The sequence below is a fragment of the Olea europaea genome, chromosome 18 (genome assembly GCF_002742605.1).
Source record: "Olea europaea var. sylvestris chromosome 18, O_europaea_v1, whole genome shotgun sequence".
Taxonomy (NCBI): Eukaryota; Viridiplantae; Streptophyta; class Magnoliopsida; order Lamiales; family Oleaceae; genus Olea; species Olea europaea.
The window spans coordinates 5,895,709-5,967,797 of record NC_036254.1 but is presented as its reverse complement, the minus strand read 5'-3'; positions in this window follow the sequence as shown (position 1 = coordinate 5,967,797).

Genomic DNA, 72,089 nt, shown 5'->3' with positions numbered 1-72,089 from the left:
GTGAGCTTCTAGGACTATTTTTGAAGCACATGTATGACCATCGGTTAGCTTTCGAATCTTGAAAATCTATGTTTTTCCCAACCTTGAAGACCTACATATCCTGCTGTAGTCATCATGTGAGCACTTGACTAGATACTCCTTCTTATCTGATCGAACTACCACATATTCAAACATATTTTGTATGGCAAAGAAAGACATGCTCAATTTCAAAACATCCTTATTACGAAACACTCTGCCTTCTTCTATACTCATTGCATCAGGAATGGAAACAATTGTGACCAAATTTTCATCCATGCGATGGGAAGTTTCTAAAACTGCATCATATATGTCAGTTGTTATATTCTGCAACGAATACACCCCTGCACTAGATTGCACATAAAGAGCATTTGGATTGTCTAACATAGAACTGAGCGATTCATACCCTATTTCTGTAGCTGTCACCTCAATGTTTACGGGGTTACTTTGACGGGTCAGGCTCTACGGTTTTTGGAGTCACGTATGTTCGAACATTACTGTCACTACTTATTCTTACCGGAGGCAGATCAACATTCAGTGTGTAAGTCATTGTGACAGCTACCTTAGTAGGATCTAGACTGAACTCTGTCACTACTGTTTCCACAAGCTTTATATAAGAACAATTATGATCAACCATCACCAAGCTGACTGTGACCTGTATAACAAGCAAACGTGCACATATCCCATTTCTGCAAAATTCAAAAGGAAAATCGCAGGATTTATATGAACAAATCAGTCACATATCAGTTTAAGGTATCTGCTATGGTCACATTTATATAGTTCTTGGCACTGACATAAAGTATGATTTCATATACAACTCAAGGTCACATACAAAAAATTCTGTATCATGCGTAGAACTCTACCACATGCAGTCAATCCCAATCACCTGTGACGGTCACACATTGAAATTCATGCTATGTATTGAGATCGGTCACACGTGTAACTATCAATAACGTAATTATTTGACGTCCACAATCATAATGCAGCTGAGTCACATAGGCTACTATCTGTAAATCGTAATGCCCTAACATGAATTGGTTGAATTCGAACCCACACGATGAATACAGCGTCATAGGATTTCAAAATTGGAATCACACACCTGATTGTAACCCAGATTATAGAAGAACGAAGGTTGCTTGATTATGGATCAATTAATTCCGATTGCTATCGAATACGATTCCGGTAATGTGAATAATTTTCTTCCTACGATTGCTCGAGCTTCTTTTTTTGGGATGTTGCATTGATTTGTGACCGAGATTTCAGTAGAAATAGTAATAGATTACTTATTTTAAGGAGCCGTTTGTAATCATACCATATACATATATATATACATATACATACATATATATATACACACACACACACACACATATATATACACATATATATATGTGTATATATATATATATATATATGTATTTATGATTTATGACCTGATTTGTGTATATTTAAAGGAGAAGCCCACATTAGAGTTATTCCAACATTCTCCCACTTGAGCAAACATTTGATTGCTATAACAAAATTTTTAACACTCGAGTTAGACTACATAGATGGCCACAAAAGTATAGCTCCAATGATAAAACTTTACTCAGCATGATCCGGTCCGACAAAAATGTTAACACTGAACATGGAAGTCATTACCCCAATTAAGCAATGTAAGACTATTCCACAGCTACAAATGTCAACATCCTTATTGACATGGAGCCCCATCCTCCAACCAATGAAGTAGTATGTGGTATGAACTTATCACCAAATGCTATATAAAATTGTGCTAATTCATATCGGCCCTCATAATGCTTCAGATCAAAATATAGCCACATATCTTTAAAAGAGACTTCTTTTATGTCTTTATCTGCATATCTCGAGATTACAATAATATCATAATAAAATACATAAGTCAAATGCATGCTCAAAATAATTCATAGATAGGGGAGAAATATTTTATTATTAGAAGAGGCTGTACCTGAAAACATATGAGTTGCCTACGTATCACGCAAATGGATCAAGCCCAAAACGTAGTTCTTTACATGTATATGATTCCCCATAACATGCCACCAGTTTAGCCTGCACAGTAGAAGATGCCACTAGAGTCTATTTAGCACTTTTTCAAGAGATAGCACCACCGGTTAAAGTGAAAATATAACCTGAGGTTGATTTCAATTCATCTTAACATCCAACAAAATCAGAATCTGAATAGCCTACGACCTCAAGATGATTTGAACGTTGGAATGTTAGCATATAACCTTCAGTTTTTTTAAGTATCTCATAACTTTCTTAGCTACTTTCCAATGCTCTTATCTTGGATTCAATTGAAACTTATTAAAGACATCGAATGCATAGGCAATATCCGGTCTAGTACAAACTTGAGCATACATCAAACTCCCTACAGCACTAGCATATGGAATCATCTACATAGATTCACTTTCTAGCTCATTTCTTGGACATTGGGCATTGTTAAAATTATCCCCTTTTATGATAGGTACATCATGAGGTACACAATTTTGCATATTAAACTTTTCTAAAACACATCGTATATAAGCCTTCTGAGAAAATCCTAGTAAGTTATGATTTCTATCACAATGTATTTCAGTGTCAAGCACATAGAAAGCTTCTCCAAGATCTTTCATCTCAGAATTAGTACACAACATTATCTTTGTCTCATAAATCAACCCTAAGTTACTGTTAGCAAGCAAAATGTCATCAACATACTGGATAAGAAAAATAAAATTTCTCCTATTGGTTTTGAGATAAATACATTGGTCAACTATATTTTAGACAAAAGCAATAAAGATCACAATCTCGTCAAACTTCAAATACCACTGTCAAGATGCTTGTTTGAGACCATATAAAGATTTGTTTAACTTGCATACCAAGTTTTCATTTCCTTTCACTACAAAAACTTCATGTTGTCTCATGTAAACCTTTTCAGAAAGATCTCCATTCAAAAATACTATCTTACCATCTATCGGATGAAGCTCCAAATTATAATGTGCCACAAGTGCCATGATAATTCGAAAAAAAATCTTTAGACGAGACAGATAAGAATGTTTCAATATAATCAATGCTCTCTCGCTGAGTGAAATCTTTTGCAACCAATCTTGCCTTCTTTCATTTAACATTCCCTTTCGAATCCCATTTACTTTTGAGATCCACCTGTTATCTATAACTTTGGCATCTGGATGAAGTTCAACAAGTTTCCAAACTTTATTCTGTTCCAAAGAATTCATTTCATCTTCCATAGCATTTATCCATTTATCTGCCTTAGGACTTGTCAACGCTTGATTATAATTAACAGGATCAACAATATGCCAAATATTAAAATCCCTCTCCAATAAATATATAATGTAATCACTGGGCAATGCTGATCTTCTTTTCTTTCGTGATCTCCTAATTTGTGGCTTAGAAATTGACTCAATCATTTTCGAAGTAGGAATTGGAAGTTCCTCTTCATTCTTTGGTTTTTCATTAGCAACTTCAATTGGTTGAGAACTAATTGTTTCCTGTATAATAGGAACTGGAACAACAATTTGATTTGGTTCAACAAAAGGTCTTCTCAATGTAGAACTCCCATTATCTTCAAAATCATTCTTTCATTCTCTAGAACTTTGCAGTAATGGACTCAACTGGTGCAACGATTTGGACAGTAGAATTTATGTTCTTTTGATCCAGATACCCAATAAAGTAACCAGGAGTGAATTTCGTGTCTAATTTCTTTTCAAATGGATTTATAAATCTAAACCTCAGCCGGACATTCCCAAACTCTAAAATGAGCCAAACTTGGCTTGCGTTCATGTCCATAATTCAAAAGGTGTCTTTGCAACAGCTTTACTTGTAACTCTATTCAAAATATACATAGCAATTTTCAAAGCTTCATCCCACAAATATCCAGAAAAATTTGTTCTACTCATCATGCTCCTGACCATATCTTTTAGAGTTCGATTACGTCTTTCAGAAACACCATTATATTCATTTTTCCTTGGCATGGTGTATTGAAGCACTATTCCACACTCTTGTAAAATTTTTACACAAAATTACCTAAGTTTTGACGTGACTCATCATATTTGCCATTGTATTCACTGTCACGGTTAGATCTTACAACTTTGATACTTTTCCACATTGTTTCTCTACTTCCATTTTGAAAATATTGAATTTCTCAAGTACATGTGATTTACCATTAGTCAAGTAAACATATCCATATCGTAAGAAATCATCAATGAAAGTTATAAAGTATTTGTTCCCCCATCTGATGGAAGGCAAAGGTCCACTAATTTTTCTCTTATATAATCCACACAAGTGTTAAAATTACAGAAGTCAAGAGAAGGAAGTATTCCAACTCTTACCAATCTTTTCATTCTATCCCTTGAAATGTGACCTAACCGTTTACGCCACAACATATATGACGATTCACAAATTAGAGCCCTTTTCTTTGATACATTGGTAACATAAGAGACATCGTCAAAAAGAACCGAAGACAATTTATATAAACCACACATAAAAGTCCATTTCCAAATTAAAGGTAAAATCACAAGCATCAAGTTTCGATATAGAAATTAAATTTCATCTAATTTGCGGTACTAAAACTATATTTTCCAAAACAAGGGTAAAATCGGACTCCAAAGACAATTTCACTACTTTTATGAATTCAACCTTCGCTTGAAATCCATTTCCAACACTCAAGCTCACTTCATTCTCACTTGGCCACCATTTGCTTGTGAACTCATGCAAGGAATTCACAATATAAATACTAGCTTCCGAGTCTAACCACCAAGAATTTAAAAGCACATCTACAAAGGAAGACTCAAAACAAACTAGCCAAGGGAATTTTAACATCCTTTAGTTTAGCTGATATATTTATAATCTTCATAATGTGTTTCTAACAAAACTTGTACCATCATATCTCATATTCATCTATTTATTCATCAGATCCCCAGTTCGGCTTTATTCTCAATAAATTTTCTCTAATGGCATCCATAAAACCTTTGGCATTTTCATTATCTGGGATAGCACCCATAATGGAATCGAACATAGAGCACTTAATGATTTTCAAACAAAGTTTGTTGGTCCTTTCTCACTTTTCATACTCGGCTACATATTCAACAGTTCTCTTATCTGTAGGTTTCTCAAGCATTTTCTCCATTGCAAAATCCAAGCCTAAAATACCAAGTGCTATCTCTACATATTGTTTCCATCTCACAAAATTTTTTCCAGTCAAGGTTTCAATGGCAGACAATTGACTCAAAAGGGACGAGGTATTATAAACAATGGAAACATAAAATATCATACTCAATATCGTTCAAACATAATGCATGCAGTTAAATAGATGATAAAATATCCAACTAATTAACATGGGCTATTAATTAGATAATTCATAATTCAAATGAAAAGTAAACGAATCTTATTACGTTAAGAGTGATACGTGCATTTTTGTGCACTTATTTAATGCACAAAAATGACTAAATCACAAGCAAAATATTTAAATTGTGGCTTAAATTTGTTCAATTGTTGGATTGTAGGGTATAGTGATGGAGATGTCGGAATTCACGAGAAAAAGGAGCAAAAAAGGACCAAAATGAACCAAAATGAAAGTTTAGGGACCAACATGTAAATATCCAAAAGATGAACCAAAGGAGCAACCAAAGATACAATCGAGCCAACTACCAATTGGTGGTTAACATTGATAGAGGGAAAGAAAAGAAGGAAAAAACTAGGCAAGAATGTAGAAAATAAAGTTTAAGGACTAAAATCAACGTTTGGAAAATGGGGAACCTATGCAGTTGCATAGGTATAACCTATGCGATCGTATAGGAGCCTCCCGAATGTCTTAGGGCCAAAATTGTTAGCCTATGCAGCCGCATAGGTTAAGCCTATGCGACCGCATAGGCATAATCCGGGGTCCGATCCTGCAGTTTCCTATTTTCGATATAATTATTTCGGAACTCAATTGGGGCGCAATATAAAAACCTAGAGCTGTCATATTTCGAAGGAGAACGCATTGGGAGGCAAGAAAACATATTTTGGAGAGGATTTTGAGCCAGAGTAACAAGGATATTCATGAAGATCATCAAGATTTCAAGCAAATTCATAACCCGATGATGCTTTTTCTTCAGTTTATCATATATTCTGTAATTTTCTCAATGATAGGCTAGGTTTTCATGTACTAGGAGATCGATGTACCATATGATGTGTTTTCTTTAATTTCTAGTTTGCAATTTGACAATAAACACGTATTTGAATGTTTGAATGATTTATATACAATAATTATATTCCATAATTAAGTGCACATAATTATGTGATGTTTGGTGGTTTATTTCATCTGTTCGAGAGAAGAGAAATAAATTTGACAAGGTATAAATCGTCGTAGGGTTCGATAAGGGATAGAGATATGCTCCTATGCATTGCGTGAGTATTTAGATGTTCATAAAATCACATGCATTCTTATATATGCATTTGTCATAGAGATATAAGCTAGTGGTATATAAGAATGGGTTCAATACATCTCGAGAGAGTGTGTTGAATAGATTTAGGAGCATTGATTCGCCAATAATTCAATTGTGTTGTCATTTTGTAAAATTAGGGTTAAGAGTGATCATTGCAAGGGAATTCAAGATTCTAGTGCTTTTAATTTTCATTGAATACAATAAATTTACGTTCTAAACATTTACTTTGCATTTTAATTCATTAAAATATTATTTTGTATATTGAGTTCATTCCAATCATCAAGTTTGCATGAATTAGGATTTTCAATAATAGCGTTTTACTAAATTAGGGATTTTCTAAGAATAAATTCCTGTTTTGGCAAATTTGTTTTGGTCAAGGTTAAGATAGATAAAATTAAACTACTCTATCTCTATGGGACGATACTTGAAACTTAATATTTCACTTTATTACTTATTAACGAATCGTACACTTGTGGTAATTTTAAGTAGAAAGAAATATTTCATGAACAAGTTTTTGACGCCGTTGTCGGGGATTGGGTATTCGTTTAACTTTATTTATATTGGTACTAATTCGAACATTCATAGTTGCATTTTCTATTATTTTGTTGTGTTTTATTTCATTTTGATTTGTTCTATTTAATATTTTATTTTAACATCTAAGCACTCATTTTGACTCTTCTCGCAGATTCATGTTAAGGTCTGCCGAAGGAGAATTGATCCCAGCTGATCCAGAAATTGAACAAACTCTACATTGAAGGCAGTGAGATAACAGAGAGGCACATCAACAAATGGCTAATGTGCAGAATAATCCAATATTTCAGGCTAATGAAGAAGGGGCAGCGGATGAAGAAAATATGCTCGTAGGAGATTTCATGACCCCTCATATAATTCAAAGCCAGTCAAGCATCGTGTATCCACCGTTTGGACAGTTGAACTTTCAACTAAAGACTAATGTGATACAACTATTTCAAAACAGCCATCAATACTATGGAAAGACTGAAGAGAATCTACATACGCATGTTTCTTGTTTTCTGGAGATGTGCCAACACTTTAGATATCAAGGAATCTCAGACGTTGTAATCAGATTAAGATTGTTTCCACATACACTGCGCGACAAGGTAATTGAATGGATAGATTCACAACTAATCGCAAGTATCACTACATGGAATGATCTAGCCCATAAATTCTGCACTAAGTTCTTCCTACCTGCTAAGATTGCAAAGCTCAAGCATGACATTTATGTCTTCCATTAAGGCGACTCTGAGAATTTCGATGAAGCTTGGAATATGTTCAAGAATATGCTGTGAAAGTGTCTAGCCCATGGAATTAGCAAAGGACTTCATGTCCAATACTTCTATGAGGGATTACTCCCAGCCTTCAAAAGCATGGTTGATTCGTCTTCTAATGGATCGTTGTCTACAAAGACAATTGATGAGGCACTAAAACTTTTCGAGACTATGGCTACCACTTCAGCTATGTGGACATCGGAACGAGCAGTTCAGAAGAAGACACTGGGGGTTTATGAAGTGGATGTTTATTTCTCCTTGTAAGCAAAAATTGATTCATTATTTCACAAGGTAGAGAACATGACACAATCAGCTACAGCAGTATCGTCGAAAAAGGCCAATTGTGAAGTTAGAGCCGAACATGTAACAATAGAATGTCCAATCGTACAAGAAAGAGCAGGGAGATTTTGCTTAATGGGGATAGCGACAACAAAATAAAATATATAGGGAAACATATAATTTGAGTTGGAAAAGCACCCCAACTTCTCTTGGAGCAATCAAAACCAGAATAAGACACAAGGTCAATATCAGCAGCCAGAGAAAAAGCCTCAATTAGAAGAGATATTTGGTAAATTCATAGAGAAGACTAATCAATACATGGAAGCAAACAATCAATTCATGAGAAAAATTGAGGCCACTCTTCAAGACCTGAATGTAGCAATTAAAAATTTAGAGACTTAGATGGGGTAGATGGCAGTTGTTTTGACTGACAGAGCACTAGGCAGCTTACCAAGTAATATGAAAATAAACCCGAAGGACCATGCTTTACAACTCGAAGAGGACAGCAGCTGTAGGAAATCCATGTAAAAAGGTCGGGTGTAAATCAAGAAACAAAATCTCCAACGATAGATTTGATGAGCAGATAGAGGAATCCATCCCAAATGAAAAACAAGGCAAAACACAGGGTAAAGCAACCGTTAACCCTCACGAGCCTCCCATACCTTTTCCATAGAGGCTAAAGAAGCAGAAGTTGGAGCAACAATACAAGAAATTTCTTGAGGTTTTCAAGAAACTCCACATCAACACCCCACTCGCCGATGTATTGTTCCAAATGCCTAGCTACGCAAAGTTCCTGAAGGACATATTATCAAATAAATGCAAGGTAGGAGATCACGAGACAGTAATGCTAACAAAGAAATGCAGCGCCATAATTCAAAAAAAGCTCCTACCAAAATTGAAATATCCAAGGAGTTTTACTGTTCCTTGCACGATTGGTGAAGTTTATTTTGATAGAGCTTTGTGTGATCTTGGTGCAAGTATAAATTTAATGCCTTTATCTGTTTTCTAAAAACTTAGCTTGGGAGAGGCTAAGGCAACTAATGTAATGTTGCAGCTGGCTGAAAAGTCATTAACACATCCCAGGGGAATAATTGAAGACGTGCTTGTCAAGGTGGAAAAATTCATATTCCTTGCAGATTTCCTAATTTTGGACATGGAAGAGGACAAAGACATTCCAATGATACTGGGTAGACCATTTTTGACAACAGGAAGAGCCTTAATCGACGTTAGGCAATGAAACTACCTACATAGATAGATAGCTGTTTCCAAATCGATGTGATTGACAAAGTGGTCCAAGACTCGTTCTTGCTACATAACCCATCAGATGCGTATGAAGCTTGCATTGCACATTCGCAGTCAACGCAGTCCGATTCAGTGGAGATGGAAATATGTGTAAGATTTTTGGACACTAACCTACCGTACACACGCAAAAGACATTTTGAGGAGCTTGGGACTGATCCACAAAACCACTACCATCCGTTCAGCAGTTGCCAAAATTAGAACTCAAGCAGCTATCGTCTCATCTCAAATAAGCATACTTGGAGGAGTCGTGTACACTTCTAGTGATCATCTCGAACACAATCAGCGAAGTGGAAGAGGAGAAACTGCTTAGAGTGCTCAGGGAGAATAAGACAACAATTGGATGGACCATAGCAGATATCAAAGGGATCAGTCCTTCACTGTGCATGCATAAGATTCTCATGGAAGAGAATTTTCGGCCAAACATAAAAAGTCAGCGAAGATTGAACCCAAATAAGAAGGAAGTGGTCAGAGCAAAGGTACTCAAACTTCTAGATGTTGGAATCATCTATTTGATATTAGACGGTGCATGGACTAACCCAGTTCAGGTGGTGACAAAGAAAGGAGGAATAATGGTAGTGCCCACTGAGAAGAATGAGTTGATACCGACCAGAACAATCATAGGATAGACGGTTTGTATTGATTACCACAAATTAAATGTAGCAACAAGGAAAGATCACTTTTCCCTTCCATTTATAGACCAAATGTTGGAGAGATTGGAAGGTCACTCACATTACTGCTTCCTCGATGGGTATTCAGGTCACAATCATATACCAGTGGCACAAGACAATCAAGAGAAAACTATATTCATGTGCCCTTACGATACTTTTACATATCGTAGGATGCCTTTCAGCCTTTACAACGTCTTTGCCACATTTCAACGTTGTATGATGGCGATTTTCTCAAACATGGTAGAGAAATTTATAGAGATATTTATGGATGACTTCTCGATCTTCGGGTCTTCGTTTGACGAGTATTTGGAACACTTGGATCTGGTATTACAAAGATGCAAGGAAACCAAGTTAGTATTAAACTGCCACCAACATCAGTTAAAAAGGTTTGCAGCTTCTTAGGATACGCTGGATTCTACAGGAGATTCATAAAGGATTTTTCAAAAATCACTAAACGCCTCTGTAACCTGTTAATGAAAGACATGCCCTTTGAATTTAATGAGGAATGACTGATAGCTTTCAACACTTTGAAGGAAAAACTCATGTCAGCACTGATAATTGTAGCACCTGATTGGGAGTTGCCTTTTGATTAATGGTGATGCCAGTGATCGTGTCATAGGTATAGTACTGGGATAACGAAAGAACAAGATCTTCCATGTGATCTATTACGCAAGCCAAACATTGAATAATGGGCAGATCAACTATGTAACCACTAAGAAGGAGCTCTTGGCGGTGGTCTATGCCTTCGACAAATTCAAATCATATCTCGTGAGGTCTAAGGTCATAGTCTACATAAATCATGCTGCATTGAAGTATCTAATGACAAAGAAGGATGCTAAGCCAAGATTAATCCATTGGGTATTACTGTTGCAAGAATTTGACATTGAAATTAGGGACAAGAAGGGTAGTGAAAATGTGGTAGCAGATCACCTATCGATATTAGAACATGAAGAACCAGAAGTGCAGTGGATATCAACTAAATTTTTCCAGATGAGTAGATGTTCAATGCAAAAGAAGCCCTGTGGTATGCAGATATATTCAATTATTTGGCTAAGTCAATCCCACCGCTATATTACTCGGGTCACCAGAAGAAGAAGTTCTTTGCCGAACTAAAATATTATTTTTGGAAAAATTCTATTCTTTATAGGCGAGGGGCTGATCAAATTGTGAGAAGGTGTATACCTGAAGATGAAGTACCTGAAATTCTTGAGCATTTTCATTCATCTGCCTATGCAGAGCTTCAAAGACTACCGCTAAGATCTTGCAGTCAGGATTCTATTGGCCTACATTGTTCAGAGACGTCTTTGAGTTTGTTAAGAGGTGTGATAGATGTCAACACATTGGGAACATCTTAAGAAAGAATGAGATGCCATTAAACAGTATATTGGAGGTCGAGATATTTGACGTCTGGAGAATCGATTTTATGGGACCCTTTTTCCCATCATTTTCAAATCAGTACATCCTAGTAGCAGTTGATATGTGTCAACATGGGTGGAAGTAGTTGTATTGCCAACGAACGATGCAAAAATGGTAATTGAGTTCTTAAAGAAATACATCTTTACCAGATATGGCATACCGCGGGCAATAATTAGTGATGATGACAAACACTTTTGCAATTACCAATTCGAGTAATTATTGAGTAAATATGGGGTTAAACACCGTATAACAACCCCATATCATCCACAAACCTGCGGCAAGTCAAAGTATCCAATCGGCAGCTGAAGAGAATATTAGAGGTCACAGTGAATTCCTCCCGAAAGGACTAGTCGAAAAAGTTGGACGATGTATTGTGGGCATATAGTACAACATTCAAGACACCGATAGGCGTGTCTCCATTCTGCCTAGTTTTTGGAAAAACGTACCACCTTCCACTGGAAATAGAACATCGGGCATATTGTGTTATAATACAGTTGAACATAGATTTGAAGGCCGCCGGTGAAAAGCGTTTATTGCAGCTCAATGAGTTAGATGAATTCAGAATGGAAGTATGTGAAAACTCAAAGCTTATCAAATAATGCACCAAAAAGTGGCATGATCTACACATTTTGAGACGAGAGTTCGAAGTGGGGCAAAAAGTCCTGTTATATAACTCGAGGCTCAAGCCGTTCCCTGGAAAATTAAGATCAAGGTGGTCGGGCCCTTACACTGTCACTAAAGTTCTACCATATAGAGCTATACAGGTTAGCCATGAAACAAAAGGAACATTAACAGTTAATGGGCAAAGACTGAAACACTACAGGAATGAGGACTTTTCCAAACAAAAGTCCACCGTTCAACTTGGAATGCCTAATTGAAGCAAAAGTGGAAGAGTCGAGCTATCGACTATAAACTAGCACTGAGTGAGAGGCAACCCACTATATCCTTTGATTTATTTTATCTTTGTTTGCATTAGCTTAGGAAATTTTAATTTCATGCTTGCATTTTTAGTTAGATCATCGATCATCCTTGCATGTCAATAGAGTCTAAGCACTGTTAACACAAGTCCCTAGGCATTAAGAACGAGTTAAGATAGATTGAAGTCGTTTTTAAAAATTTAAACGGCCAATGTGTGATTGAGAGTTCAAAGTGGTTTTGGCACTAAGTTAAAACCCACAACACGCACTAAGATGTTTAAAAATCTAACTTTGAAAAGTTTGGGGTGTTGAAAGGTCGGGTCAAGGTACTAATTGAAAACCAAAGTTGGTCGAGGTCGTGTTCTTGGGGGAAAATCAAAAATTTTTTTTTTACTTTATTTGGTTTTGTTTTACTTTATTTATTAACGTCAAAAAAAATAAATAAATTTGACGTTTAGTTTATGCGGCGGCCAAAAAAAATTGACGTTTAGTCTATGCGGCCGCATAGACTAAACATCTATGCGGCCGCATAGATGTGGTCAGGGCCAATTTGTTTAAAAATCTAACTTTGAAAAGTTTGGGGTGTTGAAAAGTCGGGTCAAGGTACTAATTGAAAACCAAAGTTGGTTGAGGTCGTGTTCTTGGGAGAAATCAAATTTTTTTTTACTTTATTTTGTTTTGTTTTATTTTATTTATCAACGTTAAAAAAAAATGAAAGTTTAGTCTCTGCGGCCACATAGCCCTGACCCTTAACTCTATGCGAGCGCACAGAAATACTCTATGCGGTCGCATAGAGTACAAACGAGAAAAAAAATTAAAAAATTTCAGTTTTTTTTTTTTTTTTTTTTTTTTTTTTAAAAAAAAAAAAAAAAAAAAAAAAAAAAAAAAAAAAAAAAAAAAAAAAAAAAAACCTTATGCGGTCGCATAAAAAAAAAAAAAAAAAAAAAATTAAAAAATTTTTTTTTTTTTTTTTTTTTTTTTTTTTATTATAAAAACACACGACCCTCACACTCACACCAAGACCCCCTCCCCAACTCTCTCACCCGTTTCCCTCTCTACTCGGCCCTTACTCACACACCTCCAACACAAGATCCACAACTCATCACAATTCATAACTCACATTAAAAACACATCTTTCATTCACTTTATGGTGGTATTACAGTTCCAAATCTCTACAAGTTTGCAAGGTAAATTCTCTACACCCTATTCCATCAATTCCGAAATTAGGGTAACTTTTCTTTCTATTGATTAGGTATTTGATGAAGATTGGGTGTTTTGTTATGCGTATGATTAATATGTGAATATGGGAGCTACATGATAGAGTCTCAATAGCCAAAGTTAAGAGAATTTCACAATGTAGACAATGTGTTCGATTAAATGCCTAAGTGACAAGCTTTATGCAATTTTGTGAACTATGCTTTTGTCATGCATTGAAATAGATGTGAACAGCAATTGGATAATGAGATATCATATGAAAGGCCATGTAAAACATAAAATCCATTTCGCAACACATAGGCACATGGCTAGGTCATGGCACCTCACGTCACCTAGTTTAGCACATAATTTGACGCATCAAACGAAATCCGATTGATTTGACATTTGAATATGTGCTAGACCTCCTTGAATACTTCCCTATCCATGGATATTGTTCGAGAAAATTTTGATATTTCTCAATGATGCCCTGGGTTGAAAGAACACACTCGATCATGGGTCAAATTTTCATATTATGCATATTTGGGCCTAATTTTGTTAGTTTTTCCTATTGTCGCAATATTTCTACTATCTTGAGTATCATGTTTTGAATATTGCACACTAATGTATTATACATGCATGTTGAAGCAAGTTTGGGAGATTCATGAAATACGTGCATTACTGATCTCATTCCATTTATATAGTTTTAGTAAAAGGCTTAATGAATGCTATTTTGAAACTTTGCAGGAGCCTCCAAAATGAACTTCCAAAGGGAAAGAAAAAGTCAGCCCATTATCAGGAATGGCATGCAACCGAGAGTTAGAAGGGGGCGTATAGAAGTTCTTGAATTCTGACACTGTAGCATGGTATGAAAACATCGTAAGTTGTTGGGCTATGATTCCAAAACGGCTAGTTAAGTTAGAGGATTTCCCGGGCTATGAATTGAGTGCTTTGGTCAACAATTGTGGTTGGGAAAGGATAGTTGTGCATCCACACCCTATATATGAAACATTGGTGGGAGAATTCTATGCAAACTTTAATACTGAGAATGACACACCAGGGCCTGAACGCTTGCATCAAACATGGGTGAGGGGAAAGTGGATAATGATCTTGCTAGAGGTTATACACGACTATTATTAGTTGACTTGGGACAACATATCCCCCGTTTCGATCAAATTCAATTGTTATGAAGTTGTAGAAATCTTATTGGGACGAGAGAATGCATGGCCACCCCGCACCACTGAATGGCACCAGATTGAGCTGACACCTTCGATAGCCATCTTGTGGCTATTTATGTGCCATAACGTCGAGCCAACATTGCATAGGACCGCATTTACAGATACCCCAGCTGGATTCATTTATCACTTGGTTTAGGGAAATAAAATTGACCTCACAACTCTATGCTATGATCAGATACTTTATGTGGGAACTCAGGAAGACAGGTACAGCTCTATGATCTTTCCTAGCCTCATCACTGGCATATGTAGGGCTGCGAAAATTAACATTACACTAGGAGAGATGCCTGCTAAACCTAGCCCTCTTATAAAGCACAGTACTTTGGAATTTCAAGGCAGAGTTAGGATCAAGCACAGAGAAAAGAAAGAGTATGAGCGCCACAGGCAGCAGGAAGAGCAGGGCCAGGCCCCTGCAGATCAGGAGATGCCACAGGCACTACCACCACAGGTTAAGGTCGATACACAATTACTGCGTCAGATATTTGCCACCACTATGGGGATCAATCGCGACATACAAAATCTACAGCAGACGTTGGTGACTTTGACGATCGACATGCAGACAGCCCAATGTGATATCAGTACCACTCAAACCATGGTACAATTTGCATATCAGGAGGCCCGATCAGCTAGGAGAGAGATGGAAACTATGAACGAGCAACTAAGTATATATGTGGGTAGAATGGATAGAATACAGATAAGAGTGAATGACACTTGGGACTGAATGCGGGGTATGGAGGGTGAAGTTAGAGAACATAGTAGCATGATGAGAGCTATGCAAGCAGAACAAGTCTAGCAATCGGACCTACTAAGGCAAATCTTGGCTCATTTTCCACATCCACCGGGCAACGACACCGCGGGACCCAGTTGTCAGTCACCACCACAGTGATCAGGAAAGTTTTATTTAACTCATTTTGCTACTTCTAATTTACACTTGTCCTTCAAATTATGCCTTTTTGAAACTTTCATTTTTCACATTGAGGACAATGTACTGTATAAGTTTGGGAGATGGTGGCATATTTTGAATGGTGACAGGTTTTGGAAATGAAATTATCGGCATGTAATGTAATCCTTTTTGAAACAATCACAGTCCATCAATACTTTGTTATTAGTTGCATATTGTGTGCTTGATGAGTGATTATTGGATCAATATACTGTATTAAATTAATTGCATGCTTGCGTGGGTTTGATAACCTTGTCGGAAATGATGAGATTATTGGAAAAGGTATGTGTTAGGAGCTGTGGATATGGTGCAGAATTTAATTTACTGATACTTGTTGATATAGTACTTGACATTCCATATGCACGCCACTCATGCTATACATGTTAGGTGAGTGATTGAGTTTTAAAAAAAAAATACAGGAGAAACTAGAAAACCTTGATTAGATTAAACCATAAATGAATGTAGACCCATAAACCAAGTGCCTTAATAAATAGTTTGGATACGGTTTAACAATTTTAGGATAACATTGAGATAAGTGGAGGGTCCGTGCATGAATTACGCTATGTGGAGTGCCTAGACAAGTGAGATGAAAACTAGGAGAAGGCCTTAAATTGGGGGTTGATTCTAGGATTGAATGTCTAGAAAAATAATAAAGAGGCATAAATCTAGGTTATGAAAATATGACACCTTTCCAAGCCTTTATGACTCGAGCAAGTAAGCCTGTAAGGATATCTCAAAATTTGGTGCCCTAAAGCCAGCTAGTTTGGGAGTCATCGGCCCAAAGATCATTACATGGATCATATAGAAAGCAAGAAGGAAAGAGATCAATAAAAAGTCATCTGATCGAGCCTTTATAACTCAAGTGAATAAGCTTGCAAGGGTGTAAAACCTGGTACCCTAAAGCTAACTAGTTTAGAAGACATCGACCTAAAGCTCGCTACAGGGGTTATATAGAAAGCAGGTGAGAAGATGACACAAAAAAAGAAAAAAAAGAGAGAGAATGTTAAAAATACAGAGTACGATAGTATGGATAAAGCCCTTGGACATTCGGTTGATAAAAATCACACTTTCAAGGTGAGACAAATTACTTAGTTTAATCTCGATATTGAAGCAATCAAATCTAGGAGAGTCTTTACTTGTTGACATGTAAACCTGTGATGGTGAGATCTATCCAAACAAAGAGAGGGCAAGGACTAGAGCCACCTATACCTTTAACTTTAAAACAAAACCCCGGGATAATTGAGTGAAAAGAATAAGTTTGGGGGGGTTGTGTATATCTCGAGCGAAGTAAGGATATATTTGACCATTTTAGGATCAGGATTTAACCAATCACAAGCTTGATATGTTGGCATGACTTCACACACACGTCAAGTATGTATTCAACAAGTAAAGGTTGATTTCATTCATGCATTAATCAATTTTCATGAAGCAAGAGACTTAGTCCAATCCTGAGACACGACAGGTTATTGAGCCATGTTTTTTTTTAGTTAAGTCATTATTTTGTTTAAGGACAAACAATAGTTCAAGTTTTGGGGATTTGATAAGTGCGTTTTTGTTCACTTATTTAATGCACAAACATGACTAAATTACGAGCAAAATATTTAAATTGTGGCGTAAATTCATTCAGTTGTTGGATTGTAGGGTATAGTGACGGAGATGGTGGAATTCACGAGAAAAAAGAAGCTAAAATGACCAAAACGAACCAAAATAAAAGTTCATGGACAACATGTAAATATCCAAAAGATGAACCAAAAGAGCAATCAAAGATTCGATCGAGCCAAGTACCAATTGAAGGTTAACATTGATAGAGGGTTGGGAGGCAAGAAAACATATCTTGTAGAGGATTTTGAGCCAAAGTAACAAGGATTTACACGATGATCATCAAGATTTCAAGCAAATCATAACCCGATGATGCTTTTGCTTCAATTTATTATGTATTCTGTAATTTTCTCCATAATAGGCTAGGTTTTAATGTACTAGGAGATCGATGTACCATATGATGTGATTTCTTTAATTTCTAGTTTGCAATTTGACAATAAACACGCATTTGAATGATTTATATACTATAATTTTCTTCCATAATTAAGTGCACGTAATTATGTGATGTTTGGTGGTTTATTTCATGTATTCGAGAAAAGAGAAATAAATTTGACAAGGTATAAGTCGTCGTAGGGACTGATAGGGGGATAGAGATATACCCCTATGCTTTGCGTGAATCTTTAGATGTTATAAAACCACATGCATTCTTATATATGCACTTGTCGTAGAGATATATGTCAGTGGTATATAAGAATAAATTCAATACATCTTGAGAGAGAGTGTGTTGAATAGATTTAGGAACATTGATTCGTCAATAATTCAATCGTGTTGTCATTTTGTGAAATTAGGGTTAAGAGTGATTATTGCATAGAAATTCTTGATCCTAGTGCTTTTAATTTTCATTGAATACAATCAATTTGCATTCTAAACATTTACTTTGCATTTTAATTCGTTAAAATATTGTTTTGCTTATTGAGTTCATTTCAGTCATCAAGTTTGCATGAATTAGGGTTTTCAATAATAGGGGTTTTCTAAGAATAAATTCCCGTTTTGACAAATTTGTTTCGGTCAAGGCTAAGATAGATAAAATTAAACTATTCGATCTTCGTGGGACAATACTCAGAACTCAATATTCCACTTTATTACTTGTTAATGAATCGTATACTTGCGATAATTTTAAGTCGAAAGAAATATCTCATGAACAAAGAGCCTAGATACATCATTATAAAGTCACATTTGGGCTAACAATATAATATGCTATAAGACACTTTTAAAACACATCATATAGCTAGTTAACAAAATCACACTGATTTTCAAAATTCCAACACCTTTGAGCAGAAGATTTCTGGATCAAAGAAAACTCGTTAACCGTCTTATGCCTCTTACCAAAAATATCATATATAATAAAATTTTTGGACAAGATATTATGTGCAATATATCAAAATTATTGTGCAATATATATATTTGTTGTAGAGAAAACTGAATGAGTAACAATGAGTTTACAACTTTGGCAGCTACCACCCAGTTTTATTTCAAAATATTTTTCTTTGTGGAAAAATAAGGATCGTCTCAAAAGCCCATGAAAAATTCAATCACAGAATAATAATTATGCAACAAATCATAATTGTCAATTGATGAAAGACAAAAATTAATATGTGATTGAGAGACAAAATTGGCAAAGAAATTTCAATATATATATATATATATATATATATATATATATGAAAAATGAAATTTAAGCGCACAAATAATAGCGATATTTAAATGCACAAACATTTTGATGAGAATATAAAAATTGTCAGTTAATTTTATTTTTATTATTTATTTAATATAATTTTAATCTGGTCAATTTTAAAAATTTAATTGGGTCAAAATTGAAATTTTAGGGTCAAAGCATTTACAAGTTCAAATTTAATACACTTTTTGAAAATTATGTCTTAACCCTAAATTTAAAATTATAACTAGGTCCTCCAAATTCTCAAATTACAAGTAGGCCCTCCTTTTAAATAATTGCAATATGACCCAAATTGTTAATTGTAGACAAGAGCATCTAATCTCAAAAATTGCAAGAAAGACTCCCATCCCCAATATAATACACATGGTCAAATTAAAAGAAAACCCAAAATCCACCATACTATTTCTCTCTTTCGGCACTAAAATCTAACCTGTTGATCGGTTTCTTTCTCAAAACCTTAACAAAAACCGTCACGCAGTTTCAACATCATTCAGATTAAACATTAATTTTCAATTTTTATATTTTTTTACAGCAATAAGAAAAATTATAGAACTGAAATTTGGTGGCAACATCTCATAATCATCTCAAAACCCAAAAAAAAAAAAAAAAATGGCACTCTAAAAACACAAAAAATATGGCTGTCCACCTTTGACTTTGGGCTCACGCTTGCCTACAGTGAGCTGTACATACATATACATAAGTAGATTATAAAAAAGGTCTCCATGGGCGTTATTTTCGAGAGAGAGGCACGTGCACAGATTCTAGTAAGAGAGAAGAAAAAGTTGTCGTGGATGTTGTTGGCATAATTAAGCTACTTTTTTTTTTTTTTTTTTTTTTTTTTTTTTTTTTTTTTTTTTTTTTTTTTTTTTTTTTTTTTTTTTTTTTTTTTTTTTTTTTTTTTTTTTTTTTTTTTTTTTTTTTTTTTTTTTTTTTTTTTTTTTTTTTTTTTTTTTTTTTTTTTTTTGCCCTTTTTGGGGGATCAAATAAGTAAACACGATGACAATCAGTAACTTAAATAATGTGTTAACAATTGAAGGCAGGAATTGAAAAAAGAATGCTATTGATTATTTATTTATTTTATAATGAAGGAATATGATCTTAGCATGTAGGTTTTGATACCAATTGTTGAAATTTAATTGTAACCATGCTAAGAATCGAGAATCAGAAAATAATAAATTGATAAATCGAATTCACACCTGTGAAAGCTATCATTGATATAAATAATAGCAGCTAGATATTCCACTCCTTACTCCTCATAAAGTATTAGCCATCAATGAGACAAGCTAATGAAATATTATGGAGAGGTGAGGGGACCTAGCTTTTATATAGAAAATTATAAAGCTATCCCATTACGACTGAAACTCTAATTAGGGTTTAAATATATTTTCGGTTCACATACTTAAAATTATCACATCATATTAAAAATAGCTCGTAAGGTGTAAAAGACCCAATTGATCACTTAACAAATTTGGCCCAAACACAAATATCATTATAAGGCATACATCTAACCCGTAAAATATACAATCAAATGAGAAGCACACATTAGAATTATTCCAACACATCATTCATCTTCATCTTCATCTTATTCTAAAATATCTATATAAGACTCCTCAAAAATTGATTTATGTAAAATATGTTTATTCTTTTTAGCAGTTGATGTATTTAACTATTTATCATTAAAGTAAAAGAAAAATCAATTTACCTCCTCAATATCCGTATCACTTAACTTTGTACAACATTCAGAGTACGACGAAGTGAAGAATGTTCAAAAAAAAACATAACACAAGTTAGCAATAAAAGAAATAACAAAAATAAAAAAATATGAAAAACGTAAATAATTGTACAATAAATTTCAGTCCATAACCAATCTCGAGCAAACATCAAAGCCTCCAAAATTTTTAGGTAAAGTCTATTTCTGTGTGGACTAACAAATCTATCAATGATTCGGATTTGAAAAACACAATATTTTATTGGATTTGCATTTCATCATGCTAATATTTTAAAATCATTTGATCTAGATAACACAGGCTCGTCCAACAAAGAACCTAAACTAGGTTATAAACCTAATATAAATTATTAGACTAGGACTTCAGGGACTATTTATTAGCAATAAAAATTTACAACGAATTAGAAGTGAGCCTATATATCTGTTAGCGAACAGTCTAAAGAACCAAATCATCTATTTGCGTAAGGATATAACGACCCTTACTTAAAAGTCAATAGTGCATTTTCCAAAAAAATAAAAATAAATTGGTGTCCTTCTCTTACGAGACAAAATCCAATATCAAATAAAAATAAAAACATAGAAAACTCATAAGAATTTGTACTACTCCTTATGATAAGGTTAATATTTTAAGATGGAAACATAAATCTTAATTTGGTATCAGAGTCATTAAGCTCAAACGATCAATTCAATTCAATAAAGACTAAAAAATAAGCACACAAATTTCAAGATTAGTGCCCATCTTGCAAGAGCATGTTAAAGGATAAACTTTCGCAACGAATAAAGATAAAATCATAGATCATCAACTTATAAAGATTTTGACCACTCCTCTTAATAAGACCTTTTAAGATGAATCCCTAAAGAACAATTTGATAGATTAAGACTAAAAATGAGCATGCGTATTTCAAGATTAGATTGTCCAAATGGACTACTATTTTGTAGAGCATGTCAAGGGATATCATTTTACATTGAATAAAAGTGAAAATATAGACTAACTTATAAGTGTTTGGGCTACTTCTCTAAATAAGATTAATATTTTAAGATGGAAAATCAAGTTTTAATACCTTTAACCATTAGGTACAAAATTTAGAAGAGAAGGATTTGACACTACTTAAAGAAGAAAACCTTGACTTTAAAAAAGATTAGGGAAATCTATCCTGTATATTACTTTAATTCCAATAGATTTAGAAAAAATTTCTCAGATTTTATGAATCCCATAACTACGAATTATGACTTTAAAGAAGATTAAGGAAATCTATTCTAAATATTATCATAATTGGTCAAAGTTAGTCAAAACAAACTTTTACAAACCAATTTCCCATAAGTTCGATTTAAAGGCATGCACGAGATTGTTCATAGTCAGTTTAAATATAAATTGATTGGAATGAGTGATGAAAAGTGGATAGCACTTGTATATTTTATGAAATATGTGGATAAAAATGGTTTGACGGATTATAAAGAGTTTATAAACATTAACCAAACATGGACTAAAAGTGGTTAGTGTTACAAAAATTGGTGTATTTGACCATTACTTACGATAAATACTTGACTTTAAAGAAGATTATGGAAATCTAACCTTAAATATCTTTCTAATTTTGTTAGTTTTGATATCAATATAATGAGTTCATAATGAAGAGGAGTAATTCTATTAATAAGTGGATAGTAGTTGTGTATGTATGATTAAAATAAACTATTTTTTAGTGGGGATGAAAATCAAATTTAATAAATTTTGACAAAGTTGGTGAAATACATGGTTGAAAAGTTGAGTCCCATCAAATGTGTAGATAAAATTAATTGTTAACATTGACTTAAATTAAAAGTAAGATTTTAAGCTCTACCAAACACAAGCTTAATATTTGATTTTGACTTCAAATTTTTGAGATTATAAAGAAATTATAATGATATTGTAAAATGACGAGGAGTAATGAGTCCTACAAAATGTGTGTATAATAAGTGGATAGTAATTATGAATGTGATTTTAATATCAGTGTTTCATTTTAATTTTTAACAGCAAGGAGATTACATTGAAATCTAAAATTTGCCTCAGATTTTATGAATCCATGGATGCCACTATGATTATAAACAGTGTCTTTGAAACAAATACAAAATAATTAATTAAGAAATCATAAGCATAAAGGGCACAGCAAAGACAGAACTTGTCATTTCCATGTTGATGATGATCATCTTTTCAGCGCACGGAAGCTGTTTTATTCGATGCATGAAGAACTGGGAGGATAGAATTTTAATATCCATACCGATATGTTTAAGGTTATGTGGTCACCAATTTCTTGAAAGCACTGAAAATGGCGAAAGTACTAATGAAATTAAGCTAGTCAATAATGGAAGCAAATTTGTAGGAACAAATGTTTGAAGGAGAAAATGTCTTGCTTCATGTTTGTGGAAACTATCTGTAATAAGGCCATAATGTGGCAATTATAAGGCCACACTTTAAAATAAATATTTATGTTGTCTTGATCTTGTTATATATTTATTTTGTTTTGATAAGGACTTGCATGCAAGACCAGTACATAATCAGGGAAGAATTGTCCATTGTAAAATTATGTTTAACTTCAAATTATAAGAATATTATAATGAAATCCAAATAATCACATTAGTGCTTGTTTAGAAAAAAAATATAATGAGAAGTCCAAGAATTGCGTGGATAATGAGTATTAGTTGGAAATGTATGATAGAAATAATGTTCACTTTTGACTTTAAATTATAAAGAAATTATAACTTCATTGGGAAAAATTAAAGTGAGCGGATATTAGTTGTGAATGTATGATAAATTTAATGCATAATTCTAATTCTAAAATAAGGACATTGTAATTTGTTTTGGAAAAATAATAATGAGATTGTAATGAATTAGATTAATCAGTGATATGTGGATAATAAGTGCTAATAGTTATGAATGCATGTTTAAAATTAGCATTTGATTTAATTTTAAATTATAAGAATATTATAACAAATCCACACTCTATAATGTAATTTCTAATAAGTTTATAAAATAAGCCTCGGATTTATGAATCCAACGCTTGCCAATTTAAAGTTCATGAATAATAAATAGTGTTTTTGAACGCAAACAATTCATTCATAAAACCAATTAACTAAGAAGTCAGAAGCATGATGGCCACATCAAGGATGGAACTTGTTATTGCCATGCTGCTGATGATGATCTGTTCTTCGCATGGCAGCTGTTTTACTGAATCCATAAAGGGCTGTTATAAGACAAACTTTTTTCCATGTCTAAGGTTTTGTGTATGGCTTTGTTCTTCCAGTTCGCCCCACGTTGGCATGCCGTCCGCATACGAATCTGATCTTAAAAGTATCGAACATGGTGAAGAGCAAGTCAAGAGGGAAAGAAAAATTGCAGGGACGATTGTTTGAAGGAAAAAGAATATATTTTATGTCATGCTTGTGGAAAATGTCTACGCTATTACAATAAGGTCATATACTGTAATTGTAAGGCCACACTTTTTATGTTTTCTTGTTTTGATTCTATGTCCATTTTAGTTTTATAAGATTTGCTTGCAAGTCCAGTTACAAATAAAGGAAGAAGAGATTCATCAGCTTAAACATCAAGAAACTCTAGCTAGAATTATTGAAACTTTAAATTATCAACACCAGAGAGAAAACAGAAAACAAGGGTTTCGTTTGGCCAAACCTGAATAATGCTATTCCTTAGCAGCGGTAATGAATAATCGTTTTGATGATGTCTTGTTGTCAAATGAATTAAAATCAGGTAGCGATCCCATTGCCATATAGAATGTACTACTAATGGAAGCAGTTACACATATCATTACAAGATACTATTAGCAAACTCTGTCTTATGGAAAGCTTCAACAAGATAAACATATGAACCATCCAAGTGGTGTAACTTAGAAGGGTGAAGACACCAGTGGATGGGGGAGATAATTGGAACATGGACCGAAATGGAAGTGAATCCTTTTAGTTTCATTTAGTTGTTATCTAAATTGAAATTATAATTAGAGTGTATACATGACCCGCTGATCATGCTCCTTAAACATCATGTTGAAATTTAATTGTAACCATGCTAAGAATCAAGAATCACAAAATAATAAATTGATAAATCGAATTCATACTGCGGAAGCCATCGTTGATATAAATAATAGCAGCTAGATTTTCCCCTCGTTACTCCTCACAAAGTATTAGTTATCAATAGAGCAAGCTAATAGAACAATATGGAGAGGAGAGAAGACCTAGTCTTTATATAGAAAATTATTAAGCCGTCCCATTACGACTGAAACTCTAATTAGGGTTTACATATATTTTCGGCCCACATCATATTAAAAATAGCCCCTAAGGTGTAAAAGGCTCAATTGATCACTTAACAAATTCGGCCCCAAACACAAATATCATTATCAGCCATACATCTAACCCGTAAAATATATAATCAATTGAGAAGCCCACATTAGAATTATTCCAACATTCTTCCACTTGGGTAAACATTTGATTGCTATAACAAATTTTTTAACACTTGAGTTAGACTACATAGGTAGCCACAAAAGTATAACTACAATGATAACACCTTACTCAACATGATCCGGTCCAACAAAAATATTAACACCAAACATGGAAGTCATTACACCAATTAAGCGATGTAAGATTATTCTACAATTACAAATGCCAACATCCTTATTGACATGGATTCCCATCCTCCAACCAATGTAGTAGTATGTAGTATGAACTTATTACCAAATGTGATAAAAAAAAATTGTACTAATTCATATCGGTCCTCATAATGCTTTAGATCAAAATGAAACCACATGTCTCTAAAAGAGACACATTTTATGTCTGTCTACATATCTTGAGATTTCTATAATATCATAATAAAAGACAAAAGTCAAATGCATGCTCAAAATAACTCATGGATAGGAGAGAAATATTTTATTATCAGAAGGGACTGTACTCAAAAACATATAACTTGTCTACGTAACCCACAAAGAGATCAAGTCCAAAACGTAGTTCTTTACATATCTATAATTCCCACTAACCAAAAACATCGAATGTTTTCACAATGCCTATATTAGCGACATGTGTCTTAAACACTTTTGGAGCAATTCCCTTATCAAAAGATCTGCAATCATTGCCTCTATATTAATATGCTTTATTTTCGTCTGCCCTTCTTTGACTCTATCTCAAACCACCAAATATTTGATATCACTATGCTTTGACCCACCAGAACTTTTATTATTCTTTAAAAAAAACACTGCTGCACTATTATCACACTAGAAGGTAATTATTCTAGAGATGGAATCAACAACTTTCAAGAAAGAGATTTCTTAACTAAACGGCTTGGACTGTAGTCCCATAACATACCACAAGTTCAGCCTGCACAGTAGAAGATGCCACTAGAGTTTATTTAGCACTTTTTCAAGAGATAGCACCACCAACTAACGTGAAAATATAACCTGAGGTGAATTTCAAATCATCTTAACATCCAACAAAATCAGAATCTAAATAGCCTACCACCTCAAGATTGTTTGAATGTTGGAATGTAAGTATATAACCTTCAGTTTTCTTTAAGTATTTCATAACTTTCTTAGTTGTTTTCCAATGCCCTTATCCTGGATTCAATTGAAACCTATTAAGGACATTGACTGCGTAGGCAATATCCAATCTAGTGCAAACTTGATCATACATCAAGCTTCCCACAGTACTAGCATATGGAATCATCTTCATAGATTCTCTTTCTAACTCATTCCTTGGACATTGAGCATTGTTAAAATTATCCCCTTTTATGATAGGTATATCATCAGGTTACAATCCTGCATATTAAACTTTTCTAGAACACATCGCATATAAGCCTTCTGAGAAAGTCTACTAAGCCATGATTTCTATCACGATGTATTTCAGTGTCAAGCACATAAGAAGCTTCTCCATTATCTTTCATCTCAAATTTAGTAGACAACATTATCTTTGTCTCATAAATCAACCCCAAGTTACTGTTAGCAAGCAAAATGTCATCAACATACTGGACAAGAAAAATAAAATTTCTCCCATTGGTTTTGAGATAAATGTATTGATCAACTATATTTTCAACAAATCCAATGAAGTTCATAGCCTCGTTAAACTTCAAATACCACTGTTGAGATGCTTGTTTGAGCCCATATAAAGATTTGTTTAACTTGCATACCAAGTTTTCTTTTCCTTTCACTACAAAACCTTCATGTTATCTCATGTAAACATTTTCAGAAAAATCTCCATTCAAAAATGTTGTCTTAATGTCTATCTGACGAAGTTCTAAATTACAGTGTGCCACAAGTGCTATGATAATTCGAAACAGAATCTTTAGACGAAACAGATGAGAAAGTTTCCATATAATCAATGCTCTCTCGCTGAGTGAAACCTTTTGCAACCAATCTTGCCTTCTTTCATTCAACATTCCCTTTCGAATCCCATTTACTTTTAAAGATCCACTTGTTATCTATAACTTTGGCATTTGGAGGAAGTTCAACAAGTTCCCGAGCTTTATTTTGTTCCGATGAATTCAATTCATCTTCCATAGCATTTATCTATTTATCTGCCTCAGAACTTGTCAATGCTAGATTATAATTAATAGGATGAACAATATGCTGAATATTAAAATTGCTCTCCAATAAATATATAATGTAATCATTGGGCAATACTGATTTTCTTTCTCTTCCTGATCGCCTAATTTGTAGCTCAGAATTTGACTCAATCATTGTCGAAGGAGGAATCGAAGTTCCTCTTCATTCTTTGGTTTTTCATTAGCAACTTCAACTGGTTGAGAACTAACTCTTTCTTGTATAACAGAAACTGGAACAACAACTTGACTTAGTTCAACAAAAGGTTTTCTCAATGTAGAACTCCCACTATCTCCAAAATCATTCTCCAGAACTTAGCAGTAATGGACTCAACTAGTGCCTTGATTTGGACAGTATAATTTATATTCTTTTGATCTCTCCAAATATCCAATAAAGTAACCAAGAGTGAATTTCGGGTCCAATTTATTTTTAAATAGATTATAAATCTTAACCTTAGCTGGACATCTCCAAGCTTTAAAATGAGCCAAACTTGGCTTGCGTTCTATCCATAATTCAAAAGGTATCTTTACAACAACTTTACTTGTAACTCTATTGAAAATATACATAGCAGTTTTCTAAGCTTCACCCCATAAATATTCTGGCAAATTTGTTCCACTCATCATGCTCCTAATCATATCTTTCAAAGTTCGATTACGTCTTTCAAAAACACCATTCTGTTTAGGTGTCCTTGGCATGGTGTATTGAGGTATTTTTGACTAGACTCGTCATATTTGCCATTGTATTCATCGTTACGGTCAGATCTTACAATCTCGACACTTTTTCCACATTGTTTCTCTACTTCCATTTTGAAAATATTGAATTTCTCATGTGCATGTGATTTATCATTAATCAGGTAAACATATCTGTATCGTAAGAAATCATCAATGAAAGTTATAAAGTATTTGTTCCCTATATGGTAGAAGGCAAAGGTCCACTAATATCAGTATGTACCAAGTCCAAAATACCATTACTCCTAGTGGAACGTTTCCTTTTAGACTTAGTTAATTTTCCTCTTATGTAATCCACACAAATGTTAAGATCAGAGAAGTCAAGAGGAGGAAGTATCTCAACTCTTACCAAACTTTTGATTCTATCCTTTGAAATGTGACCCAACCGTTTATGTCACAACGTAGATGGCGATTCACAAATTATAGCCATTCTCTTTGATACATTGGTAACACAAGAGACTTCATCAAAAGGAGCTGAAGACAATTTATATAAACCATCACATAAAAGTCCATTTCCAAAGTTAAAGGTAAAATCACAAGCATCAAGTTTCGATATAAAAATTAAATTCTATCTAATTTGCGGTACAAAAACTATATTTTCCAAAACAAGGGTAAAATCGGACTCCAAAGAACACTTCACTACTCCTATGAATTCAACCTTCACTTGAACTCCATTTCCACCGCTTAGGCTCACTTCATTCTCACTTGGCTCCGTGTGCTTGTGGACCCCTGCAAGGAATTTGCAATAAAAATACTAACTCCTGAGTCTAACCACCAAAAATTCAAAGGCACATCTACAAAGGAAAACTCAAAACAAATTAAGGTCAAGGGAATTTTAATAGCCTTTAGTCCAGATGATATATTTATCATCTTCATAACGTGTTTTCTAACAACACTTGTACCATCACATCTCGTATTCATCAATTTATCCATCAGATTCCCAGTTCAGCTTTATCAGACTCAATAAAATTTTCTCCTATGGCATCCAAAAAACCTTTGATATTTTCATTGTCTGTGATAGCACCCACAATGGAATACTACATAGGGCGCTTAATGATTTTCAAACAAAGTTTGATGGCTCTTTCCCACTTTTCATACTTGGTTACATATTCAACAGTTCTCTTATCTGTGGGTTTCTCAAGCTTTCTCTCCATTGCAAAATTCAAGCTTAAAAGATCAAGTGCTATCTCTACGTATCGTTTCCATCTCACATAATTGTTTCCAGTCAAGGTTTCGATGGCAGACAATTGACTCTAAAGGGATGAGATATTATAAATCGTGGAAATATAAAATATTATACTCAATATCATCTGAACATAATGCATGCAGTCAAATGGATGATAAAATATCCAACTAATTAACGTGGGCTATTAATTAGATAATTCGTAATTAAAATGAAAAGTATACGAATCTTATTACGTTAAGAGCTTAGATGCATCATCATAAAGTCACATTTGGGCTAACACTATAATATGCTATAATGTACTCTTAAAACACATCATATAGCTAGTTAACAAAATCACATTGGCTTTCGAAATTTCAACGCCTTTAGGTAAGAGATTACTAGTCCAAAATAAACTCGTTAACCGCCTTAAATGCACAAACATTTTGACGAGAATATAAAAATCGTCAATTAATTTTATTATTATTATTATTATTATTATTATTATTATTATTATTATTATTATTATCTGGTCAATTTTAAAAATTTAATTGGGTCAAAATTGAAATTTTAGGGTCAAAGCCTTTACAAGTTCAAATTTAATACCCTTTTTGAAAATTACATCTTAACCGTAAATTTAAAATTATAACCAGGTCCTCCAAATTCTCAAATTGCAAGCAGGCTCTCCTTTTAAATAATTGCAATAGCGCCCCAATTGTTAATTGCAGATAAGGGCATCTAATCTAAAAAATTGCAAGAGATGCTCCCATCCCCAATATAATACACACGGTCAAATTAAAAGAAAACCCAAAATCCACCATACTATTTCTCTTTGACGGTCCTAAAACCTGACCCATCGATCGGTTTCTTTCCCAAAACCTCAACAAGAACCGTCACCTGGTTTCAACATCATTCAGGTTAAACATTAATTTTCAAATTTTTTTTATAGCAATAAGAAAAATTATAGAACTGGAATTTGTTGGAACATCTCATAATCATCTCAAAACTCAAAATAAAAAACAAAAGGCACTCTAAAAACACAAAAAGCATGGCTGTTCTCATTCGACTTTGGGCTCACGCTTACCTACAGTGAGTTGTACATACATATACATAAATAGATTATAAAAAGGGTCTCCACATGCGTTATTTTCGAGAGAGAGAGAGAGAGACACGTGCACATATTGTGGTAAGAGAGAAGCAAAAGTTGTAGTGGATGTTGTTGGCTTAATTAAGCGACCTTTTTTTTTGGATCAATAACTAAGCATGATGACAACCAGTAACTTGAATAATGTGTTAACAATTGAAGGCAGGAATTGAAAAAAGAATGATACTCTATTATTTTTTATTTTAATTTTTTTTAAAATGAAAGAACCTGATCTTAGCGTGTAGGCTTTAATACCAATTGTTGAAATTTAATTGTAACCATGTTAAGAATCATGAATCACAAAATAATAAATTGATAAATCGAATTTATACCTGCGAAAGCCATCGTTGATATAAATAATAGCAGCTAGATCTTCCCCTCCTTACTTCTCACAAAGTATTAGCCATTAGTGGAGCAAGTTAATAAAACAATATGGAACCTAGCCTTTATTTAAAAAATTATCAAGCTGTCCCATTACGACTGAAACTCTAATTAGGGTTTACATATATTTTCGGCTTACATACTTAAAATTACCACATCATATTAGATATAACCGGTAAGGTGTAAAAGACCCAATTGATTACTTAACAAATTTGGCCCAACCACAAATATCATTATGAGCCATACATCTAACCCGTAAAATATACAATCAAATGAAAAGCCCACATTAGAATTATTCTAGCACATCATTCATGTTCATCTTCTTCTAAAATATCTATATAAGACTCCTCAAAAATTGATTTATGTAAAAGATGTTTATTCTTTAGCAGTTGATATATTTAACTATTTATTATTAAAGTTAAAGAAAAATCAATTTGACTCCTCAATATCCGTATCATTTAACTTTCTACAACATCCAGAGTATGAAGAAGGTGAAGAATGTTCAAACAAAACATAACACTAGTCAGCAATAAAAGAAATAACAAAAATAAAAAATATGAAAAACGTAAATAATTGTACAATAAATTTCAGTCCATAACCAATCTCGAGCAAACATCAAAACCTCCAAAATTTTTAGGTAAAGTCTATTTCTGTGTGGACTACAAATCTATCAATGGTTCCAATTTGATAAGCACGATATTTTATTGGATTTGCATTTCATCATGCTAATATTTTAAAATCATTTGATCTAGATAACACAGGCTCGTCCAACAAAGAACCTAAACTACGTTCTAAACGTAACATAAATTATTAGACTAGGACTTCAGGGACTATTTATTAGCAATAAAAATTTACAATGAATTAGAAATGAGCCTATATATCTGTTAGCGAACATTCTAAAGAACCAAATCATCTATTTGCGAAAGGATATAACAACCCTTACTTAAAAGTCAATAGTGCATTTCCCCAAAAAAAAAAATAATAATAATAAAAATAAAGAAAAAAATTTGTGTCCTTTTGTTATGGGACAAAATCCAATATCAAATAAAAATAAAAACATAGAAAATTCATAAGGGTTTGAACTACTCCTTATGATAAGGTTAATATTTTAAGATAGAAATATAAGTCTTAATATGATATCAGAGTCATTAAACTCCAACGATGAATTCAATTCGATTAAGACTAAAAAATAAGCACACAAATTTTAAGATTGGTCCGCTCAAATCAGTCCCCATCTTGCAAGGACATGTTAAATGGTAAACTTTTGCACCGAATAAAGATAAAAACATAGATCATCAACTTATAAAGATTTTGACCACTCCTCTTAATAAGACCTTTTAAGATAAAACCCTAAAGAACAATTTGATAGATTAAGACTCAAAAATGAGCATGCGTATTTCAAGATTAGATTGTTCAAATGAATTATCATTTTGTAGAGCATGTTAAGGGATAACATTTTACATCGAATAAAGATGAAAATATAGACTAACTTATTAGGGTTTGAGTTACTCCTCTAAATAAGATTGATATTTTAAGATGGAAACTCATGTTTTAATACCTTTAACCATTAGGTTCAAATTTTAGAGAGAAGGATTTGACATTACTTAAAGAAGAAAACCTTGACTTTAAAAAAGATTAGGGAAATCTATCCTGTATATTAATTTAATTTCAATAGATTTAGAAAATTTGCCTTAGATTTTATGAATCCCATGGGCTTGTGTTTATGCATTATGTTAATAACTACGAATTATGACTTTAAAGAAGATTAAGGAAATCTATTCTAAATATTATCATAATTTGTCAAAGTTAGTCAAAACCAACTTTTACAAACCAATTTCCCATAAGTTCGACTTAAAGGCAGGCATGAGATTGTTCATAGTCGGTTTAAATATAAATTGATTGGAATGAGTGATGAAAAGTGGATAGCACTTGTATATTTTATGAAATATGTGGATAAAAATGGCTTGACTGATTATAAAGAGAGTTTATAAACACTAACCAAACATGGGCTAAAAGTGGTCAGTGTTTCAAAAATTGGTGTTTTTGACCATTACTTAGGATAAACACTTGACTTTAAAGAAGATTATGGAAATCTAACCTTAAATATCTTTCTAATTTTGTTAGTTTTGATTTCAATATAATGAGGTCATAATGAAGAGGAGTAATTCCATTAATAAGTGGATAGTAGTTCTGTATGTATGATTAAAATTAGCTAATTTTTAGTGGGGATGAAAATCAAAATTATTAAACTTTGACAAAAGTTGGTGAAATACATGGTTGAAAAGTTGAGTTCCATTAAATGTGTAGATAAAATTAATTGTGAATATTGACGTAAATTAAATCAAGATTTTAATCCTTACCAAATACATGCTTAATATTTGATTTTGACTTCAAATTTTTGAGATTATAAAGAAACCCAAAAAATTATAATGATATTGTAAAATGACGAGGAGTAATGAGTCATACAAAATGTGTATATAATAAGTGGATAGTAATTATGAATGTGATTTTAATATTAGTGTTTCATTTTAATTTTTAACAAGAAGGAGATTACTTTGAAATGTAAAATTTACTTCAGATTTTATGAATCCATGCGTGCCACTATGATTATAAACAGTGCCTTTGAAACAAATCGAATATAATTAATTAAGAAATCATAAGCATGAAGGGCGCAGCAAAGACAGAACTTGTCATTACTATGTTGATGATGATCATCTTNAATAATGGAAGCAAAATTCTAGGAACAAATATTTGAAGGAAATAATGTCTTGCTTCATGTTTGTGGAAAATATCTGTAATAAGTCTATAATGTGGCAATTATAAGGCCACACTTTAAAATAAATATTTATGTTGTCTTGATCTTGTTATATATTCATTTCGTTTTGATAAGGATTTGCATGCAAGACCAATACATAATCAGGGAAGAATTGTCCGTGGTAAAATTATGTTTAACTTCAAATTATAAGAATATTATAATGAAATCCAAATAATCACATTAGTGCTTGTTTAGAAAAAAAAAAATATAATGAGATTATAATGAGGAGTCCAAGCATTACGTGGATAATAAGTATTAGTTGGGAATGTATGATAGAAATAATGTTCACTTTTGACTTAAAATTATAAAGAAATTATAACTTCATTGGGAAAAATTAAAGTGAGCGAATATTAGTTGTGAATGTATGGTAAAATTAAAGCGTAATTTTAATTCTAAAATAAGGAAATTGTAATTTGTTTTGGAAAAATAATATTGAGATTATAACGAATTAGATTAATCGGTGATATGTGGATAATAAGTGCTAATAGTTGTGAATGCGTGTTTAAACTTTGTATTTGATTTAATTTTAAATTATAAGAATATTATAACAAATCCACACTATATAATGTAATTTCTAATAAGTTTATAAAATAAGCCACGGATTATGAATCCAAAGCTTGCCAATTTAAAGTTCATGAATAATAAATAGTGTTTCTGAAATCTAACAATTCATTCATAAAACCAATTAACTAAGAAATCAGAAGCATGATGGCCACAGCAAGGATGGAACTTGTTATTGCCATGCTCCTGATGATGATCTGTTCTTCGCATGGCAGCTGTTTTACTAAATGCATAAAGGGCTGTTATATATAAGACAAACTTTTTCCCATGTCTAAGGTTTTGTGTATGGCTTTGTTCTTCTAGTTTGCCCCACGTTGGCTTGACGTCTGCCCACGAATCTGATCTTAAACGTATTGAACATGGGGAAAAGCAAGTCAAGAGGGGAAGAAAATTTGCAGGGACAATTGTTTGAAGGAAACATAATATATTTTATGTCATGTTTGTGGACGATGTCTATGCTATTACAATAAAGTCACATGCTGTAATTACAAGGCCACACTTTTTATGTTGTCTTGTTTTGATTCTAAGTCCATTTTACTTTTAATAAGATTTGCTTGCAAGTCCAGTTACAAATAAAGGAAGAAGAGATTCATCAGCTTAAACATAAAGTAACTCTAACTAGAATTATTGAAATTTAAATTATCAACATCCGAGAGAAAACAGAAAACAAGGGTTCTTTTTGTTCGACCGAACCTGAATAATGCTATTCATGAGCAGTGGTAATGAATAGTCATTTTGATGATGTCATGTTGTCAAATGAATTAAAGTGAGGTAGTGATCCCATTGCCATATAGAATGCACTACTGACGGAAGCAGGTACACATTATCATTACAAGATGATATTAGCAAACTGTGTCTTATAGAAAGCTTCAACAAGATAAGCATATGAACCATCCAAGTGGTGTAACTTAGAAGGGCAAAGACACACATGGACGAGGGACGATAATTGGAACATGGACCGAAATGGACAGTCTTCTTGGGTGATTCCTTTTAGTTTTATTTATTTGTTATTATGCTATTTTATTAAACTATGGCTTAACAAATATTTTTAAAAGAATTAAGGGACGTATATTGAAATTATAATTAGAGCGTATATATGACCCACTGATCACGCTCCTTAAACATCATTCATCTTCGTCATCTTCTTCTAGAATATCTATATAAGACTCCTTAAAAACACATTTCATTAACTTTTATCAAAATCTACTAAAAATCGGATTTTAATCCTCACAAAATAAGGGCTTAGTTAGAAATGCACTAATCAAAAGCTACCGTGTGTGCTTAATAGAAAGGGCAAAATTTCCCTCATGACCTCATTAGAAATCTATAAATAGAGATAGTTGAGAGCCAGTAATGCATGCAAACATGAATACCCTCTTAAATAGTCATTTCTCTTCTCTTACTCATACTATAGCATAGAATCAATAAATTTGGGAAGAGAAAATACTGGTTACTTAAGAGGAATTTGTTAATCACAATTTTAAGGTCAACATGTGTGGTTAACTAATGATTCATGGTATATATATTTAACTTCCATACGGTATAACGTCATAAAATCAGCCTTTATATTTTATCTTTCATTTAATCTTTCTTTTATTCCAAATTATGTTCCTAATTCGGCGACTGTGGAAAGCAAGTTGTTTCGGTTAGTTTATTTATTCTTCTCATGTTTTATTACCCAAAATAATATTATTATTTTTTTGTACATGTGAATTAAAGAAATTCATGGTCTATAATAGTCTGATTATCCAAATGGATTTATTTTCCTTGAAATGTTGTATAGTTGAATTTTGTTATAGCACATGCTGCAATCTAGTAAGATTAAAATATGAGTTCTTAATAGTTTTTTTTTTTTTTATTACATTATAGATAAATAAATTGAAATTGAAAGAAACTGATGTGTAGAGATGAATGTGTACGTGACAGTGCATATAATAGAGCAACAATTATGTTCTGGGGAGTAGAAGTAGACAAACTTTAGTTTGGATGATTACGAAGAACGTATTGTTTGTTTATTCACCGATAATGACGAGGAGATTAAGTACACAGCTGCATCCGCAGGTTTGACGTTTGTACATCATATGCATATTGAGTCAAGAGGAAATTTTTAAAGGAGGAAATGGCTAAAACCATAAAAGTTGTAGAGAAACTAAAGAAGAAAAACCAAATCAAAATCAAATAGGCACAAAATTTTTTTATTGTCAATACAGTTTTTTCATCGCACCTATAAAAGAATTCTTGTATTTTCTGATTCACATAGTGTTGTTCTTGTATTAATTTTATGCATAGATTTCCTACTAGGATACAGAGGCGCTCTAAGGGCATGCGAATTGAGCGACCGCACAAGGCCTTAACATTATAGGGGCACCAAAATTTTTTTTTTTGTAAGTCTGTATATATGTAGAAGTACATATTTATAATGGTACATATTGCTTTATTAATTTTAAAATTTAAAATTTTTATTATCATATTAAGTTAAAGGGCAAAATATTTACGAAAAAAGAATATAAAAATTATATTATGTTAATATTTGTTTAATTTAATATATTATTGAAAATAAATGTTTAATTTAACATATATTGAAAAAAAAAATATTTTTATAATTCTAAAATATCTTCCTTTCAAAAATATTATAAACTATCTATTTTACTAGTCCTATTATCAATTGTCCAATTAGCTTCATCGATCAATTACCAATCTAAAAAGAAAATAAGTAGCCCAAAATTCAAATGATTAAAATGGAGAGTGAAAAGCTAATACTAGATCCATTTTTATCAATTCTCTCATGCTCATCCTTTAATCCACAAAGAATAGTCAAATAAAGAATAAAATAGACTTTATTGTCAATCTTTATTACTTACTCTATAATAGTTGAATCTATTTGTTGGAGCCGGTTGTCCACTTGTGAATTGTTATTTCATGATTTTTAATTTTTTAATTTTTTGAAGGGTAGGTTTTTGTTGGGTGAAAACTGATAGTTGATTACATTCAATTTTTGAGAATTTTTTTACCAAAAGAAACAAAGATAGTTTTTGATAAATTGACTTATTTAAGAAGATTGGATTGCTTTTCGAATATATTTATTGCTTATAAAATACTATTAACAATTATTGTTATTGTTGCATTTTTCGAAAAATGTTCTTCAAAACTAAAGCTATTAAAATATTATTTGCAATCAACCAAGTCACAAGAACGAGTCCACTTGTGAATTGCTATTTCATAATTACTATAATTATTATTTTGGTTCTAGAATGGTAAGTTTTTGTTAGGTGATAACTGATAGTTGATTACGTTCAATTTTTACAATTTTATTTATTTATTTTTTTTTACAAAAAGAAACAAAAATAGCTTTTAATATGTTGACTTATTTGAGAAGATTAGATTGCTTTTCGAATATATTTATTGCTTATGTAATACTATTGATAATTATTGTTATTGTTGCATTTGTCGAAAAATGTTCTTCAAAACTAAAGTTATTAAAAACTTATTTGTGATCAACCATGTTATAAGAATGATTGAATGCGCTAGTTTTGATATTTCTTCAAAAAGATTTGCTAAAACATATTGATTACGAAGGTTTAATTAATGAGTTTGTCTCTAAAAATGTGAGAACCAATATTTTTACATGATTTGTTGCATTTCAAGATTTACATGTGGTACTTGCTATTTTTGATTTCAAAGTTTGCTCGTGTGAAATTGTACCAAGAGGTTAGTAGTTTGGATGGTTCTTTATTGATGACATATGAATTTTGATGAAGTTTGAAAAATGCTTTTGAGCTTTAGTTATATATATATATATATTTTTAACAATATGTAAAAAATTAAAAAAAATTTTAAATGTCATATTTTTGGGATGAAATGATGTTATTGAATTATTTTTTTATAATATATTTTATATTACACGAAAGGGGCACCATTTTAAAATGTCGCACGGGGCATCTAAAATTTCTGGGCCGAGCCTGCTAGGATAGTATTTTGATTGAATCTTCTTATCGTGTTGACCTTTCTTAATACATTTTTTTTTTTTTGAGGAAATTACAATTTACAATAGTGCTGTTATTTTCTGTTAGACGGCTTTTATTTTATTTAATAACGTATGTGTATTTTCAGGAGATTAATCGACCTTTTGACTACACTCATCTCTATGTATGTATGATTGCGATTCTTTGAAATGATTAGTGTTCTATTGTTCATTTATTTCTTCAATTACTCATCAAAATACTCGTTCTTAAAGCATCTCCAAAAAGTTCTCTTTTTTTAAAGTGCATATTCTATCATTTGAAGAGTATCTATAAATTTAAAGAGTCAAAATTTTTAAAGTTCTCTAACAAGCTCTTTATATTCAACACATAATTTTACTACTTGTAAAAAATATTTATTAAAATTTCCTACCTTTTATTTTAAATAGCTCTTTTTAAAATTATTTTATTATTTTTCTACATTAAAAATTGAAATATTTTTGATGCATTTAATTATAAAAAGTGAGTATTTGGAAAGCAAAACCCGCTCTCTAAATTAAAATGTTAATTTAAAAAGTCTTTTGAAGAATTATTTTAAGGAGTTGATATTTTAAAATAGAGAACATCTCGTACTTAAAAAGTCACTTGGAGATATTTTTACGCTCTCGAATATTCTCTAACCTCTTTTCCTAACTGATGATTTAACTATATGTAAAAATCTAATTGTTAAAAATGGTTGATTTGAGTTCTTGTCACTAATAATTTTACTATTCGGAGATTCGAGTAATATATATTGTAAAGTCATATATGGATACATCAACTGGGGACATGGAATTGCACTCTGTGAATAAAAATTCATATTAGATTGGAAGGTTTTTGATTTTCAATAATAAAGCACCTGATTCCACGTTGCAAAAATACTCAAGAATTTAGGTTGGAGATTTAGTTCAAACGAAGGTTTGATAGTCATGGATTGCTACAAGATGAAAACCTTTTTATTTTATTCATTTCTAGTAGGCTTTGGTTGGTTTTATTTTCTTCAATTATTTATTTTCTTTATAAAATAAGTATCGTTTAGTTTCCATTGTGGTTTGGCATTAATTTACAATGAATGCATGTTTAGTTTGATCCATATTATATCGGGAAAATAATTGTTTAATTTTTTAAAGACATTTGTAGGATCCTTTTGTGGGAAAATTTTCTTCCAGTCTTCACTTGCTCCTCCTCATATATTATTCCACCATTTTCATAGCTATTAGGAAACCGTGTACAGAGGAGAAGCCAACAGGAGATATGGTACTGTCAGGAAACTGGTGGACAGAGGGAAAGCCAACTCGGGATTCGAAGATAGTACACTGGTGAATACAAATTATGGCACAAGCAATGTGGGAACCAACACAGTGATTTAAAATGTACTCCAACAGTCGCCATGGGCTAAAAAGATGAGCATAGTCAACATGGCAACGGAAATTCAATCCTTAAACAGCCCTTCACGTTTGTAATTTCTTGGTTACTCCTATAAATGAAAGGATTCTACACCAAAATTTATGAAGGATCTTTTTATAGTTCATAATCTGTGCGTATACATGGGTATCATATATAGTGTATTAACAATTAATTCTAATCACATATTCCAATGAATTCATGATTTTTTCAACCACATATTTCATTAATTTTTAACAAAATCTACTAAAAATCGAATTTTAATTCCCACCAAATAAGGGCTATATCTTTTAGTTTTTGAAGAATATATATAACAGAATAATGGTAAATATCATCACTGGGATTACAATATCAATTTAGTTAGCACTAAATGAGATGTACAATTCCATCTGTATTTCTCAAGACCAAGTTGCAAATAGGTTGTGGAATTTACAGACAATTCCACCTCCAATTTCATTCGTGACATCTTAGATCCCCTTGGCTTTACTCATACTTCTCACGATCTCGTAATTGTGCTTGTTTTCTGAGATTTTTTCTTCTATATACGGAATTTTTGATTGAGGTGTTCATTTGAGTTCATATGTTTTTATATGTAGGATGATTCTGCAGTGAGTATACTGAAGAAGGATGCTGAAGCAAATTGGAAATATATAAATTTTGAATTGATGATGATGAAAAATTAAATTCTTGTTCTATTGCGAGGCTAGGGAAGTGTTGTAGTGATTGAACTTGTATCTACTACCTTATTTTTATAGAAGTTTTGGTGGAACTAAGCTAAAGACCTTAAGTTTTGAATTATCAATGGAAGATTGAGTAGATAAAATAACAATTAAATTAATCAACTATTAGCTATATTAATAATCTCAAATCAATGTTATTTTATAAGGTGGGTAGCCAAGTGTGGCAAGGGAGAGACTTGAAGGTAAGGATGGCAAATAATAATAATAATAAAATAAAAAAAATAAAAATAAAAAAAACTCGTTAAATTTGATAACAACGGATTCCCATCTCAGAAGGGACGAAAATTACTCGCCTAATCTGGTAAACGAGATGAGGGCTTTTCCCTTGAAACAAGTATAGAGTACAGGAAACATGAATTATTTCTCTCCATGATTCTACATTGATCACATGAAACTCTTTTTGTTCATAGACTAATTTTGGCCAAAAAAATCATTGTAGTCAATGCCTAAAATCATGCCCGCACTGGACAAATCCTTTGGCTTCGCCACTATTTGGTGTATGCAATCACTGAGTATGAAGGCTTATCACTCATGGATGGTTCTTCTGAATTCAACCAAATATGGACAAATTCAAAAGATGAGGAACTTACGTCATTTTGTATTCCTAAAGGCATATATTGTTACAAATTTATGCCTTTTTGGATTAGAAAATGCAAGGACAACTTATCAACGAGCGATGCAAAAAATCTTCAATGATATCCTGTATTAGAACGTGGAATGTTATCTGGATGATCTTGTTGTTAAATCGGAGAAAACATGATGACCATCTACAAGTTCAAAAGACTTCGATGGCATCAAATAAAGATGAATCCACTGAAGCGTGGATTTGGTGTCAACTCTGAAAATTTTCTTGGCTTCATCGTTTTACATCAGGGCATCGAAATAGATCATAAGATATTACGCTATAATTAACATACCAGAGTCAAGAAATATACATGAGTTGAAAAGTCTTCAAAGAGAACGTGTATACATTCAAAGAATTACCTCTAACATTTTTAAATATTATCATCCATTTAATAAATTGGTAAAGAAAGATGTACCATTTTAGTGGAATGATGCTTGACGAAATGCTTTCGAAAACATTAAACAATATTTGTCTCGTCAGCCAATAATCACAGTTCTAGTTTAAGGGAAGCCACCGACTCTTTGTGTTACAACACAAGAATATTCTCTAGGAGCCCTCCTTGTCCAAATCAATGATGAAAGAAAAGAAAATGCACTCTATTATTTGATCCAAACGGTAACAGGTGCTGAGATAAAGTATTCGCCTATTAAAAAAATATGGCTTGTAATAATTTTCGCATCTAAGAAGTTAAGACATTATATGCTATCACACACAATCAATCTTGCTTCAAAGATTGATCCATTAAAATATATAATGTCCAAGCCAATTCTTTCCGAAAGGATTGGAAAATGGGTACTTCTATTGTTCGAGTTCAATATCAAATTCATTCCACAGAATGCAATTAAATAATAAGCTCTGGCAAATTTTCTCATTGACCATTTAATTCCAACGAAATGAAATCTTAAGGAAGACCTTCTGGATGAAGGAAACCTATTTTTTGAAATTATACCATCATGGAAGCTATATTTCGACGGGGTAGCCTGAAGTTATGGTACCGAAGCAGGATAGTTTTTGTAACTCCTCATGATCTTGTTATGCCTTATTCTTTTCCTTTAACAAAGAAAAGTTAAAACAACATGATGGAATAACAAGCCCTTATCCTTGGCTTTATGACAACATTAGATATAGATATCCATCAGCTTGGAGTCTTTGGAGATTCTAAATTGATAATCAACCAACTTTTAGTCGAGAATAAAGTATGTAGTTTAGACTTAAAGCCATATCATAAATATGCATAAACAATTGAAAAATCAAATTTGCACCTAGAAGTAGAAATAGGAGACTTGATGCCCTATAAATTTGGCCACTATTTTAGTAAGGTCGGATGAAGACTTTTCCCACCCCATATCAATTGCTCAAAGATGGGTACTTCCATCATTGTTGCCCAACAATCTAGAAGAGAACAATAATATCGAAGTAATCGATAATGAGGAAAGACAAGATTGGAGTCTGTTCGCGAAATTATTCTTTCAATTTGTATACACAAGTGTACTGTTCGTGACAAGTAATACAGTAAAAAATTGAGTCTGAATATCTTTCCACAGAGATTGATTTAGTTCAATGTTATTTATTCAAGCATTAACCGAAACTAAATCTTGACAAGTGATTCAATAACCCAATTACTCCCTAGGCAAGCTAATTATGCAATTAATTGTGCAGGCAATGAACAAAATGGAAATAGTTGTTTAAATAAACTAAAATACTATTAAATGTTGAGAACACAATTTAATGTATTCAGCGATTGTATGATGCACTAGGATCACGAATCCCTTAGCAATGCTCAATTCAACTCTTGTTCTATAATTTGACAACACGTTGAAATTATGATGAATTAATGCTACTAAATCTATCCAATAGTCTCTCTCGAGCAAAGTTGAACCTACTCTCATATGCCACCAACCTATATCTCTATGAGGGGTGCAAATATACAAGAATACATATAGTTTTGTGAGCACCTAAAGATTCACACTGAGCATAGCAGTATATCTCTATCCCCTATCGGACTCTACGATGATTTATACCTTGTAGAACCTATTCTCCTTCTCTTGAATGCAAGAAATAGATCACCACACTCACACAATTACAAGCCCAAATAATTATGGAAAAACTTAAATGTATATAAACCATTCAAAATATTCAATACGTGTTTTAATGTAAAAAATATAGGAGAATGAATAAAAATCACATTACAAGGTTCATTGATCTCCTAGTACATAAAAATCTAGCCTAACATGATGGGAAGAAGAAAACAAACTAAGTCATAAAGAAAAGACATCACCGCTTAAATTCTTGAATTGAATCCTTGCGTCTTGATGTCAATCTCTTCGTTCTTGCCTTGTTCTCTTCTCTTATGAATGTGTCCTCCCTCTTTTTGGACGTCTCCAGGGCTTTAAAAGACTTCCCAATATTTGTTTCCATAAGAATTTCTTGCATTTTAGCCCTCGAAGTCAGTTCTTGATTCTTTCAAGTCATTTCTCTTGTGTTTTCAACCCTTTCACTTTTAATTACATCCAATTGAACCCGCAACATTTTTAATCTATATTGTGATCCGAATCAACTATTGAAATGTTGTAATCTAGTCCTCATACTTTGGATTTCCTTCTCTTTTTGTCATTTTCCATTTCTTTTCTCTTGAATTTCGTCACATTCATCAATATAGTCCTATAAAACATAATTATATAGAATTAAGTCATAATTCAAACGCTTTGATCAACAATTAGTCATGTTTTGTCATCAAATAAGTGTGTAAAAAATGCACTTATTAGAGACAACCCAATAATTGATTTTCTTCAAAATCAAAGCTACCAGATAATCCACAATGAAAAAATGAAATTAAGAGGCGTGCTTCGCGCTTTATTTTTTAAGGGAATGCTTTATCGATGATCATTTGATGGAGTTTTCTTTCAATGCATAAGTAATGATGAAGCAACACATACTATGGAAGGAGTCCACTCTGGAATCTATTGTGGTCATTAGTCTAGACTCGAACTCCATTTTCGAATAAAGAAGATGTGATACTACTAGCCAACTATGGTACAATATTCCATTGGTTATGTAAAAAAAATGTGAAGTTCGCAAAATCTATGCAAATTTTATCCACCAACCTCCTGAGCCATTACATCCGACAGTAGCTTATTGGCCATGGGGTCTTGATGTTATTGAACCTATAACTCCAAAGTTTTCTGCCAGACATTCATACATCCTCGCCAAGCCTGACTACTTTTCTATATGGGCTGAAGCTATACCGTTGAAGGAAGTAAAGAAAGAAAATGTCGTGAATACTTATATTCAAATCATTTATTAATATGGGATTCCACAACACATCATCACTGATAATTGAAAATCCTTTTGCAATTGCCACATAAACAATTTATGTGCAAAGTTTGAATTTACATAATACAACCTGTCCATGTACAATGTAACAACTAACGTTTAGCATAGCAATTCAACAAAATTCTATGCAGTCTGCTAAAAATTGTTGTTTCCAAATCAAAATGAGATTGGCATGAAGGAATCAGTGAAGTCTTATCGAAATATTTATCGAACTCCAACATGAGTCACTCTTTACGTCACAGTAGATAGAGTAGAAGCTATACTTCCTTTGGGGTGTTAAATCTTGTCTCTTAGGATTACCATTCGAAAAGGTTTGACAATAGAAGAAAATGTCGGTCTTCGATTGGAAGAGCTAGAAGATGTACCCAATATGCTATCAAGCTCAGATTGTGAAGTCCTTCAATAAAAGGTATGACTAAGATCATTTCAAGTTAGAGATTTAGCACTTTCCATACATTGGCCAATCATAGTTACAATAAAAACAGGAATGCAAGTTCTAACCTAATTGGAATGATCCATTTCTTATTACTCATAAATTTACTAACGAAGCATGCAAGATCGTCGATAAAGATGGACTACAAAATTGACCCCCATCAATGGAGAATTCCTAAAGCATTTCTATGCTTGAAGTTCTTTATTTCGTAAAATTTCATTGTAATAAAATATCGTACCCCTGGCCCGCAAGAGGATAAACTGCGAACAAACCTAAATAAACAAAAAAAGGTTGTATTCTTGTAATGATCTATGTTCAACTTGATCACTTTTGGGTAAGTAGGCAGCTTAAATAAATTATGAACTTAAGTCAAAACTAATTAATTCATTCAATTTGCTTACCATTTTCTACAATAAAAATGAAAAAGAAAAAGTTCATCATAAGAAAATAAAAGATGGTGATAGTAAATCAAACTTCATATATTATGGTCTTAACGAAGATTAGAAAGCCTCAACTCTATCAAGATCGCTCCCCATTGACCACTTGCAGGAAACTATCTTCAAGGGTCTTCATTTTCTAATCAATAAATGCTATGTTAGTGACTTCTCTAGTCTATAATTCTTCTAATGTAGCCTTCATAGTTCCAAGCATACTCTTTGTTCCTGATGGGTTCAAAGCTCATCACAAAGTCTATCCAACTTGGAAGTTAGTTGGCTAATTTTATCTTCCAACGAAGAACATGTGGAATCCTACACTTCCAACTGAATATTCAATCAGAAGTTTCAATTGATCAGCCTTTTCTTCAATGGTTAGATGCTCCAAGTGTTGCTTTCTTTTGGATAAATAAAAGATAACGTCTTTAAGAAACACGTCCATACATTTCTTCAAGGGTGTTGGATCTATGGAAAATGAGCAAATAATTATGTTTTAACGGGTTAAAATTATTTTTATCCGACCAAGATCGGATGTTGGAAAATTCATGCTTCAAAACATTTCTAAAACACTTCTAAAGATAATTAGTCATAGCTTTCTGTAGGCTAGCCTTCAAATAAGGGACTCTTTAAGTTATTCAAGGTAGAAGAACATTCATGAAAGAACAAATTGCCATAACCCTATGATTGTTTGTCTTTGAAAGATGAATGTTAACTAAAGCTAATAAAGATATAATAACTGTGACTTCTTGATTGATCTCTGAAGCGTTAGCTCTCGCAATCTCAAAATTCACTTCATCTACATTATTGAAATCATCTATGTGAAGTGTTGAAACACCTTCATTAATGGGCTCGAGTATTTGCAAGAAGGGCCATAAAAATCATAAGTACCATCTATTCATCAAATTGTATCAATTCTCCCATCATATTTTCCAATCTAATCTTACAAAAAGTTTGGATTCATTGAGAAATTTAGTCATTTAGGAATGCTTGGAAAACCTACGAAAAAAAATGAAGGACAATCTAAAAGAAGAGACAGATAAATGAAAACAAAGAACATACCCGTATTTCATGTTTTAGGCGACGTGTCCAAAAATTTTCCTGACGTTAATGTTAGAATCTTTGATTGCACCTTTTGAAGGACTTGGAATAGTTTAAAGCGCCTTCATTTTACCGATTGTTTCAATTTGTATATTCAAGAAAGAGGATCCTGAAATTGAAGTTTATTACATGAGATCAAATACAAGTAATATTATAAAATAAATTTATACTTGATATCCAGAACTTTCATCTTCCAAAGTTAGAGATTTTCTATAGGCGTACGATGCTCGATCTCTAGGACAACTTTGGTCTGGAATTAAAACTACTTTAGGCATCTTATTAGGAGGCTTAGAGGTGGAAACAAACTTTGTTGGACGAACTATAATATTAATTTTCTTAATGCCTCTTTCATTTCAAAGGTTTGGTTCACTCTTCCAAGAATTCTCTTTAGGAATGACATTTGGAGGATTTAACCATTTAGCTATGACCCTGTTTGTTTTCCTCAAAGTCACATCAAGAATAAAGTCATGACTATCGCTAGAAGATAAAACCTATACTTGAACCTTAGTCAGGGTTGGCAGTGATTGGTTATTCTACCAACTTTGGTACTTTTTACCAACATATATATATATACACTCTAGAATATGAAATATAGATCCATTTATCATCTGAGTCAAAGACAACCAAATGTGATACATATGACCTACATTGTGAGCGATATCCAACTTTCTTGGTAAATCAAGAAGTTTTTACCTAAAGTTATGTTGTCTCACGAACATGTAAGATTATATGTCTTAAAAAATAAAAGGGGAGTTTCCTTGGTAATAGAAAAAAAAGCTAGATCGAATACTCATCATAAATTCTAAGGCATCTGTAGACCTTGGTTGGTTATCCACTCGTACATCGGGAGGAGATGATGATGGAAATGGGTTCTAGCAAAAGTTATTGACATCCATCATTCTACAGATAAGATCTTGATAATCAACAACATTTTTCTCTCAAGATTGGAAAGCATTCAAAGTGCAAACATATCTTTGGATTACAGGACGAGAATAACTCTTGTCCACATGAGCATAAGTACCTCAGACAAAATAAGTTGCAACCTAAGCATAAAGAGAGTGTCACGGAAATGAATGTAAAATCGAGCCAAGTTCGTGGCATGACTATTGCTGGATATTCGTGTAAGTCTTCTATAAATGCTTATTAATATAGAAGAAACTAGATTGTTAGTGTACCCACTTGCCATCTTAGAAGATGCTATAAAAGTTTCAACTCTTATATATTCGTCCCCATAGGGAGGAAAACATCAAAGTCATAGGGAGAGATAAGTTGCTATTTCTAACTCTTCTTCTTTTTCCATAGATAAAGATATTGACAAATCGCTCCAATAACTTTGATCCCTACGAGAAATATTTCTTAATTTGTCTACAACCAAGGGCCTTTGTATTTCCTTGGATGCCCTTTGATAACCCCTCTTGAATAGGTTTAAATTCATAGAATTCCTATAATTTTTGTTTTGTCGAGGATTCTAGGCACAACCATTTTCTTGAAAGCAAAAATCAATCCAATTTTCATGACCAATGCAATTAGATTCAGTCACATGGGCAATAATACAAAAACATTAAAGAGGTATAGACAGAACTTGGGAAGATAAACTGTATACTTTGAAAGGCTTGGGACTATTTCTCATAATAATGACCCACGATTGAAAGTCCATTTATCTCACGGATGTCCCAAAGAGAAATGTCAATTTCACCACCTACAGTCACAAAGGTGTTGGCTTTTGGACACCAAACCTCACAAAGGGCTTTGTAAAATAGAGTTTGGACACATGTAATCGTTTGTAGTAGGGTTGACTGCAGAAGCTAACTCATGAAGACTCCTTTTAAAAAAGAGTTTTGGACCCATGAAAACTGCTACCAAAACTTTGGAAAAAAAGAAATCTCTCCACGAGTGACAAGTGCACTTCTCCATCGTGTTTCTCTATTATCAATACTCTCACAAATTAATGCCCTTGAGATGCACTCCATGCCTTAGGAATGATAAGGCGGAAGATGACTGCTAGAACCATTGGACATGGCAACTTCTAAATTTCGTGCATTCACTAATGAGGGGCATATGCAACTCTGACAAAGGATCTAGGATGTCAGAAAAAGGATTCGTCGTTGGCTTATGGACACTAAGTTTAAGTCCCCATAAGGCAGGCTAGGCATGATACTTCACATTAATATCTTTAAAACTAATGTAGCTTTTACCTTGATTTTTAAGCATAATAATTTTGTGTGTATCAGAATGCACTTTATTATTAGAGCTTGTCCTAAAAACAATGAGAGAGAAAATTAGTAAACAAAATAAAAAAAAATTAAAATCAATGGTAATAAATCTTCTAAAATCACGAGTCTTCAAAATATGTAAATGACCTCCACAAAATGTGTCTTGGACGGTCGAAAGAGCCGATCCCTGGTATTCAACACAAAATGTCTTGGACGGTTGAAGAAGTTGATCCTTGGTCCTCAATATAAAGTATCATTGGTCCCCAACACAAGTGCCCTAATCTTTCGAAGGAGTCGGTCCTTAATCCTCAACACAAAGTGCTTTGTACGATTGAAGAAGTCGGTCCTTGGTCTTCAATGCTAAGTCTTGGACGATTGAAAGAGTCGGGCATTGGTTCTTAACATAAAGTGCCTTGGACAGTCAAAAGAGTTGGTCATTGGCCTCCAGGCAAAGTGCCTCAGATGGTAGAAAGAGTCGATATTTGGTCTTCAACAAAAAGTGCCTTGGACAAGAAGTCGATCTTCGGTCCTCAATAAAAAGTGTCTTAGTCAGTCAAAAAAGTCGGTCCTGGGTCTTTAACACAAAGTATTTTGTACGATCAAAAGACCCAGTCCTTGGTCCTCAATTCAAAGTGCATTGAACGATCGAAGAAGACGGTCCTTGGTGTTGGGAATCTACTTATCATGCGTAATGAAAATAAAATAATTTTTCAATTCCCATCAAGGATTCCTCTGTATTTAGATAGAAATTGTGATAGAAAATCGTACCTTTAAAAATTTTGCAAACCTTTTGCCATTCTTTTCATTCCAGTAACTTCGATTTGTCACCCACAACTGTCCATATTTCTAGCCTCCAACGATAATCCACACAAATAACAAGATTACAGGATTAGGGTTTTCTTCTTGTGCTAGCAAGAATAATGATTTCTCTATAAAATTGTAAACCCTAATCAGTTATTTAGATAAGTCTATACGGGCTTGGCCTGACCCAGTCCAATATTTAATTAATCCATTTAATTAAATTCGGTCCTTGAATTAATTAATTCGGGCCTATAAATAATCAATCCAATTAATTTATTTATTCAACGATTGTTAAATTAATTAATTGATAAATTGTAATATTTCAATTCTCTTTTGTGTTCGATCCATTAAGTTCCCGATCACGATACTTAACGACGTGAAATATTATTTTGATCTAATCAAAATTGATAAATTAAAATACCCTTTTAATTTATCACAAATTCACACTCGCCGTCTTAGATTGACATCTAGCAATGTGTCAGGACAATACATGTGACGGGAAATGCCATATGTTATGACAAAATCAAACTCGTTTCGTTTACCATGAAACCATAATTTCTTCGTCAATATGATCCGATCAATTACAAGATACGGAAGTGTGTCAATCTCGATTAGTGATCATATCTTTCACTTCAATATGAAGTCAATATAGGTCGAAAACTCCTTTTCGACTTATGAGTACACCTTGGCCAAGATTTTGTTATCGACTTAATTGAATGAAACGCAGATTATAATATCTTATTATCTAGGAGTGACAAATCCTCTATTGATCATTCACAACCTTCATACGATTCTTTAAATACCCAAACGATGTCGTATTAACGGTCCTTAGCAGAGCAACATCTAACACCGTCAAAGTATCACTGTTCTCATATAAGGTACCATGACGATCTCAAGTCAAAGAACCAATTCCACTACTGAACGTTAGAGATTAACCACTGACTATCAGATAGTTATCCATGTTGAATCTCTCAGTGGGTCTCTAATATTTTGTTCTACAACAAAATATTTACGTGTTCATTCAAGTGTTACCACACTTCAGCTTGTGAGATCAACTACTTACTTCACAAGTAAGAAATGTCACTCATGATGGTCTATCCATAATAGCAATATCCGTATCTCGTTATTACTTACGACCACGGATGATTTAAAATTTAATCATATGTAATTTGTATCTCACAATCACAACTATTTGTGATTAACAAATTACGAAGATTTGAATCTACGGACTCTATTATTTAATTTAATTGTCTATTAATTAAATAGTAGATCTCCCATTAAATCGAATTATTTATATATTAAAAGTATCTATGTCCAATGTGGATTTGACCTAGGGCATAACACTTACAAACTCCCACTTGCACTAGATCCAATCACTTATGTATTCAATATCATAAAAGTCTACATGACAATCATGTTTATGCTATGATAACTCTTTGTCAGTGGATCTACAATATTATCAATTGTGGGAATTCGTTCATCTCTTTACGTCATTTCTATATAATATCTCTCTAATGAGATTATACCGTCTCAATACATGTTTGGATTATTGATGAGACCTTAGTTCCTTCGCTTTCGCGCTGGCTCTATTGTTTTCATAATACAACGGCATGTGATCAACAATATTAGGACTACTCCAAATTCATTAATGAACATCTTGATCCATATTACAACTCCTTGCTGCTTTTGAAGCAACCATGTATCAGATTTCTGCTAATGAACCAACGGTTGTTTCACGTTTGAAACCTTTCCAACATACGGCTTAAGAGTAAACATGTTTCTTCAAATAAAATCTTCTCAAGATTTTGTCTATGTAGATTGAGATGAGTTAAAAAATCTTCTAGATCTATCCCTATAGATCAAGTTGCTTCTTTCATACCGTTCATGAATAAATCTTTTAACAACCATTATTCCAACGATTGAAACATAGAGATGTTGGTTCCTATAATATTAGGAATTAGATAATGCCCATACTATCTTCTTGTAAACACACAATTTGAAGATTTCAGCTCCAAGAGACTTGTTTTAACCCATAGTCACAATATGCAACTATTGCAACCAAAATTCGAATGAACTTTAGCATGGCTATAGGTGAAAACTTTCGTCAAGGTCAACACTTAACCTTTAGCTACTAGCTTTGCTTTGTATGTACAGATATTCCCATCTGTCTCAACCTTTTCCTTATAAACCATTTACAACCTATAGGTTTTATCATATCAGAAGGATCAACCAAGGTCTAAACCTTGTTCACATACGTCGAGTTCATTTCAAATTTTATGGCCTCTTGCTATCTCTTTTAAGTCAATACTTGACTTTGTTTTTGTACAATTAGTAGGGTCATCATCCTGTATCAGCAATGCCTGATTAGTAATCATGAATTCGCACCTTCTTGAAGGTCGAATGATCCTATTAGATTCACACAGAGCTGAAATGTCCTTAAGAGTCTCTACTTCTTGATAGAGAGTATGCCCCAGATCAGATATGGGATCAAACTTGAATTCATCTACTTGGTTAACTATATTTGTGGACTTTTGAACTCTTTCAAGTTCTATTTTGCTCCCACTGTCCTCTCCTAGAGTAAACATTTTCTCTAAGAAGACGATATATTGTGAGACGAAAACTTTATTCTCAATGGGATAACATAATTGATATCCAAATATTTGTTTTAAATATTCCACAAATATGTATTCATTGGATATATATACTCAAGCTTATCCGATTCAATGCACTTCAAATAAGTGTCATAGTCCTAAACTTTCATATGAGATAAGTTGGGATTATTGCCTTTCCATAGCTCGTACGGAATTCTGTTAACCAACTTAGATGAGACATGATTTAGTATGTAGTACACTGCAATTAGTGCATGACTCCGTTCAAATACACCACAATGTTACAGTGTATATGGAGGAGTTCACTGCAAGAGAATCTAATTCTCTCTTAAATAATCTGAAATTTATCTTTAAGATATTCTCAATTCGATCAAATCTTAATGTGCAGGTATCTTTACCTATTTGTTTCTCTACTTCTAGCTTGAATCCTTTTAACCTTTCAAGAACTATAAGCTTGAATTTCATCAAGTATACATGATAATTGATGACATAAGAGAAACCTCATCTGACATTAATTGACATGGGTCCATATACATCACTATGTATTATGCCAATATTTATGCAGACTTATTCCTTTTCAAGTAAAAGGAGATTGTGCTAAACAGTCTTGTTTTGCATTTGTCAAACGATTCAAAATCAATTAACTCTAAGTATACATCTCTATGTAATTTTAAAATTGTATTTCATCTATATGACCAAGTCTGCAATAACAGATTTGAGTATTATTCAGATTCTCACTTTTATGCCTTTTAACTTCTATACTCATTATAGAATGCTTAGTGTTTAGAATTTATTTTTGTAGCTTACCATAACTATTAAAATCTTAATCAAGATAAGTAGGAACAACAATTGTCCTTAAAATTAAAATAGTTCATGTCTAAACATGAAATTCATTTTAATGTTTCAGCTATGGTGGGTACAAAGCAATATTTCTCTAATTCCAATATTAAGCCAAAAGGCAAGAGTAAGAAGTATGCTCCTATGGGCAATGCATCAACCTTTGCTCATCTTCAACGTGTAGGTCAACTTTTCCCTTTCGCAGTGGTCTACTTCAATTTAGTTTCTCCATATTTGTATAAATATGAGATCTACATCTGGTATCAAATACCTAAGAAACTCGTGAAGTGGAGGTAAGCCACGTAATATTTCTTCTAATGATCTTTCATTCTATAATGAAACCAAAGATCATTATATTTTGTATTGTCCTTCGCTTTTATGCTCTTAGCCATATTGGACGTTGTCACAAAGTCCCTTTAGACTTCCTCTTAATATTCTTAAAGGGATCAATGGCTTGCCCACTATTAACTTTGATATTGGGCTTAACAGCGTTAAGCATGTTCAACAACTTAATGTGTGTGCATGGAGCTTAATCATATCATAATTCATAATCAGTATGAATAACTCTCTATAGAGATTGCAAAGTTAAGTCAATACTTAGTTCGTAGCTCATGACTGAACCTCATTGAGATAATTCTCAATGTCAATCATCTTCAGTATCTAAGCATCAACTAAAGATTACTCTATCATTTTACACCGATATAGTTGTTTGGAAATCATTTTACACATGATTATTATCATACAACTCTTTGTAATGAAGAATTATGTGTTAACATCTATAATTTCAAGTTGCTTTTGTAACTCAGGTGACATAGTTGTAAGTATCACATACGTTGCAGTACTATTGTCATCACTGCGTTTATTATAGCAGTCATCCTTTCTTTAATCGAGTCATCTGTAGATGTCTCTAGAAAGGACTACTCAAGGACATAACCAAATTTTTCATGCTTAAGAACAATTCTCAGATTAATTTAACATGAACTTTTATTAAATTAATTATGCTCCCACTGTTTAACTAAAATTTATGACCCTCTCACATAAATTTATGAAGTCCATATTTGACTCCCAATGGGCTGAGATCCCATCTGTTATATTAAGATCTTGAGTGTATTCAACAAACTTTAATAAAACATTTGGATATATACTATTATCAATTGTATCTATATACAACTCCCAGATCATTAAGCCGACAACTCTTTGTCTTCACACATCTTATGTGTTAACTCAATATGCCTCTAAAATTTATCTCCTTGAGTGTACTCAACAAAAGATAAACTTTAGTTAAGTCAGACCCGTCATTCAGAAATATCAAATATTTCATAGTGTTAAATATATCTCTAATAGACCAGGCGATTATAAATGTGACTTAATATTTTATTAAGGGGCTTTGTATTCAAAAATCTCATCGTAACAATATATATATATATATATATATATATATATAGTGTGTACGATTATGGACTTTCACTATCTAGTCTTTCCGAGCCATGAGGAAGACTAATTGATCAATTCCTAGAGAGTATTGCGTTGACTCATACAATGCTCCATTTCCTTGGTCTCATCCTCTTCTTGTTTCTTCAATTAGTCCAGCTGCAACATGTATCCTATATTAGTTGGCACGTAGGCTAAAATGAAATTGGATTCGCAAGCCTATAGCAATAATAACAATAACGGACTCACATGTCCAAAATGATTAAGAGCTCGCAGGCCCACAATACGACAAGAATAAAAATCAACGATTCAACACATCCATATAGTCGAGTCTATAATCATCCACTAATAATGCATTTTTTACATAAATGTATTCTTATATAATACCTAATGTTATATGCAAATATGTTTCAAATTTCTAGCAATTAAGTTTGTCTAATCTCTTTTAAACAAGTGGATCGACACAATTACATAATTAATTAATCATATCAATCAATTAATTTAATTAGCAGGCATATTTAATTAAAATCAAATTTTAATTAAATATGGAATTAGAGTCCAACTCTAATTCAACAATTATAGAGCTGGACTATTTAATTAAAATCAATATTTAATTAAATATCAAATTAGAGTCCAACTCTAATTTCAAAACTTAAGGCGGTCGAATTTAATCAAAACCACACTTTAATTAAATAACAAAATTAGAGTCCTAATTCCAAAATTTTAGGGCGAATTTATTTAATTAAAATCAAATTTTAATCAAATACAAAATTAGAGCCTAACTCCAATTTCAATAAGATTTAAGGGCATGATAACTAAAATGAAATTTTAATTAAATGTCCAATTAGAATCCAATTCTAATTTCAATGAAAAATATTAGGGCAAAACAATTCAATTAAAATCAAATTTTAATTAAATGATTTTAATTAAATGTTAAATACAATCCAATTCTAATTTCTAGAATATATTCGGGTGAATAATTTAATTAAAATCAAATTTTAATAAAGTATTAAATTAGAGTTCAACTCTAATTTAAATTGAATTAATATTTTAATATAGATGATACTCTTAAATAAAATAAAAATTCAATTGGGGTCAATTTAATATTTAAGTTAAAATCCAATTTCAACAAAAATATAAAATGTCGTCAATTTTAAATAAGATTTTAATTTGGGTCAAAATAATTTATATAGGTCAAAACCCATTTGAAATTCAAATTTAAATCCATTCTAAAATTTGCACTCAAAGCCCCCTTTTTGAAATTGCATTCTGACCCAATGGAAAATCGTAAAGGGGCCCCTTCAATTTTTGAAATTTCATGTCAAACCTCCATTTATAATTTATAAATTGACCCCTTTTACTTTAATTGCATGCGGGGGCCTGTAATTACTCTAATTGAAAAGAAGCCCCCGTCTCGAGCCTCATTCACCCTTCTACTGTAAAGCCTAGAACCCCAAAATTTTATTTCTTTTGCTCCCTTTCTATTGGCACCGGCCTCCCCCTTTTTCGGTCCATGCACCACTGCCGCGACGGTAGCGGTGCAAAAGGTCAGTAGCCCTCGCGCTGCTTGTTGCAAGCAGTTGGTGCTGCTGCAAAAGTTGCAGCAGCATTGCACTGTAGATTAACTGACAGTGGCACTCGTCGCCGTTGTCGAGCACCACTATTGCAGCGGCTCGGAGACGCTGTTGCCTCTTTATCGCTAGCAAGCAACTTTTGCCTCCGGCTGCCTGTCCAACCTTTTATTTTTTATTTTTATTCCAATCCAAAAATAATATTCTATTCAAAACTAATTTTGAAAATTGAATTAATTGCTAAAAACAATGAAATGAACAAAATAAACTTTTGATTATACCCAAAAATTCAAAATAATTTCTAACAAATACAAAGTAGGCTCTGATACTACTGTTGGGAATCTACTTAAACGTGCACAACGAAAATCAAAATAAATTTTGATTCCCACCAAGGATCCATTTGTGTTTAGATAGAAATTGTAATAGAAAATCGTACCTTTAACATAAAGTGCCTTGGACAGATTGAAGGAGTCGGTCCTTGGTTTTCGATGCTAAGTTTTGGACGATCGAAAGAGTCGGGGCATTAGCTCTTAGCATAAAGTGTCTTTGATAGTCGGAAGAGTCAGTCATTGGCCTCCAAGCAAAGTGCCTCAGATGGTAGAAAGAGCCGATCTTTGGTCGTCAACAGAAAGTGCCTCGGACAAGAAGCCGATCTTTGGTCCTCAGTAAAAAGTGTCTTAGTCAGTTAAAAGAGTCGGTCCTGGGTTTTTAACACAAAGTATTTTGTACGATCAAAGGACCTAGTCCTTGGTCCTCAATTCAAAGTGTATTGAACGATCGAAGAAGATGGTCATTTGTTCTCAACACAAAGCTTGGATAGTCAAAAGAGTCGATCCCTGATCCTCAACACTAAGTGGCTTGAATGACCAAAGGAAACTATCCTTAATCTTTTATACATAGTGCCTTGGATGGTGAAAGGTAACAATCCTCGATCCTCCATGTACATAAAAAGATTTGAAAATGTGAGTCCGATCTAAACTCCTAAAATAATTGTAGCATGAAAATTTACACTCTACATCAAGAAAAGAAAAGAAAAGGTGAAAAGTTACATGTTAAAAAAAAGTTTCGTGTTTTCCGCTATTCTACCGCCATACCAAAAAAAAAAAAATTGATTATAATTTTAAAAAAAAAAAAATCTACAATGATTTAATTTTAAGAAAAGGGGAAATGATTAAAAAAAGTGAGAGAAAGAAAGAAAACCTACAATGACTAGAGAGTTAATTTTTTTCTCTTTGCCTTTATTTGCAAGATTAACCTATTTATTTCGAAATCTCATAATTTGTTCATATAAATAAGTGGATACCTGGTTTCATTCAAGCCCAACTTACCATAAAACATAAAAAGTCTATTTAAAATCAAATTAGTTATAGATGTTGTATATCAATAATTAAAATAATAATAATAATAATAAAATTCAATTCTAAATCAAGATTTATTAATTTATTTTCATGAACAATTAGTAAATCTTGAGGGGGCTATTGTATACATATATAATTGGATGGTTACCAAATTGGTTGCGAATTTCCCTATAAATAGGACCATAAAGTTGGATAAGTGAAAGTGCATAAAAAACATGAAGTGTTGAATAAATTCTAAAATTGGAAAAAGAGAAGAAATCCTCTCAAGTCTAAGTTCGACGAACATCAAGAAAATCAAAATTTTCTTCAAATCAAGCAAGTCAAAGTCAAGTCCAAAAAGATCAAAGTCTTTGAAGGAACTCTTGTCTCAACCAAATTCATATTCATGCATTATGGTTTCTCCTTTACATATTATTTCGATGAGTTGAAATTGTTGGGAATCTATTTAAATATGCGTAGCAGAAATTAAGACAAATTTCGATTCCCACCAAGAATCGTCTTTGTGTTTAGATAGAAATTATGATATAAGTCATACATTTTCTAGATCTACTAATCCATTTTCTTTTTCTTTGTTTCAACGATGTTGATTCGCCATCCATAACTATCCAATTGTCTAACCTCCAATAGTGATCTACACAGAGAATAAGATTGTAGGATTATTATTTTCTTTCTTGTGCTAGCAAGAAGAATGAATTTTCTCTACAGATTTTGAAAATCCTAGTCATATTTATAAAAGCCCAAACGGGCTTGGCCCGATCCGATCCAATGTTTAATTAACCCATTTAATTAAATTCGGTCCGTGAATTAATCTAATTAATTAATTTAGGTCTTTAAATAAGCAATCCAATTAATTAATTTATCCAACGCTTGTTAAATTAATTAATTGACAAATCACAATCTTCTAGTTATCATTTTCTGTGCGATCCATCAAGTTCCCCATCATGATACCTAACGACGTGAAATATTATTTTGATCTAATCAAAATTGATAAATTAAAAAACTCTTTTAATTTATCACCAATTCACATTCCCCGTTCCAGATTGACATGTAGCAATATATCAGGGCAATACATGTGACGGGAAATGTCACGTGGTATGACAAAACCAAACTCGTTCGTTTACCGTAAAACTATAATCCCTTCGTCAATATGATCCGATTAATTATGAGATACGAAAGTGTGTTAATCTCGATTATCGATCATATCTTTCACTCCATTATTAAGTCAATATAAGTGGAAACCTCCTTTTCGACTTTTGAGTACACTTTGCCAAGGATTTTGCCATCGACTTAAGTGAATGAAATGCAGATCATAATCTCTTACTATCTAAGAGTGACAAATCATCTATTGGTCATTCATAACCTTTATAGGATTCTTGACATACCCGAACGATGCCGTATTAGCAGCCCTTGGCAGAGCAACATCCAACATCGTCAAAGAATGACTGTCCTCATATAAGGCACTATGACGACCTCAAGTCAAATGATCAATTCTACTATCGAACGTTAGAGATTAACCCCTGACTCTCAAATAATTATCCATGTGGAATCTCATTTCCAATGTTTTGTTCTATAACAAAACATCAACGTATTCATTCAAGTGTCACTACACTTTAACTTGTGAGATCAGCTACTTACTTCACAAGTAAGAAATGCCACACGTGATAGTCTATCCGTAATAACGATATCCGTATTTCGTTATTACTTACGACCATGGATGATTTGAGATTCAATCATATGTAATTTGTATCTCACAATCACAACTTTTTGTGATTAACAAATTACGAAGATTTGAATCTACGGACTCTATTATTTAATTTAACTGTCTATTAATTAAATAATAAATCTCACATTAAATTGCATTAATTATATATATTAAAAGTATTTATGTCCAAGGTTGATTGGATTTATGGCATAACAGTTACAGAAATTTTATTAAAATATGATTTATTCATATTAACTTTCTCAAAATAATATGCCTAGGACAAATTTCCTTCTTAGATAAATATCCAACTAATTATTTATTTGAATTTATATTACTAATTATCATGTGGGCCACATAAAATTACTAAATAATACATTAAACATTAAATGCGCATCAGCATGGGTAGTAATAAAAATCATCAAAATAAGTAACCTGCTAATATGAGTCGTAACTTTTTTATACCATTATATTCATATAGTTACTTCTATGTAATCTGATTTTTAAAACATTTGATCTATACATTAATGAGAAATCCAAATCCCAAATTGATAGACTAAAGATGAGGGCAAAATGGTAACTTTGAACGGAGATATTAAAATGATTTGAAAAGTAATTGTTCAGATTTCCAAAATTTACCTCTAACAATAATATTTTCATCCACAATTTAAATATGATTGTTGCAATCTCGTCTCCACTGTAAATGAATTACAGTTATAAATATTGTGATTTGGGACGGGTTGTGTTCATAAAATTGTTACAAACATGAAGGCCTGGAGTTGTGTGGTTATCATGGTACTGATGTTCGTCTCTCTAGAGGCAACGGTTGATGACTTCTGCAACAAGTCATGCAATTATCAGTGTAACCACAGCGGAATGGGATATAAAACTTGTTTCGGACCCTGTGTAATCGACTGTCTCCGTTCTCACTGCTACGTTCCATGCTACAAAATCTGCAACAAGGGACAGAAAACCTTTAATCCTCATTGTGATGCAACATGTACACATGAATGTCACCTCCCGATTTTTGATCCGATTCATCCTTTTCCGCCGCCGCCCCCCATCTTCCCTAGTGCAGAGAGAAGACAATAGAATGTTTTGATGCTTTAATATCAAAATACTTTCAGCACAATTGTTACTTTGGTTAATGTATTAAAAGAACGACATGTTCTGAACAAATGACGAAAATAATTATCAATAAAGGAAAAGTCTTATTTGATGTCAATCTACTGCTGTTAAAAAAATTGAGATTCTTATCGATGAACATATTTTTTGTAGCATGACCTGCAAATAAACAAATACAAAGAATACAATGATGGAATACATTGATCATAAAATTGTGACCTTATAATTTACAAAGCATCCATTGAAAATGTTACTGGTTATTAAAATATTTTTTCACCTTGTGATTTATTAAGTTGAATAGTGATTCGTGTTTAAGTGAATTTCTTAATTTAAGAGGACAAGATATTATTGTTATTGACTTGGTTCGATAAATTTTTAGTCAACTTTGAGAGCCTTTTCCTTTTGTGACAGAAAGAAAGAAAGTAATTGTGAATAACGCATAGAGAAACAGGTTAATTTTGATCATTTTCATGGAAATTTATAACGATTATTTAATTATTTGTTAGTAAATAAAAAAAAATTTTAAACTGAAAACATATTACTAATTGAGATTCTTATTTGTAGCTTGGCCTGAAAATAAGTGAATGTTTATTAATTGACAAAGAATCCAACGATGGAGTGACCTTATAAATTAACAAAGCATCCATTGAGGATGTGTACAGGTTATTAAAATATTTTTTTCACTTGTGATTTATTAAGTTCAATAGTGATTCATATTTATGTGAATTTCTTAATTTAAGTGGAAAAGATATTGTTGTTATTGAATCGGTTCGATAAATTTTTAGTCAACTTTGAGAGGCTTTTCCTTTCGTGACAGAAAGAAAGAAAGTAATTGTGATTAATACACAGAGAAACAGGTTAATTTTGATCATGTTCATGGAAATTTATATCGATTATTTAATTATTTGTTAGTAAATAAAAAAAAAACTGAAAACATATTACTAATTGAGATTCTTATTTGTACCTTGGCCTGCAAATAAGAAAGTGTTTATTAATTGACAAAGAATCCAACGATGGAGTGACCTTATAAATTAACAAAGCATCCATTGAGAATGTGTATTGGTTATTAAAATATTTTTTTTAGATAAATCTACTTTGCCAGAAGAATTTGACAAAAAGCTTGACACAATTTCATGTGCCAATAGATGATTGGATGGAAAAACTTACTGTATTTTAAATTGACCAATAATAGAATGCCACTTGACATTATGTCAACCTTGATGTTCATGTAGCATAATTGATTTTTTTCACATTGTGATTTATTAAGTTCAATAGTGATATTTATGTGAATTTCTTAATTTAAGTGGACAAGATCTTGTTGTTAATTAATGGGTTTGAAACATGCTTTCAACCCAAAATTTATGCAAGTAGTTGATGCTTCAAACCACAAGCTTTCGTCAGTAATTTCCAAAATTAATGCTACACACTNAACAAATACAAAGAATACAATGATGGAATACATTGATCATAAAATTGTGACCTTATAATTTACAAAGCATCCATTGAAAATGTCACTGGTTATTAAAATATTTTTTCACCTTGTGATTTATTAAGTTCAATAGTGGTTCGTGTTTAAGTGAATTTCTTAATTTAAGAGGACAAGATATTGTTGTTATTGACTCGGTTCGATAAATTTTTAGTCAATTTTGAGAGCCTTTTCCTTTTGTGACAGAAAGAAAGAAAGTAATGGTGAATAATGCATAGAGAAACAGGTTAATTTTGATCATGTTCATGGAAATTTATATCGATTATTTAATTATTTGTTAGTAAATTAAAAAAATTAAACTTAAAACATATTACTAATTGAGATTCTTATTTGTAGCTTGGCCTGCAAATAAGAAAATGTTTATTAATTGACAGAATCCAACGGTGGAATGACCTTGTAAATTAACAAAGCATCCACTGAGAATGTGTACTGGTTATTAAAATATTTTTTCACCTTGTGATTTATTAAGTTCAATAGTGATTCGTGTTTAAGTGACTTTCTTAATTAAAGAGGACAAGATATTGTTGTTATTGACTCAGTTCGATAAATTTTTAGTCAACTTTGAGAGCCTTTTCCTTTTGTGACAGAAAGAAAGAAAGTAATTGTGAATAATGCATAGAGAAACAGGTTAATTTTGATCATGTTCATGGAAATTTATATCGATTATTTAATTATTTGTTAGTAAATAAAAAAAAATTAAACTGAAAACATATTACTAATTGAGATTCTTATTTGTAGCTTGGCCTGAAAATAAGTAAATGTTTATTAATTGACAAAGAATCCAACGCGGGAGTGACCTTATAAATTAACAAAGCATCCATTGAGATTGTGTACTGGTTATTAAAATATTTTTTTCACTTGTGATTTATTAAGTTCAATAGTGATTCATATTTATGTGAATTTCTTAATTTAAGTGGGCAAGATATTGTAGTTATTGAATCGGTTCGATAAATTTTTAGTCAACTTTGAGAGGCTTTTCCTTTTGTGACAGAAAGAAAGAAAGTAATTGTGATTAATACATAGAGAAACAGGTTAATTTTGATCATGTTCATGGAAATTTATATCGATTATATAATTATTTGTTAGTAAATAGAAAAAAATTAAACTGAAAACATATTACTAATTGAGATTCTTATTTGTAGCTTGGCCTGCAAATAAGAAAGTGTTTATTAATTGACAAAGAATCCAACGATGGAGTGACCTTATAAATTAACAAAGCATCCATTGAGAATGTGTATTGGTTATTAAAATATTTTTTTAGATAAAGTTACTTTGCTAGAAGAATTTGACAGAAAGCTTGACACAATTTCCTGTGCCAATAGATGATTGGATGGAAAAACTTACTGTATTTTAAATTGACCAATAATAGAATGTCACTTGGAATTATGTCAACCTTGATGTTCATGTAGCATGATTGATTTTTTTCACTTTGTGATTTATTAAGTTGAATAGTGATTCATATTTATGTGAATTTCTTAATTTAAGTGGACAAGATCTTGTTGTTATTTAATGGGTTTGAAACATGTTTTCAACCCAAAATTTATGCAAGTAGTTGATGCTTCAAACCACAAGCTTTCGTCAGTAATTTCCAAAATTAATGCTACACACTGCATGTGGACATTCAATTAAAAATTTACAACCTGAATTTCTTGGTAAAATGGACGACCTTGAGTTTCCATCTCTCCAAGGCATGAAATCATGAACTAAAGCATAAATTAATTCCTTAGAAAACATTGTTATCAGATTTAAACCATTCAATAGAAAATACATAATAAAATTCAATCACTAAGTGATAGTTCTCTATTGCAATAAATGTACTCTACTTTGCTTACTTTCAAGTTCCAAATATATCAAGGTATTTGACCATTCTAATTCATATCATTCATTTGGTATATCAATTGTCATGTTAAGGAATCTGGTAACCTTATGGAAATCACGTAAAAATCTAATTAATTAATTATGTTCATGATCATGTTATAGAATTAAATTTAAACACATGATTCGATCTGTGTGATTACAATATATCACTCGCCTCAATTGGTAGAATAATCAGCAAAACTATTATCTTGTCTAACAAGGTGTCAACCTCTGTTCAAAAATTGTGGACAATATTAATTTTTGATCAAAACATTAAGTTTTATCACACTACGCTTCTCAATAGAGGCACCAAGTTATTATTATCTCAAAGTGATAATGACACATAAATAATTGTTCAAAAAATTCATATTAATATTGTATAATAAATGAAATTTATTTATTCAATAAGAATATACTACGGGCACTATTCCGAACAAATGCATATGAATTTGACAATAAATTATTCATTTGCTGGCTACAAAACTACCAAATATCTTGATCCACATATCTTGGTTTCTACAAATTTGAGATTGAAAGAATTGTAAAATCTCCAAGTTGTATGAGATTTTATTCAAAACCAGCCAAATTACAGTAAAAAACAAATGCTCTATTAAACCAAAAATAACTAAATAATAGACAAGTGCATTTTATGAGCTTATTTGTGATTCGATTCTTATTTATTTATCGTTATAGGATATCTTAATTTAGGTTATTTTATAATTGATTTAGGTAAAATCCGGATATGACAAATCTAGATGAAATTGAATTGAACCGGTACAAAATTGAGGAATGGGATCAAAATAATCAAACCTAGAAGATGAGGACATGTCATGCAATTAAAGAAGACCTGAGATGCACAAGAACTTAATGTGGAGGACCAAAGTGCACTTAACTACCAAAATTTCCAGCTTTTTGAAGTCCCAGTTACACTCATATTACACATTGGAGATAATGTAGGACTACTATTTTTAGTTATTCTGGATTTCTATATAAAATTTTCATTATTCTTTTTTATGAGACACACAAATTTAGAGAGAGAAAAATAAATAATCATCAAGATAAAAGGGTAAAAAGTTATGATTTGAAGACTTTTGAGATTGAAAAATATTCTTGGTACAAGATTTAATTCTTTTCATCATCACGATTTCAAAACCTAGTTATGAACTCTATTATTATTATTATTATTATTATTATTATTATTATTATTATTATTATTATTATTATTATTATTATTATTATTATTATTATTATTATTATTATTATTATTATTATTATTTGTCATTCATTAGTATGAGTAGCAAAATTCATAGTTAAGGCAAACAACATAATCTATGTGTAATCATTTAATTTTATTTTCAAGATTCTAGCTGTTTAATTTTTATACGTTTTGATTTTATTTATGGATTTTAATGCTTTGATTTACTTGAACAATAATTCGATGATCTTGTGAATATATAAAGATCGAGAGATGAGTTATAAATTTAAACTATATAATAAAATTCAAGAACTCGCATAAAAGCTTAGAGATACTTTTTTCAGTTAATGGGGTTGTTACATGGATTCTTATATTTGAATTCACATAAAGATGTTAAATTGACTTAATTAAATAGAGTCAATTTGAACTCGAGATATGTTAATTAAATACTTGAAAAGAGTTCGATCGAAGATTATAATAGTCATAAATCTTGATTAGAGAATTAAAAGGGCGTCCATATTTAAAATTGTTAGTCCTAACATCTACATTCATATTTTAAAAACTGAATTTGATTAATTATATGCTGTTGGATAATTTTTTTAAGTAGATAATTTAGATAACTAATCAAAAACTATATTAATTGTCTTTCATCAAATATGAGTTACACTATTAAAAAACAGCTTTTCACCAACGGAAAATTACCAATCGATTATATTCGTTGGTAATCAAAAACAGATTATCCATTGGTAAAAGTAATCCACTTTTAACTACGATAATTGCCATTTGTAACGACAATATCTCTTTGCCAGCAGAAATTTCGTGTCTTGTGTGGTTGTCTAACATTTTGATGTTTCATCTGTGGATATTCTACAAGAGATGTATCGATAATCACCAACGGACGTAATCCATTGGTAATCCGAAACTGATTATTTATTGGTAAAAGTAATCCACTTTTAACTAAAGTAATAATTAGCTACGAAATTGCAATTACTAAAGGGTATTGCATCGATGATGTATATCAATTTTTATTAGAAAAAGATGTTTCAAACTTTTACTTGCTAAGATTCCGTAGATAGAAGAATGAGACATATCATGGGACATATAATGCATTACAAACATATGATCATTACGCTTCACTGATAAGGAAGATAGAGTTGGGGTGGGGGTCTATGATGTGATACTCATTACGGTAAGATAACTTTATCTCTCTAGGGATTCAAACTTTTACCTGCTAAAATTCTGTAGGTGATCTATTGGTAAAAATATTCCACTTTTAACTATAGTAATCAGCTATGAAATTGCGGTTACTAAAGGTAATATTTCTTTATCAACAGATATTTTGTGTATAATATAGTTAGTTAAGATTTGGATCTTTCATCTCCGGGTATTCCATAGGTAACGTAAATCAATTTTTATTAAAAAAAATGTTTTAAGCTTTTACCTACAGAAAATTCCTTATGTGAACATAATTTCTATTACCTACGAAAAGTCTAATGTTGATATTAGGTATATCAATTTTGAAAATGATTTGAACTAATTGAAGGTAATGGTTAATCGCTCAAGGATTAATGTAAATAACGATATTTCATTTAACGTTCGAATTTTTTTAACAATGAATCAATTTAGCCCCAGTTTGATGGGGATAAAAATTAAATTTTTAGTAGATTTTGATAAAAGTTTTTGAAATGTTTGATTGAAAAATTGTGGGACCCATAAAAAATGTGGCTAATATTGATTATTTGATTTTAACTTAAATTAAAATCTGATTTAAATCAATATCAAACATCTTAATTACAAAAATACAAAAAGATCAATCTAATCATGTGCGAGAAATACACGAACGTAGCTATTTACATACCAGCAATACAACATCTTTTTGGGAAATTCCGTATTTAAAATGAAATCCTATAATATTTAGCTTTACTGTTGTCCTATTTGAGCCCCAATAATTTGAAGTAATGTATTATGGAATAGTGATTGATAGAGAATGTGTTATTAAAAAAGAAGATTTTTTTTATTTACGTGTAATATTATTTTAATGAAAATTGTGTGGTTGAAAATGAGTACCTTAGAAAAAAGAATGTAGTATAATGTAAAAGAATGAGGCTCAAACAGGGGCGATAGTAAGTACTACTATTCTATTATTTAAAATAAATATGATACTTTAATTGTAAGTTCTCATGTTTAAATATTTTAACTCAACAAAAAATATTAAAATAGGGTTTTATCACTATTTTTTAAGTATGAGAACTTTCATCGAAGATTTTTGCGTTTAGCATCTTAATAGGATAATTAACTTATAATCAATTACATGCTTAAATTAATTTCAATATATTCATATCTGTTTAGTCTTCTAATAGTCAAAATATACGAATTTGATCATGCTGGCTTTTGATAAAATAATTATACCAATTAAAATGTTATCAATTTAAATATTTTTTTTCATAAATTGCTACATAGCTTTTAATATATGACTAGAAATGACAATAGATCGAGGCGAACATGCGATGGTCCTCCCCATTTCTCATGTCATCGAAATTTTACGAAAGGCAAGACAAGGATATAATATCTTTGTTCATATCTTTTAGTTAATAATTTTAACTATTTTTAAAACAATATTTATATCAAAAATATAAAAAAATATTAAAATAAAAAGATCCAGGAAGGAATGGAGAAATTTGAGGTGGGAACAATGTTCCCCTCCTTGCCATAATTACTTAATAGGACGGGATGGTTGATGATGAATTATTTTGTTATCCCTCAATGAATTATTAAAATTCGAAGTTGATACCAAATTCTATTTCACTATTAAGAATTTAAAATAAACATCTTAAATTTTAGTAAATAAAATATTTTGATAATTTTCTAAATTAAAAAGATAAATAAAATGGAAAATGTTTCAATTCCCTCTTAATTTTCTTTGGCCTCCACCAATACACGTTTCCTGATTTTAGAAAACTCTTCCTCCTCCTCTTCCTCAACAAAAACCGTTCTCTCTCATAAATCACCTCTCACAAATTGCAAAATCATTGTATCACCCTCTCCAAAAATCCAATCATCACTTATCTCAATATCACCAATGATTCATAAATTTGTCTCCTCTTATTACATATCATTACATTTTGTATACAGTTAGTTAATTAGTTAGTTAGTTAGTTGACAGCTGGATTTAGTTAGCTTCTAGCTTCTCTTCCTTTTCTATTTATACTCGTGCTGTACAAAACATTGCACTTACTTTTCGTGATCAATACAAGAATTTCTCTCTCTCTTTCAGTTCAGCTCTAATATGGTATCAGAGCGGGAAAATTAAGCTGAGATCATCTTCACCTTCTTCATTTATAAATCTTGTGGTTATCATTTCAGCAATTCCAAACAGCAATGGAACAAACACAATCAGAACCTTCGGATTCAAGATCTGTCATGAACAAATCCACCATTGATGAATCTTCCAGCCCGTACTTCCTTCACCATTCAGATAGTCCTGGATTGGTGTTAGTGTCTCAACAGCTCACAGGAGAAAACTATGCCTCTTGGAGCCGTGCAATGACTATTGCATTATCAGTTAAGAATAAAATCGGCTTCATTGATGGATCCATGAAGGAACCAACAGCCACCGATCCAGATCTGGTCAATTCATGGATTCGAAATAACAACATGGTGATATCTTGGATACTTAACTTAATCTCGAAGGACATTTCAGCAAGTGTAATAAATGCTTCTACTGCATACGAGATTTGGAACGATCTCAAAGAGAGATTTCAGCAAAGTAATGGTCCTCGGATTTTCCAACTAAGGAGGAAATTAATGAATTTAGCTCAAGATCAAGACACTGTAAGTGTATTTTTTTACCAAACTTAAGACTATCCGGGAAGAATTAATAATTTTCGACCCAATTGTAGCTGTGGAAAGTGTGTTTGTGGAGGTGTTTAGGAACTAAACAAACATTATCAGGTGGAATATATCATGTCATTCCTCATGGGATTACATGAATCCTTTTCACAAGTTAGAGGCCAGATTCTTCTCATGGATCCTTTGCCATCAATTAATAAAGTGTTCGCATTGGTTGCACAAGAGGAGAATCAGAGAAAATTGTGCACATGTTCAGTTGGTACTGACTTAAGTGGGGAAACTGCCTTTGCGTTTAGATCTGATAAAGGCAAAGGAACACTCAATTCTGGCGCTTATAGTGACAGTACAAAACTTGGCAACAGGAAAAAGGAGAGACCATACTGTGTGTACTGCAAATATCATGGACATACAGTTGACAAATGCTATAAAGTCCATGGTTTTCCACCAGACTATAAGTCAAGGTTAAGAGATAATCCCCAACATTTTTCTAATTCTAACTCTATTAACCAAATTTCTATCAATTCACAGAATGATGAGAAGGAAATGGATCAACAACTTGGTCTTGAGAAATTTATGCAGAACTTGAACTCAAATCAATACCAACACTTGATGACCATGCTATCTACCCACCTTGCTGCCAGTTCACAGTCCCCTTCAACTGATCCGAACAAAGGTGAACCAACATATGATGCAAGTATACATCATTCTAAACTGGTTAGTCCATCCTTTTCATCCAAAGACATTTGGATTGTGGATTCAGGTGCCTCCAAGCATGTATGTTCAATTGCTGCTGCATTTGTAAACTTGAGACCTATTGTTAATTCAAGTGTTACCTTACCCAATCATACACGCATTCCTGTCAATCTATGTGGTGATGTCAGATTAGGGCCAAAATTGATGCTGCGTGATGTTCTCTTTGTGCCTCAATTTAAGTTCAACTTGATATCAATTAGTTCATTGACTATTGGATCAAATCTCAATTTGAATTTCTTTCATAACCAGTTCATCATTCAGGAGGCTACATGCAGGAGGATGATTGGCAAGGGTAACATTGTCCAAAGCTTATATGTACTGAACACCAAGGATCTTGATTTTGTTCCAATCTCTAATGCTTTCATTGGTGCTGTTTCTGCTCGTGTATGGCATAATAGGCTCGGACATTTGTCATTCAAACAATTAGATGCTTTAAAAGACCAGTTACTGTATGTTAAGGATAAAAGGAATAAGCATATGCCATGTTACATTTGTTCTCTTGCCAAGCAGAGGAGACTTTCTTCTGAATCACATAATCATCTTTCAAATAGGCCATTTGACTTGGTGCACTGTGACATATGGGGCCCTTATCATGTCACATCTCATTCTGGTTATAGATATTTTTTGACATTAGTTGATGATCATTCTCGATTCACATGGTTATATATGTTAAGGAAAAAATCTGATGCTGTGAAAGTTGTGCATAGATTTTTTAACCTTGTTGCCACACAATATCATGCTACCATTAAAGGTTTTCGATCAGACAATGCACATGAATTATCATTCAAAGAATTCTTTGTTGAAAGAGGAGTGATACATCAGTTTAGTTGCGTTGAACGACCACAGCAAAATTCAGTTGTTGAGTGAAAACACCAGTACCTCCTCAATGTAGCATGTTCTCTCTCTCTCTTTTTTTTTTTTTTCAATTCAGAGTTCCAATCAATTTTTGGTCAGAATGTGTGCTTACTGCCGCATTCTTGATAAATAGAACCCCTTCTCACATTTTAAATCACAAAACTCCTTTTGAAGTCTTACATGGCCGAATGGCAGATTATTCCAACCTCAAAGTATTTGGGTGTTTGGCATTTGTCTCAACACTTACTGCTCACAGGACAAAATTCCAACCACGAGCTAAGGTATGTGTCTTCTTGGGATATCCTCCCGGTGTCAAAGGTTTTAAATTTTTTGATGTATCCTCTAAGCAAATTTTCATATCCAGAGATGCCATTTTTCATGAAGAAATTTTCCCTTTTCATACTATTACTAATGCTAATCAATTGGTAGATCATTTTCCTGATTTCGTACTACCTTCTTCTTCTCTATCCATTCCACATGATGTTCCTATTGATAACACCCCTAATGCATCACCTGTTGATAATTCTGGTCCTTTGTTACCTCGGTCTGATTCACCTCTCATAAATCAGTCATATCCCAATGTTCGAAAGTCTCACCAAGTTTCTAAACCCCCCACATATCTCAGAGACTTTCACTGCAATTTACTTTCACCAAATCATCAACCTCCTATCCTTCCCTCTCATCACATTGGACAATTTGTCTCTTATGACAGATTATCAACTCCCCATCGTCAATTCATCTTGAATGTTTCAACTCATTTTGAACCTCAATTTTTTCATCAAGCAATCAAACTTCCTCAATGAAGTGAGGCCATGAAACTAGAACTTGAGGCCATGGAGCTTAACCAAACCTGATCCATTGTTCCCTTACCAGTTGGGAAGCACATAGTGGGTTGTCGTTGGGTTTTTAAAAACAAATACAAATCTGATGGGTCTCTTGAAAGGCACAAAGCCCGTCTTGTCACCAAGGGTTATACACAACAAGAGGGATTGGATTACTTTGATACCTTCTCCCCAGTTGCTAAAACTGTATCTGTCAAGGTACTGCTTGCACTTGCTAGCCACAATAATTGGTACTTGGTTCAACTAGACGTGAACAATGCATTTTTGAATGTAGATTTGTTTGAAGAGGTGTATATGGACCTTTCTTTTGGCTATGACCTTCTTAAACCTCCCAAATAGGGGGAGTGTCAATTGGTTTGTAAATTACACAAGTCTATATACGGCCTTAAACAAGCCTCAAGGCAGTGGAATTCCAAGTTTTCTCTTTCTCTTATTCAACATGGTTTCAACCAGTCTAAAGCAGATTACTCCCTTTTTACAAAGGGCACAAGAGATAACTTTGTAGCCTTATTGGTGTATGTTGATGATATAGTCATTACAGGGCCTAACATGCAGGTTATTAAAGAATTAAAGGAATACTTGCACTCTCAATTCAAGCTCAAGGATTTGGGTTGTTTAAAATTTTTCTTGGGAATTGAAATTGCGCGAGCAGCATCAGGAATTATTATTTCACAGAGGCAATATACATTACAAATGATTGAAGATGCAGGCTATTTGGATTGCAAACCAGTTAGCAGTCCCATGGATCCAAAGATTGTTCTTAGCTCACTTGATGGAGAATTGTTATCAGATGCATCCCAATACAGGAGGCTCATTGGAAGATTGATTTACTTAACTCTCACCCGACCGGATATTATATTTGCACTACACAAGTTGAGCCAATTTATGTCTCAAACAAGATTACCTCATCTCAAGGCCGTTCATCACCTTCTTCGCTATTTGAAAAGAAGTCCTAGCCAAGGTCTTTTTTTCTCTTCTAATTCACTGTCAGGTTCAGATTCATCAATCAAACTCCAGGCTTTTTTCGATGCTGACTGGGGATCCTGCGTTGATACGCGAAAATCTACTGCTGGCTTTTGCATTTTCATTGGTGATTCACTAGTTTCTTGGAAGTCTAAGAACCAACCATTTCTCATTCTTTCTTCAGCAGAGGCAGAATACCGGGCTCTTGCATCAACGGTCAGTGAAATTACTTGGATAAATCAATTACTAGTGGATTTTTCAGGTTGCCAGCACTTCACCAGCTATAATCTATTGTGATAATCTGGCTACAATTCAGATCGCAAAGAATCCAACTTTTCACGAGCAAACAAAGCACATTGAGATCGATCTTCATTTCATTCGTGACAAGATCACAGCTGGGGCGATTAAGGTCCTTCCAGTCAGATCACAGCACCAGCTCGCTGATGCTTTCACAAAGCCTTTACCAGCTTCCATACTTTCTCCTTTGATGACCAAGATGTGTGTAAAAGATATTCACAGCACATCTTGAGGGGGAGT